Source organism: Macaca fascicularis, chromosome 8 (genome assembly GCF_037993035.2).
Source record: "Macaca fascicularis isolate 582-1 chromosome 8, T2T-MFA8v1.1".
Lineage (NCBI taxonomy): Eukaryota > Metazoa > Chordata > Mammalia > Primates > Cercopithecidae > Macaca > Macaca fascicularis.
The window spans coordinates 113,919,376-113,980,323 of NC_088382.1; the positions used below are offsets into that span (position 1 = coordinate 113,919,376).

The 60,948-nt window shown below is 43.7% G+C and overlaps 1 protein-coding gene across 3 annotated transcripts; it reads left to right on the plus strand.

Moving 5' to 3' along the window:
* The first annotated feature begins 36,220 nt into the window (after nt 1-36,220).
* DCSTAMP (dendrocyte expressed seven transmembrane protein) lies at nt 36,221-55,360 on the plus strand. 3 transcript variants are annotated; one of them, XM_073999275.1, is made up of 6 exons: nt 36,221-36,257; nt 36,682-36,835; nt 42,629-42,841; nt 43,670-43,840; nt 44,600-44,830; nt 44,941-46,572. In XM_073999275.1, exon 6 carries the CDS (start codon nt 44,953-44,955, stop codon nt 46,120-46,122), a length of 1,170 nt encoding a protein of 389 aa, XP_073855376.1. In that variant the 5' UTR covers nt 36,221-36,257; nt 36,682-36,835; nt 42,629-42,841; nt 43,670-43,840; nt 44,600-44,830; nt 44,941-44,952; the 3' UTR covers nt 46,123-46,572. The 3 variants fall into 3 exon arrangements, with proteins under 3 accessions (XP_073855376.1, XP_073855374.1, XP_073855375.1); XM_073999273.1 differs by lacking the exons at nt 42,629-42,841; nt 43,670-43,840; nt 44,600-44,830 and adding exons at nt 51,268-51,576; nt 52,522-55,360 and having other exon boundaries at nt 44,941-45,981; XM_073999274.1 differs by lacking the exons at nt 36,221-36,257; nt 36,682-36,835; nt 42,629-42,841; nt 43,670-43,840 and adding exons at nt 51,268-51,576; nt 52,522-55,360 and having other exon boundaries at nt 44,941-45,981.
* The last annotated feature ends 5,588 nt before the right edge of the window (nt 55,361-60,948 follow it).

Below are 60,948 nucleotides of genomic sequence, written 5' to 3' on the forward strand. Positions count from 1 at the left end.
ATATACTTGTCTTCTCATTTGTCAATCATTATTCATTCAGCACATTTTTATTCAATGCATACTCAACAAACATTTGTTCTAGGTACTTAAAATCCAACAATGAGAACAAAACAAAGATCCCTACCCTTGTAGAGCTTATATTCCAAGTTGACTTATTTTATTTTCAATTTTGTGCAGAAATCAGAGCTGTGGATTGTCTTGCTTTTATGGTAAGCTATTTTGCTGCAAGTACAGTGAACAAAATGGAGTCCGCTAAAAAGAAAATAAAAACTAATGCACCAAAGCTGGGCACTGAGTGGGAACATTTTCCTGCCGAGCAGGAAACACAGTAAAGTACAGGGTGTAGGTAGGTTCCCAGGGATGGGAAATGAATAAGATCTTTTAGAGCCTTAGTACATTCTGTGTTGCTGTAACAGAATACCTGAAACTGGATAATTTATAAAGAATGGAAATTTACTTCTCACAGTTCTGGAGGCTGGGAAGTCCAAGGTTGAGGGGCCAGCATCTGGTAAGGGCCTTCTTGTTGCATCATCCCATCCACAAGGAAGAAGAAGGGCCAGGGAGCATGCAAGACAGAGAGAGAGGGAGGGAGCCAAACTTATCTTTTACATCAGGAGCCCACTCTGGCGATAACTAACTCATTCCCACAATAACAGCATTAATTCATTTAGGAGGGCAGAGCTCTCATGATCTAACTAACTCTCAAAGGTCCCACCTCTTAATACCATCACAATGGCAATCAAATTTCACCATGAGTTTTGGAGGAGTCATTCAAACCACAGCAGAGCCCAAAGACCAGGAATGATTTCTGTCCCATATTAGAAAGCAAAGTCTCCATGTGCTGTTGACTGACTGAAGAGGTCTAGGTTTGTCAGGCAGGCAAGAAGACTGTGTTACCGGCAGAGGGGATCCGAGTCACCAGGCACCAAAATATGTTAGTGGTAGAAGGTATTTGAGTTACTGGTGGTAAATCCATATGAGTCAGCAGGAACCTTAATTCTTGCCTCCTCAGAAGAAAAGAATTTGACTGAGAGGCATAAGACTGAAAAGGAGACTGAGGCAGGTTTCATAGCAGGAGTGGAAGTTTATTAAAAAGTTTTAGAGCAGGAAAGAAAGGAAAATATATTTGGAAGAGACCCAAGCTGACATCTTGGAGGTCCAGTGCAGGATGTAATTTAAAATTTCATATGCTGGCCTACTTCCATGTCTTGTGCCCCTTTCCCTTCATTCTTCCCTTAGAGTGAAACGCCTGCATGCACCGTTCCCTGCTTGTGCTTGTGAGGTAAGCGTGTGCACTGTGTTTACTGGAGTTGTGTGCATGCTCACGCGAGGCTTTCTTCCATTTTCTGGTGGAATGCCCCTGGAAGGTCATACTCTGCCATTTTTCCTCTTAATCTGCATGATTGAGCCCACTTGCCCAATTCCTGAGATCTTATTGGAGCCTGCCAATTACCTATTTCAGGTATTTGTATCTATTGGGAAACTACCTCACCCTGGCACCAGCTGTAACCTATGATCATTTTAGAGAGGCAATGTGACAACTGCTGGACCTGATGGTTGCCTGACATTCCTAGTGGGTTGGGGGGAGTCCCCTCCTGCTCCACTCATGCCTGACTAGCTACCTACTTTAACAGTTAGAGGCAGTCAGCTGTGGATGTGGGCCACCCATCCAGGAGCATGGTGTCCAGCTGCCTCTGCTGCATGTGTGACCTGCCCAAGTTGGTTCTGTGTAGGTGTTGGCAGGCTGATGGCCAGACCAGGAATGGTTGGCCATCTACTATCAGACTCAATCTGTAGTAGTTTCCTAGGGCTGTCAAAACAAAGTACCACACATTGCATGGCTTAGAACACCAGAAATGTATTGTCTCACAGTTATGAAGGCTGAAAAGTCTGAGGCCAAGGTGTCGCAGGGTCACGGTCCCTCTGAAACCTGCAGGGGAATGCTTCCTGGCTTCTTCCCACTTTGGTGGTTTGCTGGCAATTTTTGGTATTCTTTGACTTGTACATGTGTCCATCTAGTGTTCCACCTTCACACGGGATCCTCCCTGTGTGTCTTCCCTCTGTATGTGTCTATCTCTATGTTTAAATTTCCCCCTTTCAACAAAGATACCAGTGATATTGGACTAGAGGTCCCACTAGAGACCTCATCTTTTACCTCTGTAAAAACTGTATGTTCAGTTCTGAGGTATTAGGAGTTAGGACTTCGACATATCTTTTTTTTTTTTTTTTTTTTTTTGAGATGGAGTCTCACTCTGTCTCTCAGGCTAGAGTTCAATGGCACAATCTTGGCTCACTGCAACCTCTGCCTCCCGAGTTCAAGCAATTCTCGTGCCTCAGCCTCCTGAGTAGCTGGGTTTACAGGCACACGCCACCACACCTGGCTCTTTTTTTTTTTTTTTTGTATTTTTAGTAGAGACGAGGTTTCGCCATGTTGACCAGGCTGGTCTCGAACTCCTGACCTCAGGTAATCCACCTGCCTTGGCCTCCCAAAGTGCTGGGATTACAGGTGAGAGCCACTGTACCTGGCCTTAATAACTCTGAAGGAAATAAAAATATTTTACCCTAAAATATATTTTTTATATGTGAAGAAATATAAATGGCTGCCACAAAGCCAGCAAACAGAAGTGACCTCACAAAGCTGGATTTTGTGGGGAAAAATTTGCATCTGTGGAGCATCTTCATCAAGTGTAGTCAGGCCCTTTCCATGCCTTTCCAGGATCTTAAAGAGGTTGAGAGTCTGACATCTTTAAAAGTCTAAAAAGAATCATTTACCATCTATTCTGTCAGAGGGAGGCTTTGTCTACATAACAAGGCCATCTTCGGCAGCCAAGCCTCTTCCTTTCTCCCTCCCATAACCAGTCTCGCCACTAAAACCTGGTTTTGGGGCATCCTTTGAGTTCATATTTTTTCTATATTCCCAAGATGACACAGAAGCTTCTAGAACATATTGTTGGGTAGGATCTTCATTCTGAAGGTTCCCATGTATACACATTAAATAAATTGTATGCCTTTCTCCTATTAATCAATCTGCCTCATGTCAGTGACTTTTCAGTGAACTTTTAGGGGGCCAGGAGACTATAGCCCCCACATTTTGAGGACATAATTCAACCCATAGCACAATCTCAATCCTAATTAATGGTTCTAAACTACAGATCTTACCTGTGTCTAACTGCCACTGCATCTTTCCTTTCTATCTCCCATTGAAACTGCCTTTACAAAGTTATGACATAAGAGGAATCTGACATGGCTGACTCCATCTTGCTTCTAGCCTTACAGGCTAGCTGTCTTTGCACATTCCTGGGTGTGGGTCAAGCTAACTTCGGGAGAAATTTAATTTATAGTTTAAATTTAATTTATAGTAGCCCTTTCCCAAAACTAAACTGCTCTTGTAAAACTAATGAAAGGTTTTACAAGAGGACATGATGTAGGCATAGTTAAAAAATTATCAGCCATTATTCCAGAGGTCATAAGAGTTGCAACTTCTCCAATTACTCCTGCAGATAACATCACTATTAGAGAAACTAAGATTGGCCTTTTGAGTTGTCTTTTCAGGTTTTTGCATTTCTGACAACTGGATGGCCCCATCCAGACTTGCCAACCAGCCCTGAGGCCCCCACCCAGGAACAGATTCAGTTCAGGAGGACAGCTTCAATTCCCTATGATTTCATCTCCAATCAGTCAGCACTCCCCACTCCCTGGCCTCTTACCCAGCAAACTATCTTTGAAAAACCCTTAAACTCTGAGCCTTTGATGAGATTAATTTGAGTAATAACTCTGTCTCCCATGTGGTGTGGCCAACCTTGCATCAATTAAACTCTTTACTGCAACGCTATGGTCTTAGTAAATTGATGTTGTTTGTATTAGTGGGCAGGAAGAACTGATCAGATGCAGTTATGCCATCATTTCAAACCCCCTGTATTAGTCCATTCTCATGCTGCTAATGAAGACATACCCAAGACTGGGTAATTTATGAAGGAAAGAGGTTTAATTGACTCACAGTTCCACAATGCTGGGGAGGCCTCACAATCATGGCAGGAGGTGAAGGAAGAACAAAGCCACATCTTACATTGCAGCAGGTAAGAGAGAGCTTGTGCAGGGGAACTCCCATTTATAAAACCATCCAATCTTGTGAGATTTATTCACTACCATGAGAACAGTATGGGGGAAACCACTCCCATGATTCAATTATCTCCGCTTGGCCCTGCCCTTGACATGTGGGGATTATTACAATTCGAGGTGAGATTTGGGTGGGAACACAGCCAAACCATATCATGCCCAGGGCCAACATCACTTGCAGTTCCATACATTTACACAGCTTGTTAGGACTGAATTGCCCTCCACAAAAATTCATACATTGAAGCCCTAACCCCCAATACCTCAGAGTGTGACTGTATTTGGAGATGAGATCTTGAAAGAGGTGATTATAAGCTAACATAAGGTCATGAGAGTGGGACCTAATCTAACCTGACTGGCATCCATATAAGAAGGAGACATTTGGACACCAGGGATGTACACAGAGAAAAGGTCATGTGAAGACACAGCAGGAAGGCAGCCATCTACAAGCCAAGAAGAGAGGCGTCAGGAGAAACCAAACCTGCCCACACCTATCTTGGACTTCTAGCCTCCAGAACAATGAGAAGACACGTTTTTGTTGTTTAAAGAGCTAAGTTGCCAAGATAGCCAAATAGGAACAGCTCTGGTCTGCAGCTCCCAGTGTGATCGAAGCAGAAGACAGGTGATTTCTGCATTTCCAACTGAGGTACCTGGTTCATCTCATTGGGACTGGTTGGACAGTGGGTGCAGCCCACGGACAGTGAGCTGAAGCCGGGTGGGGTGTCGCCTCAACCGGGAAACTCAAGGGGTTGGGGGATTTCCCTTTCCTAGCCAAGGGAAGCTGTGACAGACTACCTGGAAAAATGGGACACTCCCGCCCAAATACTGCACTTTTCCCAAGGTCATAGCAACCAGCAGACAAGGAGATTCTCTCCTGTGCCTGGCTTGGTGGGTCCCACATCCATGGAGCCTTGTACACTGCTAGCGCAGCAGTCTGAGATCAAACTGCGAGGTGGCAGCCTGGCTGGGGGAGGGGCGTCCACCATTGCTGAGGGTTGAGTAGGTAAACAAAGTGGCCAGGAAGCTTAAACTGCGCAGAGCCCAACGCAGCTAAACAAGGCCCACTGCCTCTAGACTCTCCCTCTGTGGGCACGGCATAGCTGAACAAAAGGTAGCAGACAACTTCTGCACACTTAAATGACCGTCTGATAGCTCTGAAGAGAGCAGTCGTTCTCCCAGCATGGTGTTTGAGCTCTGAGTATGCCTCCTCAAGTGGGTGCCTGACCCCTGTGTAGCCTAACTGGGAGACATCTCCCAGTAGGGGCTGACAGACACCTCATATAGGTGGCTGCCCCTCTGGGCCGAAGCTTCCAGAGGAAGGATCAGGCAGCAATATTTGCTGTTCTGCAGCCTCCACTGGTGATACCCAGGCAAACAGAGTCTGGAGTAGACCTCCAGCAAACTCCAACAGACATGCAGCTGGGGGACCTGATTGTGAGAAGGAAAACTAACAAACACAAAGGAATAGCATCAATATCAACACAAAGGTCATCTACACCAAAATCCCATCTGTAGGTCACCAACATCAAAGACCAAACGTAGATAAAACCACAAAGATGGGGAGAAACCAGAGCAGAAAAGCTGATAATTCTAAAAATCAGAGCACCTTTTCTCCTCCAAAGGATCGCAGCTCCTTACCAGCAATGGAACAAAGCTGAATGGAGAATGATTTTGAGGTGTGATAGAAGTAGGCTTCAGAAGGTCGGTAATAACAAACTTCTCTGAGCTAAAGGAGAATGTTTGAACCCATCGCAAGGAAGCTAAAAACCTTGAAAAAAGATTAGACGAATGGCTAACTAAAATAAACAGTGTAGAGAAGACCTTAAATGACCCGATGGAGCTGAAAACCATGGTGTGAGAACTTCGTGACACATGCACAAGCTTCAATAGCCAATTCAATAAAGTGGAAGAAAGGGTATCAGTGATTGAAGATCAAATTAACGAAATAAAGTGAGAAGACAAGGTTAGAGAAAAAAGAGTAAAAAGAAATGAACAAAGCCTCCAAGAAATATGTGACTACGTGAAAAGACCAAATCTGCATTTGATTGGTGTACCTGAAAGTGATGGGGAGAATAGAACCACGTTGGAAAACACTCTTCAGGATATTATACAGGAGAACTTCCCCAGTGTAGAAAGACAGACCAACATTCAAATTCAGGAAATACAGAGAACACCACAGAGATACTCCTCGAGAAGAGCAATCCTAAGACACATAATTGTCAGATTCACCAAGGTTGAAATGAAGGAAAAAGTGTTAAGGGCAGCCAGAGAGAAAGGTTGAGTTACCCACAAAGGGAAACCCATCAGACTAACAGCAGATCTCTCAGCAGAAACCCTACAAGCCAGAAGAGGGTGGGGGCCAATATTCAACATTCTTAAAGAAAAGAATTTTCAACCCAGAACTTCATATCCTGTCAAACTAAGCTTCATAAGAGAAGGAGAAATAAAATCCTTTACAGACAAGCAAATGCTGAGAGATTTTGTCACCACCAGGCCTGCCTGACGAGAGCTCCTGAAGGAAGCACTAAACGTGGAAAGAAACAATTGGTACCAGCCACTGCAAAAACATGCCAAATTGTAAAGACCATTTATACTATGAAGAAACTGCATGAATTAATGATAAAATAACCACAGAACATCATAATGACAGGATCAAATTCACACATAACAATATTAACCTTAAATGTAAATGGGCTAAATGTCCCAATTAAAAGACACAGACTGGCAAATTGGATAAAGAGTCAAGATTCATCAGTGTGCTGTATTCAGGAGATGCATCTCATGTGCAAAGACGCACATAGGCTCAAAATAAAGGGGTGGAGGAAGATCTACCAAGCAAATAGAAAGCAAAAAAAAGCAGGAGTTGCAATCCTACTCTCTGATAAAACAGATTTTAAACCAACGAAGATCAAGAGACAAAGAAGGCCATTACATAATGGTAAAGGGATCAATTCAACAAGAAGAGCTGACTATCCTAAATATATATGCACCCAATACAGGAGCACCAAGATTCATAAAGCAAGTCCTTAGAGACCTACAAAGAGACTTAGACTCCCACACAATAATAATGGGAGACTTTAACACCTCACTGTCAGTATTACACAGATCAATGAGACAGAATGTTAATAAGGATATCCAGGACTTGAACTCAGCTCTGCAACAAGCAGACCTAATAGACATCTATAGAACTCTCCACCCCAAATCAACAGAATATACACTCTTCTCACCACCACGTCGCACTTATTGTAAAATTGACCACATAATTGGAAGTAAAGAACTCCTCAGCAAATGTAAAAGAACAGAAATCACAACAAACTGTCTCTCAGATCACAGCACAATCAAATTAGAACTCAGGATTAAGAAAATTCACTCAAAACCATACTACTACATGGAAACTGAACAACTTGCTCCTGAATGACTACTGGGTAAATAACAAAATTAAGGCAGAAATAAAGATGTTCTTTGAAACCAATGAGAACAAAGACACAATGTACCAGAATCTCTAGGACACATTTAAAGCAGTGTATAGACAGAAATTTATAACACTAAATGCCCACAAGAGAAAGCAGGAAAGATCTAAAATCAACATCCTAACATCACAATTAAAAGAACTAGAGAAGCAAGAGCAAACACATTCAAAAGCTAGCAGAAGTCAAGAAATAACTAAGATCAGAGCAGAACTGAAAGAGATAGAGACACAAAAAAAACCCTTCAAAAAATCAATGAACCCAGGAGCTGGTTTTTTGAAAAGATCAACAAAATTGATAGAACGCTAGCAAGACTAATAAAGAAGAAAAGAGAGAAGAATCAAATGGATGCAATAAAAAATGATAAAGGGGATATCACCACAGATCCCACAGAAATACAAACTACCATCAGAGAACACTAAAAACACCACTACACAAATAAACTAGAAAATCTAGAAGAAATGGATAAATTCCTGGACACATACACCCTCCCAAGACTAAGCCAGGAATAAGTTGAATCTCTGAGTAGACCAATAACAGGCTCTGAAATTGAGGCAATAATTAATACCCTATCAACCAAAAAAGTCCAAGACCAGATGGATTCACAGGCAAATTCTACCAGAGGTACAAAGATGAGCTGGTACCATTCCTTCTGAAACTATTCCAATCAATAGAAAAAGAGGGACTCCTCCCTAACTCATTTAATGAGTCCAACATCATACTGATGCCAAAGTTTGGCAGAGACACAACAAACAAAAAAGAATTTTAGACCAATATCCCTGAACATCGATGCAAAAATCCTCAATAAAATACTGGCAAACCGAATCCAGCAGCATGCCAAAAAGCTTATTCACCACAATCAAGTTGGCTTCATCCCTGGGATGCAAGGCTGGTTCAACATATGCAAATCAATAAACGTAACCCATCACATAAACAGAACCATTGACAAAAAACACACGATTATCTCAATAGATGAAGAAAAGGCCTTCAACATAATTCAGCAGCCCTTCTTGCTAAAAACTCTCAATAAACCAGGTATTGATGGGACATATCTCAAAATAATAAGAGCTATTTATGACAAACCCACAGCCAATATCATACTTAATGGGCATGTATTCCCTTTGAAAACCGGCACAAGACAAGGATACCCTCTCTCACCACTCCTATTCAACATAGTGTTGGAAGTTCTGGCCAGGGCAATCAGGCAAGAGAAAGAAATAAAGGGTATTCAATTAGGAAATTAGGAAGTCAAATTGTCTCTGTTTGCAGATGACATGATTGTATACTTAGAAAACCCCATTGTCTCAGCCCAAAATCTCCTTAAGCTGATAAGCAACTTCAGAAAAGTCTCAGGATACACAATCAATATGCAAAAATCACAAGCATTCCTATACACCATGAACAAACAGCCAAATCACGAGTGAACTCCCATTCACAATTGCTACAAAGAGAATAAAATACCTAGGAATCCAACTTACAAGGAATGTGAAGGACCTCTTCAAGGAGAACTACAAATCACTGCTCAACGAAATAAAAGAGCACACAAATGGAAGAATATTCCATGCTCATGGATAGGAAGAATCAATATTGTGAAAATGGCCATGCTGCCCAAAGTAGTTTATAGATTCAATGCCATCCCCATCAAGCTACCAATGACTTTCTTCACATAATTGGAAAAAACTACTATACAGTTCATATGGAACAGAAAAATAGCACACATTGCCAAGACAATCCTAAGCAAAAAGAACAAAGCTGGAGGCATCACGCTACCTGACTTCAAACTATACCACAGGGCTACAGTAACCAAAACAGCATGGCACTGGTACCAAAAAAGATATACAGACCAATGGAACAGAACAGAGGCCTCAGAAATAACACCACACATCTACAACCATCTGATCTTTGACAAACCTGACAAAAACAAGAAATGGGGAAAGGACTCCCTATTTAATAAATGGTGCTGGGAAAACTGGTTAGCCATATGTAGAAAGCTGAAACTGGATCCCTTCCTTATACCTTATACAAAAATTAATTCAAGATAGATTAAAGACTTAAATGTTAGGCCTAAAACCATAAAAACTCTAGAAGAAAACTTAGGCAATACTATTCAGGACACAGGCATGGGCAAGGACTTCATGACTAAAACACCAAAAGCAATGGCAACAAAAGGCAAAATAGATAAATGGGATCCAATCAAACTAAAGAACTTCTGCACAGCAAAAGAAACTACCATTAGAGTGAATAGGCAACCTACAGAATGGTATAAAAATTTTGCAATCTCCCCATCTGACAAAGGGCTACAGAATCTACAAAGAACTCAAACAAATTTACAAGAAAAAAACAAACAATCCCATCAAAAAGTTGGCAAAGGATATGAACAGACACCTCTCAAAAGAAGACATCTATGCAGCCAACAGACACAAGAAAAAATGCTCATCATCACTGGTCATCAAATAAATGCAAATCAAAACCACAATGAGATACCATCTCATGCCAGTTAGAATGGCAATCATTAAAAAGTCAGGAAACAACAGATGCTGGAGAGGATGTGGAGAAATAGGAATGATTTTACACTGTTGGTAGGAGTGTAAATTAGTTCAAGCATTGTGGAAGATAGTGTGGTGATTCTTCAAGGATCTAGAACTAGAATTACCATTTGACCCAGCAATCCCATTACTGGGTATATACCCAAAGGATTATAAATCATGCTGCTATAAAGACACATGCACACGTATGTTTATTGCATCACTATTCACAATAGCAAAGACTTGGAACCAACCCAAATGTCCATCAATGATAGACTGGATTAAGAAAATGTGGCACATATATACCATGGAATACTATGCAGCCATAAAAAAGGATGAGTTCATATCCTTTGCAGGGACATTGATGAAGCTGGAAACCATCATTCTCAGCAAACTAGTAAAAGGACATAAAACCAAACATCACATGTTCTCACTCATAGGTGGGAATTGAACAATCAGATCACTTGCACACAGGGTGGGGAACATCACATACCAGGGCTTGCACACAGGGTGGGGAACATCACATACCAGGGCCTGTCGGGGGCTGGGGGACTGAGGGAGGGATGGCATTAGGAGAAGTACCTAACGTAAATGATGAGTTGATGGGTGCAGGAAACCAACATGGCACATGTTTGCCTGTGTATCAAACCTGCACTTTGTGCACATGTACCCTAGAACTTAAAGTATAATAATAATAATAACAATAATAATAAAGATTTGAGTCTGTGGCATTCTATTATGGCAGCTAGAGCTGACTGATACATTGCTCCATTTGATAGTTCTCCCAGGCACTGCCCCAGGACTCACTCACTGCCCCATGTCATCTCTTTTGACTCACATCTCTGAATGTCAGTGTGTAACACCCATGCAGTAATTTTCATTCTCAGTTTAGGTAGGTAAGTGATATGGTTTGGCTGTGTTCCCACCCAAATCTCATCTTGAAATGTAGCTCCTAGGTGTCTCATGGGAGACACCCGGTGGGAGTAAATTGAATCATGGGGGCGGGTCTTTCCCATGCTGTTCTCATGGTAGTGAATAGGTATAAAACCATCACGAGATCTGATGGTTTTATAAAGGGGAGTTCCCCTACACAAGTTTTCTTGCCTGCCACCATATAAGACATGACTTTGTTCCTCCTTCCCCTTCCACCATGATTGTGAGGCCTCCTCAGCCATGTGGAACTGTGAGTCAATTAAACCTCTTTCCTTTATAAATTACCCAGTCTTGGGTATGTCTTTATTAGCAGTGTGGGAACAGACTAACACAGTAGGCATAGTTTGTTATGCTTCTATCAGCAGGCTGGTGTGGCCTTTGTTGCCCACAGCATGAGGCAGCTATGTAAGGGGTTGACGGAAACAGAGGGAGGAATGGGTTTCAGCCATGGTTGTAGAGAATGAGAAAGTGGATCATGTGGACATTAGGCAGCTCACCTGCAAAGCAGCTTGATAGAAAAGCTCAGTTCATTCTTAAAATTCTTCCTTATTTCAGTAGGTCCAGAAATGGAGAAAGGGGGAAGCCACCCTTCCTAACTCTCCTCTATCCTCCACATCATCCCTGACATTTCTTTGATTTTCCCTCCTTGGCTTTCTCCTGGATACAGCTTCCTTTCCTTAATGGATACCTTTATGTCCCTCTCTCCTATGGTACTTTCCTTCCTCTTCTAGCTCTCCACTGGCTTCCTGATCTTGCCTAGATAACAATAGTTAAAGCTGCAAAGAGACCTAGGTGTTGAACACCTCATTGTTTTGGACTCTGTGGCCATAGCTGTGGATGAGATTGACTTAGGAGTTTACATTCTTGTGTTTTGGAGGCAGAAGATAAACAAACAAGGAAACTATCAGAGCGTAATGTGCTAAGAATTAAAATGAAAAGATGAGATTGCAACTGCGTGCTCCATCAGGGGATGGCTTTAGATTGGGTGGCTTTTGCTGCAGCTCTTGCGATGTTGAGGGTGGGGGGGAATTGACAATTTATGATCCACAACACCATTAACCAGGTTGAGAAACTATCAGATACACTGCAGAGTTCTGCAATTTTGGCTCTAAGTTACAAAAGAAGTGAGTAAGTTTTCTTATCTATACCAGACAGAGGTTGTAACCAGGCCTGGTTAGAAAATGAATAAACAGTGAGTCCAAGTGCCATTTTCTTTGTCTGTTTAGAGAATTTTTACTTATCATGAAGTTTTCTTACGAGGTCTTTGATAAGGCAATGGCATGTTATTAAAAGCTATTATCTAAGAAAACAAAACCAGTAGATGCATGTTTTACCCTGATGCTATCTTTAAGTGGCAGATGTCCAGGGACATTGGAGAGTAACTTGGGATATTAAAGCCAGGCACTGTCCCTTGGGCCTCAGCCCTAAGTTTAGAGTGTCCTTTCACATGGGGCACCTTTGTAGAAACATCCTCTTGCCCCAGGAGCAAGTTGCTGAGGGCCAGGAGGATTCAGTCCTCCAGGTCTTGGAGGAGCTCCAAGCTCTTGGCCTTGGAGGTGCTCAGAGGTAGCCCTTGGTGTGGAGCTGGAGAGGGACATGGGTGGGGAGCATAGGTGGTGCAGGAGCAGTTGGAGCATCCAGACCCTCCCTCCAGAGGTTTGGATCTTGTTGCTAATGTGCATTCCAGGACCAGCACATTGACCTTAGGCTCAGGAAGGGACTTACCGGTCAGTTGCTTCTTTTGTGGGGCCTGCCAGGATTTGAAATGAAGCAGAAGCTCTCATAACATTCAGCCATAAATCTAAATCTTTTTTTTTAACTCAAGCAAAATAGTGAGATAACTTGACATTTTGCATGCTTAAATTTAGAACAGATGACAGAAATTGAATACTCACGTCATAAGCTGCTTCATTTAAACAAACACACAGAACCAGACTCTGCTTCATGTGACTTGGATCTTGAGAACGCTTCACTCTTTGCCAAAATGTAAAACCCTTAAGGTGGCTAATAAATATGGGCCTGAGAATGAGGTCACCGGACCTCCAGGCCTGGTTCTTTCTTGGCTGACAAAGCCATCCCTGTGGGCCTCAGAAAATCCTTCTCTGAGATGGCCTGGTGTGGTGGCTCTTGTGCCCTGAGGGCACACACAGTCCAAAATGAGCATACACATTGGTGAGGACATACCTCAAGGTCTGGGAGCATGTGAACAGGGGAATATATGAGACTACCTTACAGTATATGCCTACTATGTCTAATAATGGTTGTCAATAACTGCTGGAAGCATGTTTTGCTTGTCTTTTTTTTTTTTTTTTTTTTTTTCCGACAGGGTCTCAGTCCATCACCCAGGCTGGAGTGCTGTGGCAGGGATCACAGGTCACTGCAGCCTCTAGTGTAATCACTCAGTGGGTTCTTCCTGCCTACTGCACAGACAAAACCAGTTCACTGAGACCATGATACCACAATTAAGAAAGAGTTTAATTGATGGAAGGCTGGCCATGTGGGAGATGAGGTTATCACTCAAATCAGTCTCCGCAAGAACTCAGAGGCTGGGGTTTTGATGGACAATTTGGTGGGTAGGGGGGCTAGGGAATAGGTATTGCTGATTGGCTGGGGATGAAATCACAGGGGGGTGGGAAACGGTCTTTGAGCATTGAGTTTGCCTCTGAGTGGGGCCTGCAGGATTGGTTGAGTCATGAGTCATGGGTCCAGGTGGGGTCTATCTATAGGAGCAATTGGGAAAGTCACAAATCTTGTGCCCTCTGATTATATGACTCCTGAGTAGTTAGGGATTATATAAACTATGTCTATATTTTAGCGGAATTCAGGTCCCTCCCATAATCTTAATCTCATAGCCTTTCATTCGTTTTTGGTCCCTGAGCAAGGAGGGGGTTAGTTCTAGGGAGGGACTATTATCATCCTTGCTTCAAGGTTAGATTCCTTCCATGATTAGCTTGGCCTGTGCCCAGGAATGAGCAAAGTCAGCCAGCCAGCCTGCGAGGCTAGAAGCAAGATGGAGTCAGCCATGCCGTATTTCTCTCACTGTCATAATCTTTGCAAAGGCAGATTCACCAACTCCTGGGCTCAAGAGACCTTCCTGCCTCAGCCTCCTGAGTAGCTGGGACTACAGACATGTACCACCATTCTGGCTAATTTTTAAAATTTTTTTATTGAGACAGGATCTTGCTATGTTGTCCAGGCTGGTCTCAAACAGTTGGCCTCAAGTGATCCTCCCACCTTGACCCTCCAAAGTGCTGAGATTATAGGCCTGAGCCACAGCACCTGGTTTACTTTGCCTGTCTTAAATCTCCTGAGTCTCATGATAACCTTATGAGGTATTACCTCATAAGGTTCTGAATAAGGATTCTGAAGTTCAGAAAGGTTAAGTAACTCATCCAAGTTCACACAGCTGTAGGTAAGGACCCAGGCACCTGAGTGCACAGACCTGCCTCGTAGTCTCTGAGCACTTCCCACCATCACTGAATGGAAGGATGGGAATAGGATGGAGCTGTGATTCTGATCCACAGATGTTCCCTACTGGGAGTGGTCATCTCTGGTTCTGTGTCAGCACTGGGGAGAGAGAGTTGCTTGTTGGAGGGCAAGAGAAGGCATGAATGGAAAATGAAATGAATGATTCTATTGAGAAAAAAAATTATTGCTCCACCACCATGAGAAAGGTACAGTGTTTTAAAATTTCCCTTTTGAGAACATTGAGGCCGATCCTAGAAAAATGAATCTAATGGAAGAAAAAAAGAGAGGCAAAGGGAGCCCAATAATTTGGGTATAAACATTCCATTTTCAACAATCTTTTCTTCTTCAAATACCACCTTTTCTCACCTTTGTGGGAAGACCCTATAATTTTAGACTTATCTCAACTGTTGCTCCAAAGGCTGGCTGGGGTTGTCAGGCAGGACCATCTGTGCTGGAACGAGATTTCCTGCAAAGACACGATTTTCACTTACTAAGAGCTATACATGACATCATGCACTTTCAACAGGAACTTCTTCACTTTTGCATGTCTCTTCCTTTCCTGCCTAAACAGATGCCTGCCTGTTATTCTACAAGCAAAACAATGGTGAGGCACGTTATTGGATAAGCTGTTTCATTTTCATGGGGCACAGCTGGAGAACCCATATGTAGGGATCTGGCCAGAGTTGATTGCTGGCTTTGCCTGAGGACAGAACATCCAGACCAATGTCAAACATTTATTCAAAGCCAGTGGGTCTAGTCTTTCCAACCCTTTCTTCATGATCTCTACTCGAAAGTTGTTAGAATGAATTCATTTAGCTTTTTGTGGGTTTTCTTATGGATATTCGTTTTTTCTGACTGCCTGGATATACATGTACATCAAGCCCTTTGTCACCTAATTTAAGTTCAGTTGATAGACATGTACAAGGCAGGTGCCCTGGAGATGAGGAAAGAAGAGGTTGGGTATCACAGGGTAAAATGATGGTCCCTTAACTCTGGAGGCTTGCATTCAAATTAAGTACCGATCTAATGTTTAAATAGACCAATTCAAATAAATGCATACATAAAGTACCAGAGGGTCATCCATGTTGGTGCCACACTGTTAAATAATACTGACCAGGAGAATATTATTATTAATGTAATAGTACACAACACCATGTTTTGAGCATATGGTATGTGCCTGGCAGTTGTAAGGTGGGCACTATCCTTGTTTTGATGACAAAACAACAAACTCTGGGTGTTAGTCCATTCTTGCATTACGATAAAGGAATACCTGAGGCTGGGCAATTTATAATGAAAAGAAGCTTAATTGGCTTACAGTTCTGCAGGCTGTACAAGCACAGTTCCAGTATCTGCTCAGCTTCTGGTGGGACCTTAGGAAGCTTGCAATCATGGTGGAAGATGAAGCAGGAGCAGGAGAAGGGGGAGCAGTCACATGGAGAGAGAGGGAGCAAGAGAGGCGGTGGGGGAGGGGACCACACGCTTTTAAACCAGATCTTACATGAACTCAGAGGGAGAACTCACTCATCACCAAGAGGATGGCTCTAAGCCATTCATGAGGGATCTGCCCCCATGATCCAATCACCTGCCACCAGGCCCCACCTCCAACATTGGGGATTGCATTTCAACCTGAGATTCGGAGTGAACAAACATTCAAGCTGTATCACTCTGTGAAGTGCTAAGGTCACAGAGCTGGTAATGGCAAAGTCGCAGGTCTGCATCCAGATCCTATATTCTGAGCCATGAGGCTATGCTGCCCCCGACGAGGAAGCCAAGGCATGGACTGGCAATGTGACACCATGCATGGGTGCAAAACCTGCTAATGAATTAAGCAAAATGGTATTGTAAAAAAGAGCTGTGTCTGAGGACCTGGGTTTGGGCCCTTTCTGCAGTTTTCTACTTGTGACATTAGGAAAATCGTAGAATAATTCTTTGCACCTCAGTTTCCTCATTTCTCCAATTTTCATACGACTAGCCAACTCTTACATATGTTGAATAGGAAAATACATGTGCAAAGTCCTCACCAACTACTATTAACAGTTTGGATGAGTACGTGCAAAGCAAACGTGGGTGAAACACGGCCTATTTTAACTACTGGTGAATAAAGAAATAGTGCATCTAGGAGGTACCTAAAATAGCATTAGCTTCAACCTTTGTATACTGCAAACAAAATCTGTGTCTGCTCCCTGGGCTGGTAGATCCTTGGTCCTCCCATACCCCATTCTGGTGGTGTGCAGAGTGAACCTATAAACTCCCAGTGGAAATCAATTCACAGAATCACCAGGAATGAAGATGCTATTTCTGGATATATGGGGCAAAGCTCTGTCTTCCCCAATATTTTATGCCTTAAATCACAGAGAAGAAAAACTGTGAGATTTACCTGCCCCAATAGAATCGAGGGAGTGTGTGTGGAAAGACTCACACAGAAATTGTAAAACATTTTGCTTTCTTGCTTCCCTTCACCCACAAAGGCCCCAGACCCCTTTAGGAAGATTCAGAAAGTGAATCGCTGGTGCTTCCGAGTGGGCGTGGCCCCTGGCAATCGCTGTCGTCATCGGCTCGCTTCCTGTGCCATCGCAGGCCCCAAGGGCAGGGCTGGTATGACTGCCTGTGTCATTCCTCTTTGCTTTACTTGTCCAGGGCTATGGCTGAGCCCCAGGTGCTGCGGTGCTGTCACATTTCATCAACAGGGGCCCTGTCAAAGAATTCCAAAGAAATCTCCAAGTTGCCTGTCAGAAATGAAACCAAGCACCTCTGTGCCCCAAGCCATGTCCGGCCCAGCCCACATCACCCATGAAGGTTCCAGTAGTAAGAACAGCAGGGACCCATTGAGTTCTTCCTCTGTGCCTGACTCTGGGCTTGGGGCTTTTCCAGGGCTGTCTCCAGATCTCCCAGGTAGCCAGCGGGGAAGGCTCTACCTCATTGTGCAGATAAACAAATTCAGGCTCATAGAGGGACTGGGCTGACATTGGAATCCAGGCGGACACTTCTGCTGAACTTCATTCCAGTTCAGCAACGTTAAGACTGGGATTGATTCGTACCTGAAAGTAGCGTAGTACTGGAGGAGTTCACATCTCTCATATTAACAATTAGTCAAACTTTTGCTAGATGTCTGACTCCATGTTTTACAAGCAGTATTGCATTATTTTTCACAACAACTAATGATACCCCGCTTTAGGGAGTGAGGGTTTTGGGAACTTAAGTAACTTCCCCATGGGCCACAGCTGTAAGGAGCTGAGCCAGGATTCAAACTCAGGCCCGTCTGAGCGTGAGGTCCTTGCTCTGAACCACTGTCCTCTACTGGCTTTTTCTGCGGTTCTCCGACATTCATCTTAGGAACTCATTAAGCCAGGGCTGCTCCACATGGCAGGCAGAGAGTGGGAAGACAGCCAGGAAAAGGGCAAGGGGCGTGGAGAAGTCCTGCTCAGTTCTTTGGCTGCCAGCTGTCCCTGTTAAGTCTGATTGGGAACCAGCTCTATGACGTGCCAGGCATTGGCGTGGTGCTTTCACATTTATTACATTGTTTCAGTCTCAGAACAAGCTTGTTGAGCAGCTGCTATCACCTCCACTTTACAAACAAGGACATTGAGACTTCATAGATTAGGTGACTCTCCAGGTCACATAGCTAGTAAGTGGCAGAGCCTGGGTGGGAACTGTGGCTCTAGACAGTATTTGAGGAGTGGCTCCTTTGGCAGACACTCTTTGTTGATCGACTCAATGGATAATCCCGCTCCCTTATCCTGGGCATCTCTTTACGAAGGGCAATTTCTTCCTTTCTTAGTCCCTGGTCTGATCACATGACAGTTCAGACCAATGGGATGTCAGCAGAAGTCCATTAGGAGCTTCTGGGAAGGCTGCTGCTTTTTCTGAAGAAAGGGATAGATGCCATTTAACTCCACCTCTTCCCGCCTTCTTCTTGGTTTAATGGGGTCACATTCCTTGAGTAGCACCAGCCATCTTGCAAACTTGTAAGAAAGGCCAAGAGCAGGTGGTCCTGACATCACTGAGCCACCGGATCTACACCATCAGCTGCCTAGCTGTAGGCTTCTCGGTATGTGCAACAAATACATCCCCTTTCTTTTTAAGCCCCTGAAAGTCTGGCTTTCTCTAACTTGCAGCCAAGCATACTCTTGATGAATGCAGGTCCTTATGGGACAGAATAAAGCAGTAGAAAGTCTTGTGATGCCCTGGTCAGGTGAGTTCTATTGGTTAGTAAGCACCAAGATAGGAGTCCATTCATTTGCCAGGCATGAAGCCCTTGGATATGATAATAAAACTCTTGGAATAATGAGAGTCATGTGAAATTGGTATTTTATTTCTCTAAACTAAAATATTAGATCAATGATCAGGCACAGAACACGAACTAAAGTTGATAGACTTTCAGGAGCAAACTTGTGAAGGGCTGTGGTCATCTCTGAGACCCCTTTAGAGCCCACCAAACCCTGATGAAGATCTTTCTGAGAAAAGCAGAAAGGAGAGCAGTCAAGGAGGACGGAAGTCAAAGTTGGAGACCCCGAGATATTTCCCAGGGAGTGCCAGAAACGTGGGGATGTTGATGACTCTGCCTGACTCTCCCCTTGTCCTCCACTCTTTCTCTCTGTCACTGGGTGCAAAATTGGCAATTTCATGCAGGGGCTAACAGTGTAGGCAACAGATTGTCTGAGTTCAAACCTCAGTTATGAATACAACCCAATTATGAGAGTTACTATCCATATAGCACTGGACAAGTTACTTAAACTCTCTAAGTCTGTCCTCCATCTATAAAACAGACTAATAACAATGCCTAATTCACAGGGTTTTCATGAAGCTTAAATTAGATAAGCCACACCATGTACTTAACTCAGGCCCTGGCTTATGGTCATTGATAATGTTAGTTATTGTTAGGGTCTCCAGCAAGAGCAGATGGCTATTTGTCCAGGATGCTATTATCACACAAGAAGGCCTTCTTGCCTCCAACTCTCCTGCTTTCTGCTTTAGTCCTGCTGTGCTGACCGTTATGTGCTCACACTGTTAACTCCCCTTGAAGTCAGAAAAGCCAGTGTTGGGGATGGTGGACAGTCAGAGCCTTGGCCGCTTTCCAGCTGAAGGCCTTGGCCAGTGGCCTTGACTTTCCCAGCACTAGCCTGTTTATACCCAACGAGGCAAACTACCACAGGGCAAGTCAGGACAAGAGCAGGGGTGCCAGGAAAGAGCCAGCCCATGAAATAGAAACGGGTCGACCAGATATCTTCTGGGGGCCCCATTTTGTCTTATGGTTTGAGATTGGGATAAAATTGAACGTAACAAATTTAACTCTGAGTGAGACAACATGGGATTTTTTTTCCTCCTCATTTAAGTCTGGGCAGTTTTCCTATTAGTCAAGAGAACAAGCCATACATCTCACCATGGACACGAGTGCTGGGCACACAGTGCACTGCGCTGCCTCCCCTGTTTCCAGAAAGAGTTGATGGATCCTTCCCCTCACATTTATTTCAGCCTTTAACGTGGCAGAGTAGAATTTCAACAAGACAGAAATAGAAGACAGAAAGGTTGGTCCTGTCAAAAGCTCTTAATATAATTATGAGTCCAACCTCCCCATGCACCCCCCAACCTCCAGGAATAATTAGGCTGCAAGACGCTGGGAACCAAACTGAGGTCTGGGAGGAAAGAGACAGGCAGGCTGAGGACAGGCTGATTAGCGCAGTGGCTGCTGCTGTTCTGCAGGAGGAGGACGCTGAGATGCCGCAGCCCTGCGGGCTCCCTGGGAATTCTGCTGGTTCATAAAAGCCCCAGTTAGAGCTTGGCTCATCCCAGGCAGCAATTAGTGACTCTAATAATTTCAGCTGATGCATTTGGGCTGCCTTCTCCCCCGACACTGAACACTTCATAGTGCACAGAGTCTTTGCTGCAGGTTAGTTCTGTGAAATATGCCCTCATTGCACCTTTCCACCCACAGTGTCCACAGAAGGAGGCCGAGGCTCTAGGCTTCAGGCCTGATGGGGGCCTCAGAGGCAGGCCCAGCCCAGAACATCCAGGGTACCAGCAGGAAAGCAGATTCCCTCTTCCCTTGGACATTTGCTTTATGTTTAGTGTTTAATTTCTCTTTGAAAGGCAATCTACAGAACGAAGAAAAGCAGTCCCCAAAGTCCATTCTGAGCTGTCTCTTCTCCAACTTAATTTCCATTCTAATGTTTATGTGGCTCCCACCCGCAGCTGGCACTTGCGATTCCATTTCTGCAGCTATTCTCCCCAGGGTCTGCTATCTTGTCAGGGGCTTTCACTGTACCATTTCAGGGTTTGGAGCAGAATTACAGAGTTTGGGTGTTGATGGGGACAGCTCAGGAGTGGTCCAGCACCCTGGAAATGAGCTCCCCCAGCTTCATTCTCTCCAGCCCCAAAGACAGGCTGCCCTTTTGTTCTGCTGGTTGCCACCTGGACTGCAGAGCACCTATTCTAGACTAGTGGCGAAGTGACAGCTCTCTGTGCTCTGTACACAGAACAGACGGGTCCCTGGAACCTGGTTCTCCATAATTCTGTACCTGGCTTCTGTCAACAGTGGTGCTGACTGTGTCTTTAAGAGGCACTTCAGTTTAGCCTTTTAAAATACTCTCTTAAGCCAAACCAGATTGCCCTGGGTTTGAATCTCAGAACTGCCACTTACCAGCTGTATGAATTTGAACAATTTCTCTAACTTCTGTATGCCTCAGTTTTCTCACATATAAAATTGTGTATCAACAGTACAGGGCCTTTGTTAGCATCAAACAAAGTAATAGATATAAATTTCCTGGAAGAGTGCCAGGCTGGGTGTGGTGGCTCACGCCTGTAATCTCAGCACTTTGGGAGGCCAAGGTGGGAGGATTGCTTGAGCCCAGGAGCTTGAGACCAACTTGGGCAACAAAGTGAGACCCTGTCTGTACAAAAAATACAAAAAATAGAATTAATCAGGCGTGGTGGCATGCACCTGTAGTCACTGCTACTCAGGAGGCTAAGGCAGGAGTATTGCTTGTGCCTAGGAGTTTGAGACTACAGTGAGCTATGATTGTGCCACTGCACTCCAGCCTGGGGTCACAGAATGAGACCCTGTCTCAAAAAAAAAAAAAAAAAAAAAAAGCATCAGGCACAGGTAGCATCAGTAAGGGTTGGATGTAATTATTATTACTATTAGTAGACTTTCCTGGGAGGATGGAGCTGCAGTCCCCAGCATGTCCAGCAGGGTGCGCCCTGCAGTTCAGAGGCACAGAGTGTGCAGGAGGTGGCCTCACTGTGGGCTCCCCTGCATGCCAACTGCTGGATACCCACTTAATGGATCCCATTGGACCAATGAGTGCTTCTATCCCTTCACAGGCTCCATGTTTATCTTTCTAAACCATCGTGCCTGAAGACTCCTGGAAGGTGACTTGTTTGTGAGGAAGGTAAGAGAGCAGGAAGACAGGGAGGAAATCACCTGGGTTCTGATTCCCATCCTCGGAAGGGCTCAGTCACTGGGCAAAACCCTCACTACTGGCAAGAGGCATAACGGGCATTTTCATCCACACAGACTGGCTCTGAGGGTGCCCCCACCCAGCATGATGAGCCCTTTGGGGAGTGGTCCTTTTGCCAGGGGCTGCTCTGTGCCATCCCGGGCTTTGGAGCAGTGGCTGGTGTGGATGATTCCACCAACAAACCTCTGAAATCAGAAATGAGGCTGTTTCATAATCTCCAAAGGCTGGAGACGTTCCAGGCAGTGGGGAGAGAAGCTGGCCTACTTTAAAGAGCTTCAGAGAAGGAAATTCCCAACTGTCTGCAGACCTGGGAAGAGCTGCCACCTTCAGGCCAAGTGTAGATGACAGGTCTCTTCCTAAAATGCTCTGCCACCTGTTCAACCCCTGTGGGAGCCCACACTTCACAAACCTGTCCCCTGCGTGCTGGCAGGGAATTCCTTGGATCTAACCAGAGCCTGTGCCCTGCTCACTATCTATCTACGTGGTCTCGCTTCTGGGCAGGTGTGGATAAAGTCTCTCTGTGCCCCTACTAAATTAGGTCCCCAGGTAGGAGGACATGCAGCTGCCTCTGGCAGCCACTCTCTGCATTTGCCTAACTTGCTTTGTGACGCACTCTGCCAGCTGCCTATGTTAGCGGCTGCTCCACAGCGCAGAACGCAGATTAGAAGTCTATGGGCTCTGCAGGGGTCCAGGCTGCACTGACCTCCTGCAAGCTGGGTGGGGTAGGGTGAACTCCAGGAGCGTGGGTCTCCTGAAGGCTGGGCTTGGGCCCTGGAGGTGGGCAGACCTCTATGTCTGCAACCTGCCACCCAACCCCTCCTTGGGCCTTCAATACCCTGGAGTCACCCATCAGAAAGGCCAGGCCTCTTGATTGCCTGTGATGATCTATTTAGGCTCTGTTTATATCACCTGTTTTAGGCTGACTTTCCCAGGATCAAGGGCCCACCAGTGTTGTTTCAAGTAGACAATGCAGCCCTAGGTTGATTTGAGAAGCTGCTGGTCTTTGGTGTCAGTCACTCCCCAGCCACAATCTCCTCAGGGCCTGGCTTTCCTGCAGTCTGTCCCACCAAGCTCAGCAAATGTCAAGGATGTAGCCAGTTGGAGTGATGTGGGCCCTATAACACTTCCCTGCCATTCACCTGCTATGGCTCCTTAACTGCCCCTGTTAGAGATTCAACGTCCTGAGTCCCCTATGGAAGAATAGGGGAAGAATAGTCCCCTATGGAAGCCCAGATCTGGGCTCCAGAACATGGGCGATGTGTAGCCTTGTGCAAGAGGTGCCTCTACTCCTCAAGATGCCCACCTGCGTGGTAGGGTGAGCAGTGCCTCCTTTAAAAAGGCAAAAGATGTATACAATCTGAAGAGAAACCAGATTATGCAATGTCTAATTAATGACTGTATGTGAAGGAGTGAGAATGTATAGAAACCTTCTGAGAAGACCGCCACTGCACACACTTGATACTCATTAGCCACTATGTAACTGCCTGATACGTTGTTCTTGCCTGCTGCACAAACAAAATCAATTCACGAAGACCGTGGCATTGCAGTAAAGAGTTTAATTGATGGGAGGCTGGCCACACCACGTGGGAGACAGAGGTATTACTCAAATCAATTTCCTCTGAGTCTCAGAGGTTAGGGGTTTTCCAGAGATAGTTTGGTGGGCAGGGAGTTAGGCAATGGGTGCTGCTGATTGGTTGCAGATGCAATCATAGCGGTGTGGACAATGGTCCTCAGCCACTGAGTCTGCTTCTGGGTGGGAGCCATGGGACTGGTTGAGTCACAAGTCAGGGTCATCCAGTTTTTAGAAATGCAAAAACCTGAAAAGGCATCTCAAAAAGCGTATCTTAGGTTCTATGATAGTGATGTATTCTGCAAGAGTAACTTCGGAGGTTGCAAATCCTATGACCTCCGGAATAATGACTGGGTAATTATTTAGAGTTCAGGCCCTTCTCATCTCCTAACTCAGTGGGCTTTCATTAGTTTTACAAGGGTAGTTTAGTTTGGGGGAAGGGCTATTATCATTTAAACTATAAATTAAATTTCTCCCAAAGTTAGTTTGGCCCATACCCAGGAATGTGCAAAGACAGCCTGCCTGTGAAGCTAGAAGCAAGATGGAGTCAGCCATGTCAGATTTCTCTTACTGTTATAATTTTGTAAAGGTGGTTTCAATTTGCTGAATTATTACACTAAACCCATGACACCCCAGCTGTTTGGTGAGCATGGCTGCTGGCTGGCTGTGAGGCCTTGCTGAAAGGGGGCTGGGTTAGTTTGAGCTGGGAGAAAGGGCAGGAAGTTGCCTTGAGCCCAGGCACTGCCTGAAAAAAAAAAAAAAAAAAGCAACAAATCCAGAACTCCCTGAAGCAGAAGAGGGAGGCATTGAACGGCATTTGGGATAGAAAGTAGGGAAGATAGTAAAGGAGCCACAAATGATTTGCCTGTGTTGTCATTTATTGCCCAAAGATGGCTCATCCTCAGGCTGAATACAGGTTCTGAGGTTTTCTACCCACCCAGCCTCCCCAGTTCTGGCCCCACCTTGCAGCCCACTCATGTCACATCATCTTGTGGCCTTGCTCTTTGCAGAGGCAGCAGATCCCCTGGGATATCCCTGAGAATGCAAACACAGGTCCTTCTACATGTCGGGGCAAAGGCTGGGCAGAAAGAGGGAGGTTTTAAAGGCATTCAGGAATATTTAAGCGGGGGGAATCCTGCGGAAGAATGAGAGGGGACAAGAAGAACTTTCAGCTAACAAGGCTCCTAGGGCACCCTGGAATCAACTGGTACAGCTTGACCAGCCAAAAAAAGGGAGGAAGAGGGACAGAGATGTGTGTGCCTGAAAGATCAGGCTGTTGGATGCAGGCTGCCTTGCTCTTGGTTCTGGGAAGGTTCTCGCTCTTGCTGGCTGGAAGAGAGGTTGGTCCCACAGAAGAGCCTACTTCACCAACTATGCCTCTGGCTGTGAGCACCATGCTGCCTCCCCCAGGGCTGCCTACAGAGGGACAGTGAACAAAATGCAGGAGCTGGGCAGGCGTGCAGGGCAGCTGGGCCAGGCTGTGGTGGAGGCAGAGCCAGCTGTCTGCCTGCTCTCCTTCCTGTCTCGAATTGGCCCCACAAGGATCCAGCACCTCCTATCCCAATTCTGCCCCAAGAGAGCACCACCAATAAAATTACAGAAGAGGCACATTGGTGCATCTTCAATGCTACAGACATACATAAGGTAATTTCCCCATACCTGAACTCCCCAGCATGCCAATTGATTTAATTATTCATAACCACCGTCCATAACTACTGATCGTCAAAGCAATGAATGAAGCTACTGGAGTTTTTGCTGAAAGAGGTGAACCGGCATGCACTGTCCCAGCCAGTCTGTTCTGAGCTGTCAGGCGCCTCTTCCCCCATTAGTCCCCGAAGCACAAAGCCCTCTCATCAGTCATTTCTGGCCTTATCTTATCGATCCTTTTAATAGCAGGCAGTAACAATTTATTAGCAATTTTCCAGAATCCCTGCCTCTTGGCTAGATGTTTTTCCATCTTGAGAGCTGAAGTCATATTTCTTCTAAATCTGGCTCTCTTCAAGGTACTCAGGGAGGCCAGGCTGAGAGAGCTGTGATGCCTACAGAGAAGGAACAATTAAATTAGGACAGTAATATTATTTTAATTTTTCCACTAATTTTGTGGTTTCAAATGAACTGGGTACGGGGTTGGGGGGCAGGGGGGGAGTAGGGGACCCTACAGAGACCAGATGAAGAAACAAGTTTTACGTCAATCTTCTGTTGAAATCTTTCTTTTCATTTTTTGTTCCCCCTTTTGAATTTGATTTTTAAAAGTGAGGCCCCAGGAGGAAGGACCTAGGCAGCGCGTCAGGGGCTGGGTGGGGCCGGAGCTCCTGGAAGCCCAGAGCCTGGCCCTGCTCTAAGCCCCGGTACCTGTGACTCAGGCTTTTTGGTGCCTCAGTTTTACCCAGAAGAAAAAAAAAAAAAGCCTAGGGGAAGAAGAAGAAGCCACTTCCCCATTCCATGACCCGTGAGCTGATTCATGAGCGCTTCTCATCTCTAGAATGAGGAACTGCAAGGGTGACTGGAAACGTGGCCAACCCCCCGCCGCCGCGCCCACCCGGGCCGCCAGACTGCGGGAAGGAAGAGGAGAAATCTGGCCGCGGGGGGCGCTAGGGAGCCCCTTCTGGCTTCCGGACTGCGGGCCCAGCCACAGCGGTGGAGACTGGGCCAGGGCGGGCGTCTGGGGCTGCGCGAATGCAGCATTTATCCTGCTAATGGCCTAAGGAACAGAAGCCACGAAGACAGCCCCGCAGCAGGACGAACTCTCCAGGCTTCCAGGCTAGAGTCACAAAACCGCCGCGGGAACAGCTGCTTCCCCAGGGAGAGACTCGCGTGTCCTAAGGACACTTTCCTCACCCCAGGAGGCTTTGTCGCCCCTCTTGCTCTCTGCCCCAGCGTCCCTGAGGTCCTCGGATCATCTCCCCTCAAGGCGGTGGGTCCAGGACTGACACGTGCAGCAGCCACTGTGTGCTGTGCCGGCCAGTTCACCGTCCTCCCCTTTAATCTGTGCAACAATAATAGATATTATTTAGCTCAGAACAAAAAACAAGCTCCACAGAGAATAAATGACTTGTCCAAGACCACCCAGCTAGTGACTGGCTTCGAATGCATGTCCATCTGCTTTATTATTTATTTTTCCAGTATTTATATTATAGTAAGCTATCGATGTCTATAGTTATATAAATATATACATATTTATTAATTAGTAAGTGATTAACATATACTTACCATTTATGTTAATATAATTATGTAACTTTAACATAATTTTGTAGCTGATATGGTTTAGCTCTGTGTCCCCAACCAAATCTCATCTCAAATTGTAATCTCCAGGTGTGGAGGGAGGGACCTGGTGGGAGGTGATGGATCGTGGGCTGTTTTCCCTGTGTGGTTCTCCTGATGGTGGGGGAGTTCTCACGAGAACTTGATGGCTTAAAAGTGGCAGTTTCCCCCTGCTGTGTCTCTGTCCTGCCACATGTAAGACGTGTCTTGCTTTCCCTTTACCTTCTGCCAGGATTCTAAGTTTCCTGAGGCCTCCCTAGTCTTGCAGAACTGTGAGCCAATTAAACCTCTCTTGTTTATAAATTACCCAGTCTCAAGTAGTTCTTTATAGCAGTGTGAAAACAGACTAACACAGTAGTTAATTTTATTTTTTATTATTGTTGCTGGAGTTTTTATGCTATTTATTTTTCAAATAGGCAATAGTTCATGTGATTCAAAATTCAAAATATACCAAAAGGAATTCAATGAGAAGTCCCCTCCTCAACCTATGTCCTCGGCTCCCCAGGTCCCTGCTCAGAGGTAGCCACAGTTAATTAGTTTCTTGGCTATCCTTTCAGAGATGGAAACAGAGAAAGATAAAAACAATATGCCTATATATTCTTTTTTACCTTTTTTATACAAATGCTGTGTACAATACACATCATTCTACTCCTTATTTTTCTTCCCCACTTAGTATTTTTTCACACTTAATATTTCTTGGAGATCATTCCATTTCAGTATATAAAGAGCTGCCTAATTTCTATTTATGGCTCCATACCATGAAGATATCATATTAAATTATGTTTCAATTTTAAGGTAAATACTTCCCCGACTCCCTTCTTGTCTTACATATTTATTTTAAAGGTTCCATCTTCTATCTAACTGAACTTTCCATTTTGAACCTTGATCCCCAGCACTGTGACCTGTTGGTTGGCAGAGTCTCTGCCCAGCCTCGGTCTGGGCCCTTCTACAAACTGCAGGCCTAACTTTCTGCAGTGATGCCTCCTCCACTGCCTGCTGTGGAATTGGGTCCACCGCTGCTCCATGATCAAGAAGCATTTCCGATGTTATCCCACCATGTGCAGAGCCCATGTTTTCAGGAGTCAAGTGAAGTTAATGATCACATCTTATGAATTTAAGGAGACGACGTTGGGAGAGGCTATAACTCTTGATGTCACTCTGACCCACACATTTAATAATTTTTAGTAATAGGGATTATGGTATAATAAAATTGTAACGCTGGAAATGACTCACCTGATTATACCCTGCAACACTGCAATGGACAAAGAAACACAGAGCAGTTAAGTGAGTTGCTTGAGAACACACCACTGAATAGTGAGAGAGGGGTCTGTCATGACTAGAAAAACGATTACAGCATTTCCTACGCTGGTTGCTGGATATGATGCCAACAGGTAGCTGATGTGGCCTGGGAAGCAATTACCAGACAGCCTCTCAAGATGAGCTCAGGATGTTTACGGTACTTTTACCAAGGACCACTGTGAGGTATATCATTACCGACATTCAAATGCTGATAAAGACACTACAATTTTTGAACATATGTGATAAATGTTTGAACAACTTTTTGATGAAATTAATAACATGGTGGTTTTTTTTTTTTTTTTTTTTTTTTTTTTTTTTTTTGAGACAGAGTCTTACTCTGTCGCCCAGGCTGGAGTGCAGTGGAGCAATCTCGGGTCACTGCAAGCTCTGCCTCCCAGGTTCACACCATTCTCCTGCCTGCCTCAGCCTCCCGAGTAGCTGGGACTACAGGTGCCCGCCACAACACCCAGCTAATTTTTTGTATTTTTAGTAGAGATAGGGTTTCACCATGTTAGCCAGGATGGTTTCGATCTCCTGACCTCGTGATCTGCCCGTCTCAGCCTCCCAAAGTGCTGGGATTACAGGTGTGAGCCACCGTGCCTGGCCATAACATGGTGGTTCTTAATGAATGCTAACATAATGGAAACATCAGGAAAGACTGACAAGTATGCAACTCCGGTGGGTGAGCTAAAGCTGCCTCTATTACATATTACATCTCTGTACTAAAACTCTCATTTTACGTAAAATATTTGAGTGGGTTACCATATATATATATATACCACTGGGAATTCCTCAAAGTCAGGGATGGTGGCTTGTTTCTTCTATAACTGTAGTGACTAGCTTGTCACATGCAAGTTAGACAGGACACTGTATCACTGAACTCCTAGGCCTGGTGGGAGCACAGCAGGCCCACCAGGCATGGTAGGCAGTGAAGCTGAGAAGAGAGGCAGGAGAGGGTCAGGTAGGTCACAAGAGTCATGGCAAGGAGTTTGAACTGAAAACTACAGCAATGGGGAGCAGGTGTGCATATAAGCAAGTTGATTCTACTGAGGCCAGGTACAGGGGCTCACATCTGTAATCCCAACACCTTGGGAGGCCGAGGCAGGTGGATCGCTTGAGCCCAGGAGTTTGAGACTAGCTTGGGCAACTTCACAAAACCCCATGTCTACTAAAAAACGACAAAAGTTAGCTGGGCGTGGTGGCGTGTGCCTGTAATCCCAGTTACTCAGGCGGCTGAGGCATGGGAATGGGTTGAATGGGAGGCGGAGATTTCAGTGAGCTGAGATCACACCACTGTACTCTAGCCTGGGAAGCAGAGAGACACTCCGTTTCAAAAAAAAAAAAAAAAAGTTGACTCTACTGAGCCCAGGAACAGAATAGAAAGTTCTGAAAAAAACATACATCTTATATGAATTTCTTATATGATAAACCTAAAATTTCAAATCAGTGAAGAAAATATGGATTGATTATTTAATAAATGATATTGGGCCAACTGTTGAACCATTTGGATAAAAAGCAATATTAGATCCTGTGGTAGACAGAATCATGGTCCCCCAAAGAGATCCATGTCCTAATCCCCAGAACCTGTAAACATGTTACTTTGCATAGCAAACAGATATGACTGAATTAAGGATCTTGAGATTGGGAGATTATCCTGGGTCTGGGTTCCAGGTGGGCCCAATGTAATCACCAGGTTCATACAAGAGGAGGGCAGGACCTCATGTTCAGAAAAACAGAAACGGTGATGGAAGTAGAGGTTAGAGTGATGCAATTGCAGGCTTTGAAACTCAGAAGAAGACACTAGCCAAGGAATGTGGGTGGCCTTCTAGAAGCTGCAAAAGGCAAGAACACACATTGTTCCCTAGAGCCTCCAGAAAGGAAAACAGCCCTGTGGACACCTTTATTTTGGCCCTGTAAGACCCATGTCAGACTTTTGACATCCAGAACTTTAAGATAATAAATTTGTGTTGTTTTAAGCAACTGTTTTTGGCAATTTGTCACAATATCAATAGCAAAGGGATACAGATCCCAAGTGTCTATCAACATATTGATGAATAAACAAACTGTAGTATATGTCCTCACCAACACTTGGTATGGTTAGTCTTTTTCATTTTAGCCACTCTAACAGATGTGTAGTCCTGTATTGTTGTAGCTTTAATTTGCATTTCTCAGTGACTAATGATGTGGAGCATCTTTTTATGTAATTATTTGCCATCCTTGTATCTTCTTTGGTAAAATGTCCATACTGATCTCTCATTCCTTTTTGATACAGCTGCCACAGTAACAGGATTTCTGTTAAGATTTGTCTTCTTTACAAAACGAATGGAATACTACTCAGCAATAAAAAGGAACAAACTATTGATAATTACAGTGGATTAAAAAAAGCCAGGTTAAAAAGAGAAGAAAGAATACATACTGTTTATAGTTAGTTTATCAGTTTATGTGTAACCCTTGTTTATAATTATCCCTAGTTTATAATCTATCAGGTACATATTAGATAGATTAAATGTTTGTATGGGAGACCCCCCAAAACATAACAAACAAACAATTTGTGGAAAGAGGAGAATTTTATAAGTATAATTTCAAAGACAGAGTTATAGCATTTTTAAAAACCTCTATGTTAAAAAAAACCTGTAAATCAAATTACAAACTAGAAAAATATTTGAATTGCATTAAATTGGTAGATAATTATCTTTGAATGGTAGAGTTAAGGATGCTTTTCTACAATTAATGTGCATTACTTTTCGTAAAGAAGACAAATCTTAACAGAAATCCTGTTACTGTGGCAGTTGTATCAAAAAGAATTAGAGACCAGTATGGACATTTTACCAAAGAAGATACAAGGATGGCAAATAATTACATAAAAAGATGCTCTACGTCATTAATCACTGACAAATGCAAATTAAAGCTACAACAATACAGCACTACACATCTGTTAGAGTGACTAAAACGAAAAAGACTAACCATACCAAGTGTTGGTGAGGACACAAAGCAACTGCAATTCTCACCCTGCTGGAGGGACCATGAAATGGTACAACCGCTTTAGAAAACTTTGGCCATTTCTTAAAAGTTGAGCATACAGCTACCATTTGATTCAGCTGTTCTACTCCTAGGTGTTTCCCCCAAAAGAATGGAAGCATATGCCCATACAAAGCCTTATATTCAAATGTTCATGGCAACTTTACTTTTAATAGATCCAAAGTGGAAACAACCCAAATGCCATCAACAGATTTATGAATAAAACAATTGTAGAATATTCAGACAAAAGAATACTACTCAGCAATAAAAATGAATAAATTACTGACATATCCAACAAAATGGATAAACCTCAAAATAATACCAATGCATTAAACAAGCAAAATTAAAAAAAAAAAAAAAAAAAGCACAGTGTGATACCATTTATACCATTCTAAAAAATGCAAACTAATCTATAGTGACAGAAAGCAGATGAATGGTGGCTGGAGATGGGATGGAGTGGGGAGGGACAAGAGGAAGAGATCACCAGGAACTTCAGGGGATGATAGATATATATGTTCACTAGCTTGATTGTGATAATGTTTTCATGGGTGTACACATACGTAAGAACTTAAACTCATCAAATTATACACTAAACATGTACAGTTTGTGGTATGCCAATCATACTTTAATAAAATGGTATTTAAAAGTGGCTTGACTATGAAAAGGCATGGGAAAAACTTAAATGCATATTACTAAGAGAAAGAAGCCAATCTGAAAAGACTATATACTGTGCGATTCCAATTATATGGCATTCTGGAAAAGGCAAAACTGTAGATACAGTAAAAAGATCTGTGGTTGCCAGGGGTTAGTGAAGAGGGAGGGATGAATAGACAGAGTATAGAGGATTTTTAGGACAGTGAGAATACTCTTTGCAATTCCATAATAATGGGTACATGTCTTTATGCATTTGTCCAAAGCCATAAAATGTATAATAACAAGAGCGATGCCTAATGTAAACAATGGACATAGGGTGATTAGTGCCAATGTAGGTTCATTGATTACAACAAATGTACCACCCCAGTGAGGGATGTTGATAGTCGGGAGGCTGTACCTGTGTGATGATGAGGGTATGTGGGAAATCTCTCTACTTTCTGCTCAACTTTTCTGTGAACTGAAGACTTCTCCAAAAAATAGTCCATTTTTAAAAGTGGCTTGAACAATTAGGATATTTATTGTCTCCCAAATCAGGGGTCTGGTGGGTAGAGAGGATCGAGAGTTGGTTCAATGGTTAAAGGTGATATCAAGGGCACAGGTGCTTCCTATCTTCTGGCTCTGTCTCCCTTCATGTTATAAAAAGTGTTGCAGTCGTTGAAGTCACACATGTGGGCACAACAGCGTTCAGTAAAAATGAACATATTCCTTCCTATGCATCTTGTTTTAAGAGAAAGGAACGCTCTCCTACGAGCTCCTCATAGACTTCCTCTTGTGTCCCATTGGTCAGTGTTGAGTCTCATATCCATGATCTGACTGCAAGGAAGGGAGAGGGCTGCAGGGCAAGCACCCACTGGGGCCACACAGGCACTTGCAGAATTCTGTGCCTTTACTCATGCTCCTTCCCTCTCGCTTCTCTTGGCTCTCCCTTGACCCATCTTCTATCCCTGGGAGCATTCAGGAATCCTCCTTTCAGCTTCCTCAGGCCTTTCTATGTAACTTTATCATCCCTCTGTGTAGACTTTTGTATGTGTGCATCTGTCTTAACAGCCAGACATGAGCTTCTGCAATCTCTCCTCTTGCATCAGGGGAGCCCAGGGACCTTGTACAGGGCTTGGTGCACAGCCATGCTTGAAAAGTGGTCTTGGATGGCAGAAAAAAGCAGATGGAGCTTTTCCCATCCTGGGGAGGACAGAAAGGCCAAGCTGGGGAAGCAGCTTCAGTACAGAAGTGAGTGCAAAACACTAAAAGGTTTCATTATAGAAATAGCAGAAATGGTCAAGATCATTGCGAAGGATATAACTGATGATCTCAGAAGAACACAGCTGGGAACATCACTCTGCAATGAAAAGGAGGGCACTTTAGGGCAGAGACAGCACAGCTGAACTCGTAGAATACAATTCTCACATTCTTCATTTAACATGTGAAACTTATTACCTCTAGTAGGTTATTCTGGAAAGACTATAACAATTATTTTAAAAATAGAGATGTAGTCTCACTGTGTTGCCCAGGCTGGTCTCAAACTCCTGGGCTCAAGGGATCCTCTTACCCTGGCCTCATAAAGTGCTGGGATTACAGGTGTGAATCACCACAGCTGGCCACAGCAATTTTTAAAGGGTTAAAAGCTACTAAATGGACAAATTGACAAGTCGTGTCTATGTCAGGCCATGCAGCTTCACAAAACATCCTCTATGCTGGTTTCCTGGGCTGGGTGAGTCATGGGCCTGAAGTGAGCCTAGCGTTATCTATGCTTCTGTGACTCATCAAATCTAAAACCACCTCTGCAGGACAGAGATTCCTTGATGGCAGGAGAAAGAATAAAAGATGCTCCTGACCTTAGGGTCATACAGTGATTTCAGCAGTGACTACTCCTTGCTGGGCCCCTGAGGCAGAATCCCAGAGATGTCCTGGAAGTTTAGGCCCTGACTTCATTTGGTCAATGGCCCTGGCGTTAAAATCAGCATGGTTTCTGCTTCTCAGGCCCTCTTAACCAACCATTGCTGTTCTGAGGCTATTCTTCTGAGAAGTGCAGGTGCATACTCAAAGAGTCTAGCTCACTAACTGCAGACTTTCAAAGTAATTAAACAACATTTGAGCTGATCAGGTTAAAATTCCCAGCTGAGCATAGCTTTTCCATTCTCTAAGTTCTCTAGGAGTGCAGGAAAGAAATCTTGCAGCACCAGCTGAATCTCATCTGCCTATATTACAGCCCCTCCACCTTAAGTTGCACCCATCTGTAGGGGTCTCTGAGTTTTAAACCCAATTGACCTCTCCCTTTCTTTCTTTTCCTCTTTCTCCCTTTCTCTCTCTCTCTTTTCCTTCCTTCCTTCCTTTCTTTCCTCTTTTCTTTCTTTCTTTCTTTCTTTCTTTCTTTCTTTCTTTCTTTCTTTCTTTCTTTCTTTCTTTCTCTCTTTCTCTCTTTCTCTCTTTCTCTCTCTCTCTCTCTCTTTCTTTTTTTCTTTCTTTCTTTCGTATATCAAGTTTGCTACCTACCTCCTGGCCAAACCAGGCCACATGGTTAAGCCCAGATTCAAATTGGGTGGGAACTACAAAGTTACAAGGCAAAGGGCATGCATACAGAGAGGGTATTAATTGGGATCTAGCACTGCAGGGTGGTAAAAGAGAATGAAAATCGATATGGTGGGGAATACCTTAGCATCTACTAAAGGAGTCATCAGGAAGATATGAGATATGCTGTGAAGGCTTCCCAAAGGAAGGAGAGGAAGGGAAGACCATTTCAGTTGGAAGAAGGATACATTGTGGGAATAAGTCATTTTATTGGAGACTATGAACACTTATGTAACCAATTCCCAATTGATGGACATGTAGGTTGTTCTACATATTCTCTACTACAATCAATGCTGATCTGTGTATCTAGCTATCCAGCTGGCATAGAGAGGTATATGGTAGATTTGTACACACACGTACACATACACATACACACTGCACACACATACCATGCAAATATAAGATAAATTCTTAGAAATGGAATGACTAATTCTAGTAGCTTATACATTTGTACAGGTATTGTCACATCAGCCTTTTCCTTTCACTCCCAAGCTTGGGAATTACTGCGGACTCTCAAAACCAGGTCAGTGACTTCACTTTTGGTTGTGGGGGCTGGGAGCCCCTCCATTTCCTCTTCCAAGTTCTTTCTTCTAGCAGCTGCCCCCAGGTTTGCTCTCCATGATCCAGCAACCTCTGTCTGCACTCCTCTTTCTCAGAAGTCTCCATCTCCTCCTTCCCCAAAAGGGTTGCAACTGCCCTCAGCTTTCCTCGCTCCCTCCTCAGAGAGTACCAACATCTTCTCTCTCTTATCTTTGTTCTTCTTTGTGAGGCTGATATGCTAAATTTCATCTAGTCTTCCCCAAACTCAAACCACTACATCTCTACTGCTGCCTTCTCCCTCTCCATTTCCATCCCCATCACTACTACAAAGGAATCCTGTCCAGTCAAGCCTGTTGGCTTGCTGCTCCCCTCCTCCCACTCCAGTTCACACTCCAGCCCACTGAAGAGTGGTGGCCACCCCCAAGCCCCTGCCTAAATGGCTCTTCCAGAAACACCAGTGACTTCCCACTCACCAAAGTCTGGGGCCGTTTCCTCAAGATCCTGCCCACTCCCTGACCCTTCCCTTCCTTGGGGCCACCATGGCTGCTTCTGGATGACTCGATCAGACACCCACATTGCAGTCCCATCCTTCTTGTTCAAATGAAAACATCTCACTTCAACAGCTCTCTTCATCTGCAGGACTAGTCAGCCTCTTACACAAAGGACTCATGAGGGTCATGCAGTCTGTGTGCCCAGCCTGAGCCCACGGGTCTATTCTGATCCTTCTTTTTTTTTTTTAAGATAAAAGTTCTTGCAGGTATAATAGGGATCTCCATCAAAAAGTAAAGAGTAATTTTGTAGAAAGGTTTTGAGACTTTCCTAACTCTCTGAAAGTACACAAGCTGGTCCTTTTGACTTGGAAACTAAATTTCTAAGATGGAAAGTCACATGTATGAGTAGGAGGCATGAAACCAATTATGTGACCTGTCTGGGGTCATGAGTGCAGAGGCGGCTCCTACGTGCCATCTGCCTCTTCAAGTGTGGATGGGAGGTGGGTATGGCGGATGTTTGTCATTTCCCAATGGCTCGAGTGGACGTGGGGTGTATGGGAGTGAGAGGAAAAGAGGAAAGAGGGAGAGAAGCCATCCAAGCTTTCACAACTCACTCTCTTGTGTTTGAAAATATCTGATTTCATTATTTTCTATAATTAATTTCTAGAGCATCTATCTGAGGAAAGTGCTAGAAAGAAATATGCTATTCCTTTGTATCAGTGTTACTCTTTGTTGATATTAAATGACTTAGTCACTTTATGGGGGAAATAAAGAGGTTGATTCATGGTGATGTGACCCTCTCACCACTTCTGGTTCCCTTTTTCCTGCTATATATCAAGACCTACAGCCCTTGGGAAGTGCATTTCTGCATTAGAAGAAGAACTTGAGAGAAACCTGTAAGTAAACTTTCAGAATAATCTTATTTCTAAAATTGCTTTTAAAAAAGTGCTAGTAAATTGAAATAAACAATTATAACCAGAGCATACTTTAAGGCCCCCTCTACCCCAATGGTCTCCCTATGTATGGATGTATCAGAAAGTCTTTTCACGTTGGTATCTGAATATCCTCTGCTCAGGGAAAACTGCAGCATGAATATCTTCTTACGGGCATAGCCTGGGTGTACTGGAGCCACCCCCCGCTTTATGAATCCCCTCAGCTAAGCCTCCTGGCGGTTATGGGGAGCCCTAGCCTGGCTCAGTCCTGCCTCCCTGACGACGCAGCTCTGGGTGCCTGGCACACACAGCAATGGGCTGAATTGTTCCGTAAATGCTATTCTGTTTACCTAGCAGCGTTCATTAATCTTTTCTTTCTTGTGTGAAGGCTGTTTTCACAGAGGAAGGCATTTGCTGGCTTTCCCAAGGCAAGAACAATGAAAACAAAGTCATGAGGAGTTCTCTCTACCTCAAATGAAGGCCGCAGCTCCTGCTCAAGCTATTTTGGCAGTCTGAGAGAACAGTACATTCTGAACCACATTGTAAGTTTGCAAGAGCTTACAAAAAAAAGAAAGGGAAAAAAAAAACGAAAAGGAAAAGAAACCCTCCATTCTTCTTTTGTTCCACTCCCAGGTGCTGGGCTTTGATGTTCTGTCTCAGAAGTGACTTTTGAACGCCAGCTCCAAGAACCAGCTCCGCTGCTCACTGCACCTTTTATTTCAGAGAGCACGGGGCTAGCGGGGACCTGAGAACTCAGCTAGCCCATGGGAATTGAGGTCCAGGAGGTGATGTGACCTATCCGAGGCCACACAACCTGGCTTGGGTAGAGGCAGCCTGGGCCACAGGCCTCCCTGTTCGGTGCTCTTTTCCTATGCTGCTCTGCCCTTTGTTCGAATTCCTTTTAAAATGAGATTCACATCAAGCCAATGAGGGAGACTGATGGGCTCAGACTGGTTTCCCGCAGGGGACTGGCAGGGCTGGTTGAGGAGTACAGAAAGAACAGAGTGCTTGTCCGTTTGGGTTTATTGTCCCCTGGGGTGTCTGCAGACTGTATCTGGGCTTGTTGAGCATAAGCCACTGGCTTCTGCACAGGCAGAGTCAGAATGAACTGGTATCACTTAATGGGAATCGCGGGACATCAGATGAGGCAGGAGCTTTGGAAATGGGGAGAGAGGGGAGCAATAAGATGCTCCCAAGGTCATTGTCTCCTGGCCTTTCCTCCAGAGAAGGTCACACTTCTTCCTCTCACACTTTCACTAGCAGTAAGCTTGTGGGTTTCTGCTTGCCAGCTCTGGAGCCACATTGGTGATGTGCAGCTTCAATAATCCCCAGTCTAGAAAGCTCCTAGGGTGGGCCTTTCATGTGGAGGTTCTCATTATTTCATGGCTCCATTTTTTTGTGGCTGCTGACTGGACCTTGTATCTGAAGCAAGGACACATTCATCTGCACCTTGAAAGTTGATCTGTGCTCAAAAGACAGTGCTCGGGAATGCCGGTCTCCTTGACTCATCAAAAAGGTGGCCAAACAGAGCTCTGTGGGTGGGGGCTGTGAGCCCTGTGCCCTTCATACTGGGGCTCTCGATGTTCCCACTGGCACAGATTCCCTGCAGGGAAAACAATCGAGGTGTATGCACCTGCAGAGGTGTCTGCTAGCTAGCGTGGGCAGGGTTGATGTGGAAGTCTGGCTGTTTCTGCTTCCCATGGCAACAGCTTGGCCCTGCATGAAAGCAGGTAAATGTGGGCTCAAGCCAGATGCCCAGACAGCATGGTTCTGCAGGGATCTCGGTTCAAATCAGGGTTCTTCATCCCTAACCCTGTTCTGCTATTTTCCTGTTCCCTTCCACCTGGCCACACAAAAAGCATTTTAACCCCATGAAAGAGAGATAGGGTCCTTGGTGGCACTCTGCTGTGGACTCCAGCTAAGGCTTCCCTGCCTGAGGTATGGTAGAAACTGCATTTCTGAGATAAAAGCAAGAAAGTGGCCATTACTCTAGGGATAGTGCTGTTGGTAAAAGCCAGAAGCAGGTATTGTATCCTGGGGACACAAGCATGTTGAGTCAGGAATAGACATTATTGACAATGGAGGCAAAGTAAAGAGAAATTACAGGTTAAAGGGACCAGGTAAACTTTTAGAAGCTGCCAGAAAAAAAAGATGGAGAGGCAGAGGGAGGGACTCTGTGAGCACAAGAGAGGGGAATAAAACAGTTAGAAATCTTTGGGCAAAAATAAACATTTCCAAGGTATAGAGGAAAACCTTTATGTGTGAGACTGGAACTTGGTTTAAGCATGGTTTATAAATGTCTCCAGGGATAAAAGGGGAAAAGGTAATTCAGAGGAATGGAGAAGAGGAGAGCTAAGGTAAGAAGTGGGCCAGAGAGGAGAGAAGAGAGCCATGTGAGTGTCATCTGTTGATCAAGGCTGCACTCTCACAATCCGTGGCCAAAATCAGCCGTCAGAGTGTTTAAAAATAATTTGAGCCAACAGTTTTTTAAGAACCAGAAGATGTCACCCAAAGAAATCTAGATTTCTGACTTGGAAAAAAAAAGTCAGAAAATCTGGTGACTGCCTCTATAGAGAGCTTTGAAGAAAATCTGCTGGGTTAGAGGCTGCTGTTCTTGCAAGTTAAATGGGGGCGTGGGCTCTCCAGCCCGCTAGAGACCCATAGCCCACTGTCCCACACCCCACACTCCCAGGGAGTATCTGAATCTCCTTACTTCCTTCACTGTTTCCAGTGCTTGTCTGACCCCTGTAGGCATTTGAAAATCTGAGTGATGCCTGCATGGGACAGGATGAGCCCCCATTCCTGACCCCAGCTTAACAGGGAAGGTGAGACCAACACTGAATGCACTTTTCTTCCCCGTCCCTGGGCGAAACAGCTAAGTTGGGAGAGACAGCCCTTGATCTGGACCTCAGACCAGGATGGGCCTGCGTCCAGGGTGCCCGACGTTAAGGGGTGAGCAAGGTGAGCCTAACGCTGGCTGTAACAGTCTCTGAGTAAAACATAGGGGCTCATGAGCTGCACGATGCTGCAGAGTAAGTGTTCATCTGGGGAAAGGAGAGCTGTAGTCAGCTTTAGAAGGCTCAATAAAGCTGTGCTGGCAGAGGAGGGGAGGACCCTGGATGTGGTTGACAATGCAGGACAGCTCATCCTGGCATGGTGAATCTGCATTTCAGGATGCGTGCGTGATTGGAATCCTGGGAATATATTTCGACCAAATTCAGAAGCTGCTCTATGAAGATCATGTCAAAGAGGGGCTGAGCAGTTGTCCATTCTGACCCCTGAGGGTCATTTAAACATGGGTTAAAATCCTGGCTCTTGCACTTATTAGCTGTGTGAGCTTGACCAAGTTATTTAACCTCTCTGAGCCCCAGTTTCCTATCTAAAAAGATATAGCTACAATAGTACAGGGTTAGAAAGCATGTATATCAGATGCTGCGGCCAGGCATAAAGTAACACCTTAATGACTACCGTCTATTATTAGGAGTATTTCACTAAGTCTCAGACATTGACACAAGCTATAGTTTGTCCACTTCTCTAATTATGTATTCTGTGGTGACTGAAGGCCAACTGGGTACTGTTATGGACAGAATGTTTGTGTCTTATGCCAATTTGTTTGAACCACCAGTGTGGTTGTATTTGGAAATCGGGTCTCTAAGGAAGTAACTAAGGTTAAATGAGGTCCTAAGTGTGGAGACCTCATCTGATAGGATTAGTGTCCCTATAAGAAGAGGAAAATGTAACTGCCTCACCATTGTGGAAGAGAGAGACAAGAGACTGGCAGCCAAACAGAGCAGTGGGTAAAAGGATTTCTGGGTGCCATGTAGGAAAGGTCTTTGTACTTAATTAAAGGTAACACAGTGTGAGGAGATGCCAGAGAGCTCACCCGCCTTCTCTCCCTGCCATGTGAGGACGCAGAGAGGAGGCAGTTGTCTGTAAGCCGGGGAGGGGTCCTCACCAGAACCCAACCCTGCCAGACCTTGATCTGGAACTTCCAGCCTCCACCACTGTGAGAAATCAATTTCTGCTGTTGAAGCCTTCCGGCCTGTGGGGTTCTGCTATGGCAGCACTGGCAGATGACAACAGGTACATGGGAAGTTTTAATTCCATTACTCAGGAACTGTAGTGGAATTTTAAAACAGGACTCATGAAAAGTCAGAGATGAGATATGAATGTGATGGGAAATGTGTCACCAAGTGGTGGAAAACTGGGGGTCTCACTCCTAGCTTAGAGTCCCTTAGCCTTTTCGGATTTTATTTTCCTCGACTGTGACTATCAGCCAGGGAGGTGTCAGTCAAAACCATCTGGACTTGTGCTATCCAATACAAAGGCTCCAGTTATTTATTTAACTTTAAGTAATTTAAATTTTAATTAATCTTAATTTAAATGTAAATGATTTATTAAAATTTAAAAATATCATAATTAAATAAAATAACACTAAAATTAATTAAATTTATTAATTAAAATCAAATAAAATATCAAATTCAATTCCTCAGTGGCATGAGCACTGTCAAGTGCTCAATAGTCACATGTGGCCAGTGCCTCCTATGCTGGACAGCGCATATATAGAGCACGCCCAGCATCGCAGACAGTTCTATCAGACAGCGCTGAATTCCAGAGCTTGTTACCTGAAGCCTGGTCTTCATGAGAGCAGCTTCAGCAGCACCTGGGAACTTGTTAGGAATGCCAACTCTCAGGGGCCACCCTAAACCTTCTCAATCAGGATCTGCATTTTCACAAGATTCCCTCCAGTGATCACATACTCAAGTCTAAGAAGCTCTGAGCTATGACTCCCTCCAGCTCAAAAAAGAAAATTTACGAATCTGGGTATCTGCTTGACAAAGTCTTTGAGAAAGAAACCACCTGCTTAGCTTATCAAAATTCCAATTCACCAATTTGCCTAAGAGGAGAGAATTGAAAGATCTGAAGGAAGATCAGCAGAATGGCCGCACCTCCACAGGAGCAAAAAAGAAATCAGCAGATGTCTAAAGGAGGCATGGGTGGCGTCACCGTGCCTGGAGGGTGGTACACCTTGGAGGTTGGTACAATCCAGCTCCTATCTCTTTTTTTGTTGTTGTTTTTGAAAAAGAGAGATGGGGTCTCTCTCTGTTGCCCAGGCTGGTCTCAAACTCCTGGGCTCAATCAAGCAATCCTCCCACCTCAGTGTCCCAAAGTGCTGGGGTTATAGGCATGAGCCGCCACGCTCAGCCTCCAGTGCCTATGTCTAAGCCTCCCGTCAGCTTGGGCATTCAATCTTTGCCTAAAGAGCAGAGAATGGACAGTCTTCATTTTCTGTGGCAGCAAAGAAACAAGAAATGAGTTGCATTTACTGGGGACCTTTTATCCAGAGAGTCTTAAGGTTCTTGCTAAGGTTCCCCTCATTAAACCGAAAGGAGCAGGTAGGTCATATATTCAGTTAGGGAAAATGAGGAACAGAGAGGAAATCAATGCCTCAGTCAACGATGCCAAAACGGCAGACTGGAACATCAGCCTCTGGGCTCGTGGGCCTAAATTCTGCTCTGGGGCTTGAACTGTAAAATAAGAGAAGATACCTTCAGTCCTCTCACCGCAGAAAGTTTTGGTGTCTGGTGACGTGCTGTTTTCAACACAAAACTAAGACGGATAACATTAGAGCTGTTGCCTGTTAAGAAAACATGTTCTTCTTACAGGACAAAATTGCAGTCGTATGTCTTATTTAATTGATATTAGATTTTATTGCAGAATGTTAAAATGTTAATGTGTCCATAAATCTTTTTCATACTTTCAGAAAAATGTCTGTATTAGGAACACACTGTACAAGGATGAAGGCAAGAGAAAGGAAAAATGAATCCAGAATACACATTATTAATTTTTTAGGAAGGAAGCAAAATGGTGCCTCATAAAGGAAATTAGAAAAAAGTTAAGCAGCTGGGATTTCTGATTTCCTTTAAAGAAGAATCTGCTAGTTTGAGACATATCCTTACAGAGTCAACTATTTTGATGCAGGGAACAAAAAGTGAGCAGATAATGGAAATGGGCTTGTGATATCCAGGTCAGCTCTTAACAGCCACTGGCAGAAGGTGTGATGCCTCCAGCAGGGAAAAACAGTGAGCTGAGGGTCCTGTCACATGACGCAGAACCACGGAATTGGGGCATGGTACAGACAACAGGGCCTGGAAGTCTGGCCTGAATCCTGCTGTGCCGTCTCCACTGTGTGATTGCTGACAAATTCCAGTAAGCACTCCAAGCCTCAGTTTCCACTGTATCAGACGCAAATAGCATCTGCAGGCTTGGGGCAGGGATAGAAAGATGCTTTATAAAAAGTGCCTACAATGTAATAGATAATTAACATCTTCTAGGGTATCAATCAAATAATGGTTTGGGGTCAAACCCAAAGCAATGGGAGAGCAACGAGTCATGCCTGGGAGGAGAAGCCGCAGCTCCTGACTTCCTCTGGTGCTGGGTGTCCTGCCCTCTGCCCATCCACCTGCAGAGTCCTCTTGCCTGTGCCATGGAGCCTGTCTGACTCAGTCCACAATGCCAGGGAAGGTTCAGCAGCACAGGGGCCTATGGTAAGGCCCATCTCTATCTTCACCCTTCAGTCCAACCTCTGATTCCAAAAGGAAGCAAGCTTGCAGGAAAAAGGAACTATGGCCTTTTGCTGGCCCCCATTTTCACTACCATTCTAATTCCCTTTCCTGCTGATGCTGTCAGAACATCCTCATATGTGGGATCTGGACTCTGCTAAGGCCAGTTCCACATGGCAGTGACCCCTCTTCAACACTCAAGCTCACCTCATATCTCTTTTCTGCTCTGAGCATTTTCATTCGGATTATACGGCAGGAACTGCAAGCACTCTCTACTCTTGGTGGAGAAATTTACACATTTACTCGTAACCTGCCTATTCCCCCCATTTTATTTTTGCCCTTCGTTAACCTCATTCGGCCTGAACACAGAAAGAATAATTTCCTCACCTCTGTTTGCTCAGTGCACAACCTCTAGCCAATGCCTGGGTTCATCTCACACGACAAATGTAATTCACTGGCTCTCACTGTATTCAGCTACTCCGTAAATTCAGACCCATCCTATTTAATGAGACGGGATTTATTTGAGATTGTTTAAAAATTGATCAATGTCCACATTAAAATCCCATACATGTGATATAACACTTACTAGATATTTTCATGTCAATCAGGAGAGAATATCGATTTTATTATATATATATATATCACTCCAAATGAATCCAAGTCTCTCTGAGAGCATCACAGACCTAAATCTGTGTGGCTGATGGTGTGTTAGCAGCTCCACAGTGCCTTCATTCTAATTATTCCAGATCTAGGAGAAAAGAAAAGATGATTATCTCAGTGACACAAAATAAATATTCTTCTTTTCTTTGTCAGAGTCTCAGGAGGAAACTCTTCTCAGAGAGCAGGGGCATAAGAGGGAAGAAGCCATGGTTACAGAGCGGAGACACAATGGCCTCAGTCCAAAGCTGCATTTAAGTTTGGATGCCCTTGGTGTGCTTTCTGGTCTGTAAAACTGAGCACAAGGAAACAGATGACTATTAAAGAGTAAGCTTTCATAATGCAGTTTATTGACATTTCAGCCTATCAGCCTAGGGTTCAACTATTAAGACTTATGATATAGGACTGTTACCCTTATCAATAAACAACGACTCTCTAGCAGACCAGTAGAGAATTCAGTGGCTTGAAATAAATCAGCATTTATGATGGCTCACGTGTCTGTGGTCAGCCGGTGGGTCAGCTGAGAACCAGCTGGTCTCGGATGGCCTCTCTCACATCTGGCCGTTGGATGGCTATTGGCTGAGCTGATGGAATTGCCTGGTCAGGTGCCTTTCGTCATCCAGCATTCCAGCCTGGTATAACAGGCTCAATAATGGACCCCTCAGAGCTGTCCATGTCCTACTGCTCAGAACCCATGAATATATTATGTCGCATGGTAAAAGAGACCCTGCAAATGTGATTAAGTCTCTTGAGATGGGGAGATTATCCTGGATGATCTGGGTGGGCTCAGCGTATTCACAAGGGCTCTTAGAAGAGGGAGGAGGGAGGATCGGAGTCTAGAGAGAATATGTAAGGATAAAAGCAGAGGGAAGATGCAACGTTGCTGGCTTTGAGATGGCGGAAAAAGAGTCCATGAGCCAGGAAATGTAGGTTGCCTCTAAAGTTGAAAGAGGCAAGGAATCAAGTTCTCCCCCAGTGCCTCCAGAAGGACCACAGTATTGCAGGCCCATTTTAGACTCTGGCCTCCAGAACTGTGAGAGAATAAATATGTGCTTCTTTAAAACACTCAGTGGTTATCTGTTACAGCAGCGATAGCTGGGAAATGCATCTGGACTTAGCAGGAGCAGAGTTCCACGAGAGCACGTGGAGTGAGTCCAAGGCCCAGGATCGTCACTGGCATTTCTGCTGCATTCGATTGGGCAAAGAAGTCACAAGGCCAGCCCAGATGCAAGGGATGGAGGAATAGACCTCATCTCTTGGTGGTGGAAGGTGGAAGAAGCTGTGAAGTCATATTTCAAGGGAGAAGACACAGGAAGAGTAAATAATTATGGCCACTTTTTCTGCAGTCAGTCTACCCCCATGGCCTTTATGAAGGTCAGAGGACATTCAAAAGCAGTTTCTGACCTTGGTTTCTTTTTCATTTTCAGGACGCAGGGAGCATGGGTACCTGGACCTTAGGCACTGATATCTTCCTAAGTCTTTGGGAGACTTACTTGTCTCCAAGAAGCCCTGGATGGATGGACTTTATCCAGCATTTGGGAGTTTGCTGTTTGGTTGCTCTTATTTCAGTGGGCCTCCTGTCTGTGGCCTTCTGCTGGTTTCTATCATCAATCATGGCGGCTGCTGGCTCCTGGATTATCACATGTGTTCTGCTGTGTTGCTCCAAGCATGCACGATGTTTTATTCTTCTCGTCTTTCTCTCTTGTGGCCTGCGTGAAGGCAGGAACGCTTTGATTGCAGCTGGCACAGGGATCGTCATCTTGGGACACGTAGAAAATATTTTTCACAACTTTAAAGGTCTCCTAGATGGTATGACTTGCAACCTAAGGGCAAAGAGCTTTTCCATACATTTTCCACTTTTGAAAAAATATATTGAGGCAATTCAGTGGATTTATGGCCTTGCCACTCCACTAAGTGTATTTGATGACCTTGTTTCTTGGAACCAGACCCTGGCAGTCTCTCTTTTCGGTCCCAGCCACATCCTGGAGGCACAGCTAAATGACAGCAAAGGGGAAGTCCTGAGCATCTTGTATCAGATGGCAACCACAACAGAGGTGTTGTCCTCCCTGGGTCAGAAGCTACTTGCCTTTGCAGGGCTTTCGCTCGTCCTACTTGGCACTGGCCTCTTCATGAAGCGATATTTGGGCCCTTGTGGTTGGAAGTATGAAAACATCTATATCACCAGACAATTTGTTCAGTTTGATGAAAGGGAGCGACTTCAACAGAGGCCCTGTGTGCTCCCGCTGAATAAGGAGGAAAGGAGGAAGTATGTCATCATCCCGACTTTCTGGCCGATTCCTAAAGAAAGGAAAAACCTGGGGCTGTTTTTCCTCCCCATACTTACCCATCTTGGCATCTGGATGCTGTTTGCAGCTGTAGATTATCTGCTGTATCGGCTCATTTTCTCAGTGAGCAAACAGTTTCAAAGCTTGCCAGGGTTTGAGGTTCGCTTGAAGCTGCATGGAGAGGTAGGGACCCACAGGTACTTCTCATGGTGTATCCTGACTATTTGCTGGTCTGTCTTGCAAAAGATCATGAACCTCCCAAGGCAGGGAAGTGGCTTATTTGCCTTTGCATCCTTGGTGCCTGGCATAGTGCTTGGCACATAGAAGGAACCCAAAAATGCAGGTTAAATTGAAGTGAAGTCCCGATGTTAGGGTGTGATTCTGCATTAGTTCCCTGTGGCTGCTGTGACAAATGGCCAATAATTGAATGGCTCAAAATAACAGAAGTTTATTCTCGGATAGATCTGCGGGGAGAAGTCCGAAGTGAGTGTCGCTGGGCTAAAACCCAGGTGCTGTTGCTGCTGTTTGCGTCTTCCAGATTCTAGTGGCCGATGGCATCCCTTTGCCTGTGACCACATCACTCCCATCTCTGCTCTGTCATCGCATCACTTTCTTCTTCGCATGTGGAAAATCTCTCTCTGCCTCTGTCTTAAAGAATGTATATGATTGTATTAGGACTTTCCAGTATAATCCAGGGTAATTTCTCTATCTCAAGATCTTTGACTTAATAACATTTGCAAAGATCCTTTTTCCAAATAAAGTAACATTAACAGGTTCCAGGCACTAACACCTTGTATCTGTAGGGCATCCTCCAGCCTCCTACAGTCAACAAACACTCAAATGTGGAAATAATTGTCTCTGAGGTTGAACATGAAGTGGATTCCCAAGCAGGACTATCTGGCGTGAACCTAAGAGACAGGGATTTAGGACCTGCCTTCTTCTCATCCTCAAGCTTGGGCAAGTAGACATTGAGCACCTTCTCTGAGCGAGAACTTTGCTGTACATCCTGAGCCCTTATCAAACACAAGAGGGTTCCCAAGGCATCGGCACAATGTTTAAAAGGATGATTGTTGAAAAGGGCTCCTAAGTTGCCCAGTAAAATGGCTGGTGCTGGTAGCTGGTAGCACCCACTTTTAAAAATGCTACACAGCTATACTTAGGTGTTTTGAGAAAGACTGGATTACTAGTTCTCAGCCTTAAATGTGTGTTAAGAATTTCCTGAGTTGGATATAGAGTTTCAGGCCTCGACTTACACAGATTTTGTTTTAACTGGGAGAGCATTTTAAATGAGCATGGCTGTGATTTCAAGGTAGGTGGTCCATAGACCACATTTTGAGAAACTCTAGCCTAGGTATTAGAAAGCAAGGACCCTCTAAACCAGAGGTCCTCAACCTTGGATACAGAGTTGCATCACTGTGGAGCTGAACTAACCAACTCAATATCTCTCTCCAGAATCCCCAGAGATTCTGTTTTAATTGAACTGGGGTGAGAGATTTTTAAAACCTCCCAGAGTAATTCTAACGTGCAGCCAAGATTGAGAACCCCTGTTCTAAACCCTTCACTCCAAGAACAAAGCCAGAAAGTTAACTCCTAATTGCCATCAGATGGATCTGTGAAAAATCTTCATTAGCCAGGACAGCATCTGTCTCTGAGCTGGTCCCTCCTGCATCTTGAGGGATCTGGCTTTCTCTTCTCTATTCTCCCTCTCCCTCCTCTTGGCAACCATGGACAAACAGAGAAGATGGTGGGGATGGGGCATCCCATCGTTTATCATTTCTTTTCCATTTTCTCTGTGGATATTTGTGCTTATGTTGACATTTCAGAGGATCTGGATATTGTGAGACACTTAGCTTATTGTTTTTTAAACCCAGAAATTGCCAGGCTGAATGACATGGGATGTATATGCACGTGTGCAGGTGTGTATGTGCATGTGTGTGATGCATGCTGGGCTTAAGTACACTAGCCCAGGCTGGCAAAAATAATGCAGGTGAACCCCAAAACTGGGGCTTAGCCTAGGAGGGTTCTTGGCTTTGCTTGGGAAAGAATTCAAAAGTGAGCTGACAGTGAAAGAAAGCAAGTTTTTTAGAACAGAGTACAGCAAAATGGCTGCTCCACAGGCAGAGAAGGACTACCCCATAGGCAGAGTGGCCCAGACTAGCACTCCTGGATTGTTAGTCTGTTGTATTTATACCTAGTCTTAATCATATGCTAATTATGGAGTGAGTTATTCATGAGCTTTCTGGAAAAGCGGTGGGGAGTTCCCAAGCCATATAAGACAACTTCTGGGTTATTGCCATGGTATCATTTATAAGCTGTCATGGTGCTGGTAGGAGTGCCTTATGCAAATATATTATAATTAGCATATAATGAGCAGCGAGGACAACTAGAGGTTTTTTTCATCACCATCTTGGTCCTAGATGATTTTGGCTGGTTTCTTTGTTATATTCTGTTTCTATCCACAGGGTCATGGCAGAGGCTCAGTAAGCAAGTCCTGCTGATCTCCTGCCTCAAAAACGCCAACAGCTGTTTCTTTTTTTAAAAAATTATTATTTGTAATTGTTATGGTTATTTTTAATTGACACATAATCATTGTACACATTTATGGGGTATCCAGTACCTGTTTCCATGGGTCTGATTTGCCATACTGTTCCTCAAGCTGCCCTAGGCTGTGCCAGCTGCTGGGGAAATCATAGAGGAAAAACGGCCACAATGTTGCCTGCAAACCCTCCCGTGAAGCCCTGCTTGCCATTTCTCTCTTTCCCTCTCAGGGCCTCAAATCCCCCTGCTGCATCCACACTCTTCCTCCCCTTTCGTCTGGCTCAGCAGATCTAGTCCCATGGCTCCTGCCCTCCTAAGCCTGGGCTGCTTCTCAGAGTTGATTATTCTGAGCTCTCTGCATCCCCTGAAGAATCCCGTTAATTACAAGGCACGCTGTTGCTCTAGCTATTTGGAGCAGTGGATAATGGAAGTAGTGTTTTAGCTGAAAGCCAAACAAGAATTTCAGACATGCTTGATCTTTAGGAGTGGCCAGGAAAAGGGCCTCGCTCCTTCCCTCCCATTCCCCTCCTGTGTTCTCCTTTCTTGGCTTCCCCCCTCAATTCTCCCTCTCTCTCATACGTTTTTCTTCTCTCTCATTTACTTATCTCTTAGCCAGTACCCATACCTGTGTTGTGAATTCTCACCATGTTAGATAGAGGGGGAAAAAAGCAAGTTCTGCCTTCCAAAAAAACCCAGCTTTCCAATGACAATGTCCTGACACCTTCTTCTTTGGGCACTGCTGATTCCTGGGGGTGCGAAGATGTCTAGGTTGTGAGGGCCTCCTTGAGGGGCTTATGTCCTGAGAGGGAGGTCACCGTGTACACACGTGAAACAGCAGGGTGGTGGGCACTGGAACAGATGTGAGTACGAGACTGCTGTGGGAGCGCTTCTCAAACTCTCTCCTGCTGTATCTGAGAGACTGTGCTGCCAAGAACCAGCTTCTGCATGACTGGCGATGCCCTACCCTTACTCCAGGGTGCCCTTGGGGGCTCCTGGTCTTTACCATTGCCTCACATTTGCCAAGGAAAAGTCACGCAGGAAGAGAAACACTGGCTCAAGGTGTTGCCAATTTCTTTCTCACTTTCGAATGATTTTAAATATATGTTTTAAATAAAGAAGATGGGAAATGACCCAAGTAGAGCTAGCTCTGTGGGTGGGCAGTGTAAATAAAAATAGCCAGAGTTTCTACTTACTGAGCACCTACTATGTTCACTGCATTTGGCAGCATTAACTTTTCAGGACTGGCTGACACCAGAGCCTGCCCTCCATTCATTGCTTAGTGCTGTGCCAATAAATTGTTTATTTAAGAGAGGAACATATATATTAAAACATTGGGGTACCATTTAGTATATTGCTTGGCATTTTGAAAAAATTAATTTGTCTTCCACATTACCCTCAACCAACCCCATACAAAAGTGTCCACACAAACTTTCTGAAGCCCTGATTCCCAACTGCAAAATCCCCAGTTAAATTTCTAGACAAAATAACTTTGTCCCAGACCGAACACCCGCTGCTTTCTTATTGCAGGATTTCTCATCACTGACTCAATCGATGTGTTTGTTTCTTCAACAGTATTAAAAAGAGTGCATGTCTTTGCTCTGGGGACTGAAATCTCTCTATTTAATTGTAGGCAGACTATTTTTTTAATAAGAGAAAGGGAGAGGCAACACAAATGTTTTTCATTGCTTCGGCACAGTGCTGGGGAAATTATAGAGTTGACTTGACATTTGTGTAGAGGTCCCAGGTTTGGGATTTCCAGAGTCTTCACAGGCACTGGGATAGATCCAAGGTGGCCAGTGTCCTCTGGGTGTGGTTGGGATCTTTTTGAGAAGTCATTTACCTTTTCCTGGCCCCAGGGCTCTGTGGCACTAGAGTGATAATAACTTACTAAGCACCCCAGTCTGTAAAGCTAATGTTCCTTCCCCAAGGTGTTTAATTTACACTGGGAGTAGTTTATTCATGGGCAGGATCTGGTCCATTAACTCCTGTTTTGCCAAATTAGAAAACAAATCCACTGAGAGATTAAATGATTTTCCCAGGTCAGAGAAAGAAAGAGCTGGATCAGCACACACTTCTCTCCTGGGTGGCTTGGCTGGGTGGCTCAATGTCATCTCCTGCCCTCTGTGTCAGTCTGCTGAGGACAACTGGCTTATGCTCTTGCTTTCAAAAAGGAAGGAATGTACCTCTCATGAGCATCCAATAGGGATGAGAAATTTTCCTATTTTTAGGACCTGCCCAAACATGATTTTAGAGTCTCCTTCAATAACGTGGGCTGGAGGGCCAGTGTATCAACCTAGAAGGGAATATAGTACACTAAATAAGAATAATCCCCCCTAAGCTCCGGAAGGTAGATGTAGAACATAATTTAATGCCTCAACATCTTTGTGACCTTGTGTTCTGCTTAAGGGGTATTGGGAGGATATGATGGCGTCCTAATGGGCTATGTTCTAAAGCAATCTTCTCCCTGAGTTTAGCTGACTCCCCGCTCTTTCTTTTGTCCCATATGTCCTAACATGTAGAAACAAATATTCCATGAAAATGAGTTACGTGATCAAATTTGTTAGGAAAACTGCTGGCTAAAGTTAAAAGATTCCTCTGCCTACTTCTCAGAGCCTTCAACAGTCTAATGGGCATTGTGATTTTCAAAAGAAGGGATAGAGTGAAAAAATGTATTTAATACACTTCTCTCAAGGGAATCTTTACTGTATTTCTACAAACCCACTTCAGAAAACACTGCAATAGTTACAAATAAGACACATCTCTTCTCCTTTGCTCCAATCATAACACACAAAGGAATATGTGATAGTTCCTTTGGCCAAAGCTCCCTGCATGTTTGAAGATAGTGCCGTGTGCTGCAGGGAAGTACTGAGAAAGACAAGGACTGAGTACAAAAGTGGCATGCATCATGATTATTTTATTCTTTCATTTTAGAAACAAGGAACTCAAGATATTTTCCATGATTCTTCCTTTAATATATCTGTGTTTGAACCCAACTGTATCCCGAAACCAAAATTCCTTCTATCTGAGACCTGGGTTCCTCTCAGTGTCATTCTTGTGATATTAGTGATGCTGGGACTGTTGTCCACTATCCTTATGCAACTTAAAATCCTGGTGTCAGCATCCTTCTACCCCAGCATGGAGAGGAAGCGCATCCAATACCTGCATGCAAAGCTGCTTAAAAAAAGATCAAAGCAGCCGCTGGGAGAAGTCAAAAAACGGCTGAGTCTCTATCTTACAAAGGTAAGGCCAAGATGGTGGTGTAACCTCCAATTGAGGAAGTGTTGAGTTTTAGAGGGAAATGGGAAAGGGGACTTCGAAGCACTTAATGCTTCAGCTTCACATCAGGGCTTGTATCCCAGCAGTAGATAGGACACTGGGGGAAAATGAACAAACATACATGGCTAGGGCTCTTACTTCTGTGATTTGAATGCTGATCCAAAGGATACTACAAGATATTCTTAATATATTCGTTTCAAGTAAGTATGTTCAGTCATTGTAAAGCGGTGACTGGAGAGGTCCTTAGTGTTGACTATTAAAGGGCAAAGCACAATAAGATATGCTTTCCTAGGTAAAGAAAAAACAGACAGGGAAATGTCTACTATAGCTTTGTAAATGCCAAAGAATTTGTTCATTTTCCAGTGTATGTGTATGTGTGTATAGAGAGAGGATAGATAAAAATATAATAATATATATACAAATATATAAATAAAAGCATAATGACTCATGCATCTATAAAATGGACATATATCAAAAATTTTATGTAATTTAATACATACGTATTAATGAGGGAATGGGAAGAAAAATTACAACCAAAGAATAATTCAAAGAACACACAGATATATATAGGCCATCAGGAATACCCAACGAATTTGCTTAATAGATGCAAAAACTGTCTTTTTCTTTAAGGGTGGATGGGAGGGGTCAGTTGTACTCTACTGGGCGGAGTTCATATGCAGGTCATGGACAAGAATCACTCACATTGTTTCTATCAGCCATCTGCAACTTACAGAGTTGGGAAATAGCCCATAGACAATGGAAGACCAACATAACCCACAAAAATAAGCTTATTTCAGTCTTTTGCTGTTTTCCCCAACATCTTTAACCCTACAATGAAACATTTAAGTCAGAGGCATTTTAAATGACTCCAACTCCAATGCCCAATTATCCACTTTTCTGTCTCTTCAGATTTATTTCTGGCTTCCAGTCCTGAAAATGATTAGGAAGAAGCAAATGGACATGGCAAGTGCAGACAATCCATGAGAGACCCTGGGTACTCCTCAGCCACATCGCACCAGCGGTTCTCCTCAGGTCTATGATGGCAGTCACTATTCATGCTGGATAATACAGAACTATATGGTGCAGTCCTCTCAGGAGTCTGAGTTTACAGAGCCACCTTGCAGCATGTGGTTATGCCTCAAAGCCAAAGAGCTGCCAGGTAAATGGTTATGTGATCTGTCTTCCAAACAAACCACATGATCTCGCCTATGTCACAATGTAATAGGACTCTAGCTGGGTCCCTGGTGATGAGTTTCAGCATAGAATAATGTTCAAAGAAAATAAACCAAAAATAGTTGAAATCTCTACGACAGCCTCACAAGCAAATGCCAAGGGGAACATACATGTAAAAAGCCAGTAAACTATCTTCAAACTCTTCTGTCCTTAATGTCTTGCATGTCTATTGCCCCCACAATGGTCTCTTTCCTCCCTGCCCTCTTATTAAAGAACTCTTTCTGAAACCCATTCCTAACAGCTCCTAGTTTCTTCTTACCACCACCTGCACTTCTGCCCTCTACCCGCCTCTATTTTGTTTTCTCCTCTTTTAGCAAATCCCCTGGCTGATATTTATGACAGGGTGGCCTACGTACCATGTGCATTAAAATTTCATACAATTCTTGTTAAAGTATACATTTGGGCCCCTTTTTGTCTTTAACTACACTCCAAATCACTTTTATTTTTATTATTTTATTTTTTATTTTTTTGGAGATGGAGTCTCACTCTGTCGCCCAGGCTGGAGTGCAATGGTGCTATCTCGGCTCACTGCAATCTTTGCCTCTCAGCTCCAAGCAATTCTCCTGCCTTAGCCTCCCAAGTAGCTGAGATTACAGGCGCCTGCCACCAAGCCCAGCTTCTATATATATATGTATATTTGTATATTTGTATTTAGTAGAGACGGGGTTTCACCATGTTGGCCAGGTTGGTCTTAAACTCCTGATCTCAGGTGATTCACCTACCTTGACCTTCCAAAGTGCTGGGATTACAGGGGTAAGCCACCATGCCCAGCCCCCATATCACTTTTAACGAGTCACAGGACACACTGTCTTTTTCTGTTAGGCACGTTTGCCCTCAGTCTGAAGTGCTCTTCCCTGTTGGAAGGACAGACTGGAAAGCAGTGCTGTCACAAAAGGTAATTTTGATCTTGAAAAGAGGATTTAGACTCACTCATTAGGGTCCATCTCACTTGGATGGGAAATGCTTATTTAATTGCAGCTTACTCACTTTGATTTAAATGAATGTTAAGTTTCTTGAGACATCCACTGTGAAATGTGCTGTTAATCTTACAGAGGCAGAAAGGTACTGCCCAAGGCAATTTCATAGAGCACCCTTTTTTCACCTCTAATTGTAATGGCCTATAAAAGTATATTGCGTTATCGCCTAAGTCACCATTTCTCGTCTCACAAATCTCAGTCTGGTTCCATATTTTGTTAGGGGCTATCAAGTGTCTTTCTGATGTGCTTAATAACTCTGTTGTCAGTTGAGTTTCTCTTTGATAGTAAGACACGGTAATTCTAAACACCTTCATGAGAACAGGTCTCTTTTATTGTTCTACTTGGGATAAAAAATGTTATCTTTCCTCTTCTGAGATTTTGTATCTACTACTTTGTCTTTTGGGACCTAATCAATCATAATTGTAATATGGGATATGTTGAAGTCCTCACATGTTAGGACTTCATGTACATGTTACATATTTTTGTCTTAATTCACTTAAGAGAAAGAAGTACACATATCTCACCCTAAGAAAGTAAGAACTAGCGTTCTCATCCAAACTCAATAATAGTGATTCCCAAAAAGTAGTAAAGACTACTGAAGTCAATTGTTGAGATTATAGTATGGAAGAGAGGAACTGGATGAAAAAATGAGTGTGGGTTGAACGTAGTTATCTGTCTATATTTAAATGTCTATATTATATTAGGCTAATAAAACCCCCACACAGTGGGGAGGAAAAATTCAAATTAACAGGTGGCTGAGGCTTTTCCAAGCTTTCCCAGTTCAAAACCCATTTTGGTTTCAATCCATCATGATTACGGTGACATTGTTAAAAGCAGGAAAGAAAAGGAAGTAAGTAATTAGGTAGTGGGGACAATTTATGACCTTTTATTATCTCAATTCTGAGTGTCCATGAACTTTACTTTTGTACTCAGGGAGCAAAAGAAATCAGAATTGAATTTGTCATTGGAGCACTCTGTCAAATGCAAATAGAAAACAAAAAAGGCAATGACAGAAATGAAAGCGTAACAAGCCACAGTCACTGCAATTAAGGCAGAAGGTGTTTGCACCACTTTACTGGATGCTGAGAAAGTACATTGTGGTGAAGGAAGTGCCCCTACCACTGCACTCGGCCTCATTCGACAAAGACAGAGAAGAGCATGCACACTGACCAAAGCGTGGGGCTCAGGTGGTGGACAGGTTTAGAGGGCATAGAGGAGGACCAGGAAAGACTGGGACAAAGACGCAGGCCTTGCCTGCTCACTCATTCTGTAGGGTTATGGTTACCAAAGCTGGCTGATCATCAGAACCATCTCCAGAGGTTAAACAAATAAAATAAAATTACAGACGCCCAAACCTAAACTCAGAAATACTGACTTAGGTAGGTGCAGGGAGGGTCCTGGAAGTGTGTACCCTAAGGAACTTCATGGGTGATGCAGATGATTAGGTCTGTTCGTTAACCACTGGTTTAGAGAATTGTGGCAAGCCTTGGAGAGCAGGGATTGCTGATTAAATAAAAACACATTACATGGTATCTATGTAATTATCTGTGTGAACATGCATACAGGACTTTGATTCTACCTGTTGCTGAGCCATTCAGTTTCTTCAATAATGCCAAATGCAAATTTCTTGTCAAGAAATGTATTGTTCTCATCATCTGCAGTCCAACTCACTTACTTGTATAAACAAGCACCCAAACAAAAACAAAACCCATGACAACACCATGAATTATACAATTTTAACCTATAGTTACTTGCTTTTTAAATATGATTTGGTACCAAATACTATTTTTTAATCAAACGATTTCAATTTGGAGGATAGTGTAACACTTTTTTAAGAAAATGAAAGGTCACCTTGACTACAACCACCACATGATGTAATTGAAAGAATTATAGAATCTTAGAATGGAGAAGGCTGGATTCAAATCCTCATTCTGCTAATTATTAGTGACATAAACTTAGCAACTTAACTCTTATCTCTCTGAGCCTGTTTTCTTATGTACAGATTGGGGCTGAAAAATATGAGTCTCCCAGCATCTTTTTGAGAACTAAATGAGATGACATATATAAAGCCTCTAGAATACTTCCCGTCTCAGATAAATAAATGTTAGCAATGTTAGCTCTTTTCTTCCTCTTTCTTCTTTCCCATAATTCCCTGCCCAACTCCACTTTCTTCAACTTTTGACAATAGGGTCTGATGCAAAAAGAGTGGAAACAAACAAAAAAAGAGAATTTCAGTCAAACTTGATATACAACAAAGGTTAGCAAACGTTTTCTATGAAGGATCAGACGTCAGAGCAACTCTGATGCAACTACTCAATTCTGCCATTGTAGCAAGAAAGCAACCATAGACAGTAAGTAGACAAATGAGCATGGCTGTGTTCCAATACAACTTTATTTGCACAAACAAGTGGCAAGCTGGACATGGCCTGTGGCTGTTTGCCAACACCTGATAATACAGAAAGGTTTTTTTAGAAATACATGAGTTGGTGCAGGACATGATGCAATGGGGACTCAAAGTCAGAAAAAACAAGGTTTGAGATCCCTCTTCACCACCAACTAGCTGGATGACTTTGCAAGTCATGTCACCTCTCTAAGCTCAATTTTCTCATCTATAAAGATCAAGGAGTTTAGCTAAAGAATCTCTGAAATCTCTGCTATCTCTTTAAGCCTATGATTCTTCGGGAGACAGCAGTGTCCTGGAGAGAATCACCAATGGACTGTAACTCAAGTTTCAGCATTTGATGTGTTTGTTCTTTCACAGTTGATCAATGAATCATAAAGAACAACAGAAGCACTCCACTCCTAAGTATGATTTATTTGATGAAAAAGGGAAAAAATAACATTTGGTGAAAATAAATGTTATTTTCTCCACAGACACAAAGAAGCAATCAGAATGGTTACTCAATTCTAAATGTCATGTGTAATTTCATATGGCTTAAAGTCAGATTGCCATGTCAGTGGCTGAAGACCTGCTAATTGAAAGTCTTGCTTTTTTCTAAGTGAACAGTACTCTCACTCTAAATGTGATATATTAATCAGGGAGTTAAAAAAATCAATCAAAATTGTTTTTCCAAAGGAAACCATTGTGGAAGTATGTTTGTACTGAAACAGTAAGTGTGCTATGTCCTGCAAGAGGAAATGTTAATATGTACTAGAAAATAAATAGTAAGTTGTTTAAAAACACGTGATGAAAGAAAGGATACTGAATTAAAAATTGGTCTCTAATTCTGGTACTGCTACCAAGTAGCTTAGCCAAAGCACTTGTCTCTCGACTCAATTCAGTTATTCATAGAAAATATCATAATAGTTATTAGTTAGTAAGCCCTTACTAGGCACCAGATACTGTTTTTAGTGAATTATTTCATTTAATCCTCACCCAAACCCCATGAGAGAGGATCTGCTGCTATTGCTGTTTTGTAGATGAGAAAACTGAGGCACAAAGAGGCTAACTTGTCCACAAGTTACCTATAAAGCATTGAGAAACCTCTGTTGTCATTCCTGATTCCTTTCTCCAATAAAAAGCCTATTGCTAGTGCAGGGATATCCATACAACTAGAAAATTGTTTTCCTGAAAAATCAGCATAATTCTAAACAGTCCTCACTGTTCTTTAGAGTGCAAAAAGTCACGGAATCATTAATTCGGCTTACACAAATGAATGATTTCTCTGTCTGCATTCTTCAACCATGAAATCCTAGACAACTTCCAGAAAGCTGTGGCCCGGAACACCCCGATCCCACTCAGAACACTATTTATAAGAATGCCCCGTATGCAGTAGTCTTTACAGTTTTTCTTTTTCTCAAATGTTCTCTAGCCTATGTAGATGACATTTATGCAATTCAGAGAAAGATGCCTCAACAGGATTAGTCAGCAGCAAAGTCCTCTGACGCAGCTTCTGTGATCTAGTTAAAAATAGGAAAGAGGATGTTTTGCATAAGTCATCAGCATTGTGCGGTATTGGAGAACTGACCACTGTTTTGGTTCCCACATCCTGTTACTTTATCTAAAAACAGATGAAAACCCTGTCCCTGAATTCTTGGACAAGACCTTTTGCTTCTGTGACCTCAGGGCTCAGGTTCTTCTTGTTCTGGGCTCCTTTGGTCACTTCCCTTCACCCCCTGCCATTTACAATCCCAACTGTCAGTCTTGGGCTCAGGGCCTCTGCTTTCCTTCTGCCCTCCCAGGGATTGCAAACCAAGGGCTAGAGGGGTCAGGTAGATAATATGAAGCCAACCAGGTAGATGAGGGTAAATTAGACGACGCCCTTTCTTGAAAGGAGGGCGTCTCTTTACTAAACCTCTGACAGATCGACTGGCTTTTCCCAGAGCAGGCAAAAATCCAGATTGATAGAGAAACTTGCTTAATCTTGAAATGTTAGAAATAAATTAGAATATTAATTTAAAAAATAGAGTGGGGGTCAAATCATAAGCTTTTCAGTTTGTGACCTCTGCCCCATACCCTCTCCTATGAGGAAGTTGTGTGTTACCAGCTATAGAATGAAATTCTACAAAATCTAGATAAACCCTCCCACTTTTTCCAGTTCTTGATTTCTAATTTGGAAAGGGTATGGGATGATGATAGGAGTCCTGGATTCTGATTTTGGCTCTGCCCTTTGCTAACTATGGAACTTTGGATGAGTTAGCTTCACCTTTCTGGGACTCAGTCTCCTCATCTTTAAAATGGGCAATTAGAGGCAATGAGCTTGAGAGCTCTATCAAGCTCTATTAGCCAGTGAGTCTGATAGATCTTCATTCTCGTCTCCCCTTCCTTGTCCTTCCTGATCTCAAATACCAATTCCCCACCACAGTGAGTGACCCGAATATTTTCCTGATTTTCTCAGTTTAGAAGTCAGCTTTATTTGTAACTCTCTTGCTGTCTAACACCCAACCAGTTCTGTTGCTGCAGCATCCCTTAACCCTCCTCTCCACCCCACAATGTTGGCTGTCACCATCATGTCCTCAACAAATCACTACATTTGCTTTCGTCTCTACTCCAGCTTCTCCATCGCCCCTCAGTTTTGCAGTCCCTTCTCCAGAGATGAAACAAAAACTAATTTAAAAGCACTTGGTTCAGAGCTTTTCCCTGGAAGAGAATGTACATGGAAATTTACAATCCCCATTTCTTATCACAGCCAATCCCCAAATTGCCGCTGCCCTTGAAGGTTAATGGGCATCTTTAAGTCACAAGCTGGGCATGAGGGGGAGGTGCTCTCAAGTGGTCCCTCATTAGGAAATCAAACATTCATACCCCAGGAGGAGCTATAAATATTTAGACACTATCTCAAATATAAGTCTCTAATGCATTATGGACAACAATGTTACCAAATGCCTGGAAAGGAAGAACTCTCTAGTACATTTTTTTTCTCACAAAAGTAGAGAAAGTTTCTCTCTCTTAAAAGTAGAGAAACTGTTATCGCCCAAAAAACAAATTCCTATTTATCATTGGCAGGGCTGAACCTTGAAGGCAGGAAGATTCTGGAGAATTCAAACCTCTCCCCTTTATCTTGTTTTTCAGCTGGTGAATGTATTCAAGCCGAATTCAATGTGTCAGCAGTATCACGCTCCCTCCAAAATCTCCAGTGAAGAATCTTCCCTTGTCTTTTCTGTCTTCTGTGGTTGCTCACACTCCCCAGCATTCCCTGGTTTATGGCATCATAAACCAATTTCTGCTTCTGTCTTCACATGACTGTCTTCTTTCTGTGTCCAACATTCTCCCTTCCTATAAGAACAGAGTTATTGAATTACAGTCCACCATCATCCAGTATGACCTCATTTTAATTTTATTACATCCACAAAAACTCTATTTCCAAATAAGATTATATTTATAGGTACCAGGAGTTAGAGCTTTGTATTATTCCTTTTTCACACTGCTATAGACATACCCGAGACTGGGTAATTTATAAAGAAAAAGAGGTTTAATAGACTCACTGTTCCATGTGGCTGGGGAGGCCTCACAATCACGGAGGAAGGCAAAAGGCACATCTTACATGGCAGCAGACAAGAGAGAATTAGAGCCAAGTGAAAGGGGTTTTCCCTTATAAAACCATCAAATCTCGTGAGACTTACTTCCACGAGAACAGTGTGGGGGAAGCTGCCCCCGTGATTCAATCATCTCCCACCAGGTCCCTCCCACAACACATGGGGATAATGGGAGCGACAATCTGAGATAAGATTTGGGTGGGGACACAGCCAAACCATATCAGGCTTGAACATATCTCTTGGGGAGGACACAATTCAACCTGGTACAGTGAACAACCAGCAAAGAATTTCCCCTTCAAGAATCACGCTATGTGCATTATGCAGAATCAACTCTTTAGAACATAACATTTACGAGTCGGTCATAGCACAGCTGCACAGTTAGAATGAACTTTCTATATTTTTGAGTGTACCTCAGCTCTCAATGCAGACAAAAAAGAGTAGGAGAAATCAACATTGGGTTTTTGATACAGTCAGAGGGAAGTTGTTCTAAGGAATTTGGGATTATATCTTAGCCACAATAAATGGTTTGCTACTTAGAGGCTCATTGAGCATTCAGGAAAGGACCTACATTTGCTTGAGATGATGTTCAGGACCTAGACAGAAGACCTCAGCAATACATTGAACTGAGCCATCAGAGGCCATATAGAGAGAGATACCAAATGTGGGAATCAATACAGGGTTTTATGGGAAGGCAGAGAATGGTGGTTAAGGACCTTAAGTAAGGAATAGGTTCGGCTGCTGCACCAAGGGAATGCCTATCCACACCAGCTGTGAGTAGTATACGTGTGGCAGACAGTTTTGCTAGAAGAGGCGAAAATTCACCTTGAAAAGAAAAGGTGAGGTGATCCTCAACCAGTATTAGTGGGCCCCATCTGAGTATTTCTTAAAAGTCTTACATGTTTTAGCCTGGGAGCGGTGGCTCACGCCTGTAATCCCAATACTTATAGAGGCCAAGATGAGAGGATTGCTTGAGTTCAAGAGTTCAAGACCAATCTGGGCGACATAATGAAACCTCATCTTTACAAAAACTACAAGACGTAACAAAATTTGCCAGGTGTGGTGGCACATGCCTGTATTTCTGGCTACTTGGGAGGCTCAGATGGGAGGATCACTTGAGTCCGGCAGGTTGAGGCTGCAGTGAGCCAATATT

Bases quoted from the DNA above. Each gene is read 5' to 3' on its own strand.
- DCSTAMP (XM_073999273.1), top strand. From the start codon at position 44,953: ATGGGTACCTGGACCTTAGGCACTGATATCTTCCTAAGTCTTTGGGAG. The intron at 45,982-51,267 runs GTAGGGACCCAC...CTTTCATTTTAG, and splicing joins GCTTGAAGCTGCATGGAGAG to AAACAAGGAACTCAAGATAT. The intron at 51,577-52,521 runs GTAAGGCCAAGA...CTGTCTCTTCAG, and splicing joins TGAGTCTCTATCTTACAAAG to ATTTATTTCTGGCTTCCAGT.